Source organism: Pipistrellus hanaki (genome assembly GCF_964339955.1).
Source record: "Pipistrellus hanaki genome assembly, chromosome: 3".
NCBI classification, from domain to species: domain Eukaryota; kingdom Metazoa; phylum Chordata; class Mammalia; order Chiroptera; family Vespertilionidae; genus Pipistrellus; species Pipistrellus hanaki.
Genome location: NC_140505.1, coordinates 138,779,036 through 138,850,590, shown reverse-complemented (window position 1 = coordinate 138,850,590; position 71,555 = coordinate 138,779,036). Strand labels below are relative to the sequence as shown.

Below are 71,555 nucleotides of genomic sequence, written 5' to 3'. Positions count from 1 at the left end.
ACACACTCCAAGGTCCAGCAGAGGCATCCACAATTGTGGATCATTCATAGTTCCAAACAGGTTTCCCAGGGCCAATCACAGGCAACGTCTGACATTGTCCTACATCAGAGTCCTCACAAGAGGCCCATATGCAATACACCCAGTGACCACCTACAGACAACAACTTAGAAGGATCCAATAAGCTTCACACACAATATATCCAAAGCAAGATCTCAGCAGACAACAATACCTGCTGAGGCAAATACCACATTGTTGACGAGCACATGAACAGCAGCTCACATGCCATGTTGGGGTTTGAGCCTCACAGCAGCCAGCCTAAGTGTGGATCCCATGTATGAACAGCCCAATAGCAATCAAGATCCAATTACAACAGGGGAGCCTATGGAATCCCAAACACCAATTTGAAAGAACATGTTTATTGCACTATTATTTACAACTAGTGGCCCAGTGCATGAAATTCATGCATGGAGTGGGGGTACCTCAGCCCAGCCTGCACCCTCTTTAATCGGAGACCCTGTGAGAAATCAGGCCCAAACCGGCAGTTGGACATTCCTCTCCCAATCCAGGGCTGTTGGGTCCTACTTGCTCACCTGCTTTCCTGCCTAATCACCCCCAACTGTCCTCCCCTGCAGGCCTGGTTGCCCCCAACCACACTACCCTTCCAGTCAGACCTCGCCCCCAAAGGCCCTCCTCTGCCAGCATGATCTCACCCCCAACAGCCCTCCCCTGCCAACATGATCTTGCCCCAAACTGCATTCCCCTTCCAGCCTGATCACACCCCGAACAACCCTCCCCTGCCAGGCTGATCTTGTCCCCAACTGTCCCTCCCTGTAGGCCTGATCTCATCCCTAACTGTCCTCCTGTGCTAGCCAATTTGGTTCTGATTGGTCAGTTTCTATGCCAGTCACCATCAAAAGTTCCACCTCCTAGGCAGCCACTGGCTCCTCACTGTTAACCCAGATTTGATTCTGATTGGTCAGTTTCTATGCAAGTCAATGTCAAAAGTTCCACCTTCTAGGCAGCCATTGGCTCCTCACTGTTGACCCAGATTTGATTCTGATTGGTCAGTTTCTATGCAAGTCAATGTCAAAAGCTCTGCCTGCTAGACAGCCATTGGCTCCTCACAGTTGACCCAGACTTGGTTCTGATTGATCAGTTTTTATGCCAGTCACCAGAAAAAGCTCTACCTCTAAGCAGCCATTTGCTCATCACACTTCACCCAGATTTGGTTCTGATTGTTCAATTTCTATGCCAGTCAGTGTCTCTGGGATTATTAATGGGACCTGATCAGAAAGGCAGGGCTGATCAGCAGCCCCAGTGGAAGCCCAGAGAGAAATGGAAGTGTGGCTGCTGGCCAGACTGGGAGAGAAAGAGAGACAAGTGCTGATCAAAAGCTGACACACAGGCAATGGATCAGTTCGTGCATCTCTCTTCAAGCCCGACTCTGTCCCTGATTCACAGCCCCCTCAGCATTCAATGCTGGGGTACTGCACCTCAGCAGAAGCAGTCAGGCTGGATTGCCACAGCAACCCAGCACTGACTGCAGGACTGACTGCCCATTGGCCTAGCTCCCTTGTTATTAGACATTATGACTCAGGGTTTTTATATATTAGGAAAGCCAAGATCAGGAAACACCGCAAGGTTCCATCAGTAGGTGAGATGATAAAACAGCTAAAGTATATTTACACAATGCAATACTACTTGGCCATTGAAAAAAAGGCATTTTTACCCTTTGCAAAAGCATGGATAGACCTAGAGCACTTTATGCTAAGAAAAATAAGCCAGTCAATGAAGACAAGCACCAAATAATTTCATTCATATGTGGAATCTAATGGACAAACTAAACTAACAAGCAAAGTAGACACAGACTCATGGATAGAGAGCAGGCTGACAGCTGTACAGGGGTGCACCTGGAGGCTGGAAAGATTGAGAAAAAGAGAAAAAAAAGAAAGAACTCATTGACAGGGACAACAGTGTGGTGATTGTGGTGATAGGAGGGGAAATGAAGGGGAAAGAGGGTATAGGTGGGATAAATGGTGATGGGGAATTTAATTCAATTTAAAAAATAAAAGAATGAAAAATAATATTGAAAAATAATGATTTGGTTTTGGTTTATTAATTGCAACAAATACATCATACTAATGTAAGATATTAATACACAAAGCTTAGCATATGGAATACAGGAACAATCTATACCTTCTTTGCAATTGTTCTGTTAATCTAAACCGTTCTAAAGAAAATAAAGTCTATTAAAAATAAATACAATCTTCAAGTTAAATGACAACTATTTTCTTTATGCTGAGAAAATCTATGGCTACTTAAAGGATGGATTTGAAAGAAAATTTAAAGATCACTTTTGCAGGCCACTCAATGTGAGGATGCCCTTCAACCTCATTATTCCATCTCACATTCTTCTCCGTAACCTGCTGGTGACCTGTTTGATGCTCCCATTGTACCTTCCTCGCCAATCTCTGTTGTCTGACTTCTGCTAAGCAACTATTTAATTTTTATTCTTTAAGACAACAAAAGATCTTTATCAGTCCCTCAGAACCAGGACCCCTAGGGAATGCATTGTTCGTCAGCACAATTGATCCCAAAGTGAGCAGATCTGAGGAGAGAGACAAAGTTTGTTACTTGGATCTTTAAAAACATCCAAAATATTAATGTGGCTCTTGCTGAGGTAATCAGTTCTCCTAGGAAAAGAAAAAGCCCTAGAAATTGTCTGTCCTTCAATTCCATTTGTTCATAATTTAACAAGTATTTGAATATGTGTTTAGCATTTTGCTACGCAGTACAGAAAATTCAACAAAGTTGATCTGCCTAGGGCAACAATGAAATATATAAAATATACAACCATGAAAGTTAGCATTACAAGAAACTGCACAGGGCACCATATATTTAAGTGCCATGTGGATGACACAGATATGTGTCCTTTCAATACAGAAGGGAGATCCCTGTGGTCAAGTGAAATAATTAAAACATGTAGAGTATTTACTATGTTCCAGGCATTACTCTAAGTAACATGTGTGGTGAAAATAGAATCTATTAGAAACCCTATATATTGCATATATATATATATGTTTAATATTCTAAGTGTCCAACCAACTGGTTGATCATTTGGTTGCTCATAGTAACTATGACCTGTTTTGCTTTGACAACCAGGGTGCAGACACTCTAACCAGAAGGTTAGCTTGCTGTTGGGGTCTGGCTGATTGGGACTGCATGAGACAGACCAGATCTTCCCTGGAACCAACCTCCCAATGTGCCTGCCCAGTTTCTAAAATATTTCTTCTCATTATTTTCCTTCCAATGTGCACAAATACATGCACCAGGCCTCTAATATTAGTATACCGTATTTTCCGGCGTATAAGACGACCCAGTAATTTTACAGTTAAAACATAGGTTTAGGCCTATATTCGCTGTATAAGACTACCCCCACTTACGAGGCAACACCAGTTCTTTTTTTAATAAACCGCCTCTCTAACTCAGCCAATCCAAGCAGGCTTTTTATGCATGCAAATTATACATGTTCTGTACCCAAAGTTACACTGTGTTCTAGTAAAAAGCCTGCTCAGGCCGAAACCGGTTTGGCTCAGTGGTAGAGCGTCAGTCTGCGGACTGAAAGGTCCCGGGTTCGATTCTGGTCAAGGGCATGTACCTTGGTTGCGGGCACATCCCCAGTGGGGGGTGTGCAAGAGGCAGCTGGTCGATGTTTCTCTCATTGACATTTCTGGCTCTCTGTCTCTCTTCCTACCTCTCTGTAAAATATCAATAAAATATATTTAAAAAAAAAAAAAAAAAAAAAGCCTGCTCAAATTGGCCAGAGTCAGAGAGGCCGTCTATTAAAAAAATAACTGGTGTTGCCTCGGAAGTGGGGGGTAGTCTTATACAGTGAATATAGGCCTAAACCTATGTTTTAACTGTAAAATTAGGGGGTCATCTTATACGCCAGAAAATACGGTAATCCTATATAATAAAAGCCTAATATGCTAATTCTCCATTCGTCTGGTTGGCCTTTCAACTAATCAAAGCATAATCTACACTAATAAAAGAGGAAAATGCTAATTGACCGTACCATCATTACGCCCACAGCCAACCAGGAGTAATATGCAAATTAACACAGCAAAGATGGCAGGTAAATTTGCATATGCAGGCTGGGGGAGGCCCTATTCAGCCGATGGAGTTGGGGACATGGGCAGGCAGCAGGGGGCAGCCCCTGAAGCCACCAGTGGATCCAAGCTGAGATGGGGACCCAAGCAGGCATCATCAGGCGGTCTAGACCCAGACATTCAGCATTGCCGCCTGCCCAGATCCAAGCCACCGCACCACCTGCCCTGGTCCAAGCCACCCTGCAATTGTGGGGCAAAGAGTCTGGGTCCAATCGCCCTGAGATCACGGGGCAAACAGGCCAAGCTGAGCTGATCCATGATCATGGGGAGAACAGAACAGGCCAGGCAGAGCTGACCTGTGATCATTGGGTGAACAGGCCAAGCCAACCTCTCCCCCACTATCATGGGGAGAACAGGCCAGGCCAAACTGACCTGGGATCAGGGGGTGAACAGGCCAGGCAGAGCCTGGCCAAGCTGCCCTGCTATCCCAGGCAAAGAAGCTGCTCTGCTGACCAACCTGTGCTATGGACCTGTTCCCCTCTAGCCTGAAGCCATGGGAATTCTCCCTCTTCCCAGAGTTAGGAGCACCAGCCCAGGTCTACCCAGCAGCCTGGTCCTGACTGCAGGGGTGAATTCCTGCAAGCTGGGGTTTGATCCTTATGCATTAGCAGTAGGAGACCAGTGCCTTTGTTATTACTATGTGTCCGGGTTTTAACTGGACAAATGCCCTGCGGTCTCAGTGGCCAGCTTAGCAAAATCTTTTAGAAGGAGAATTCTGTCTGTGTTTCCTCAAATCCCTCAGCCACTACTCACCCCTTTGTAAAGGTGAGGGAATTTGAGGAAACAAGTGAGGCCCTTAAATAAAAATCAACTGCTTCAAGAGTATGACATCCCTTCCTATTTTAAAGGAAGCTGAGTTCCATGTGTACTATGCTATGATATCTGAGGCACAGGACAAGGGAGGCCCTAAGTGTACTATGCTTTGATATTTGAGTCATTCTTTATTATTCAACGTAATTTATTTCTGTATGCCTCAGTTTTGTAATAGTTAAATTACTAGAGTAATACATCTTGCTATAAAATATTCCTAGAAGATCAAATGATCAGGTGACATTTATTGTTATTTTCTATAAATGAACACAATGTCTGGTATGCTAAAGTGATAAGTATTATAGAAATATTGAGATAAAGAGACCTACAGTCTTGATTACAAGTCAGGCTTACTATCACAATCCAAATTTATTGCTTGAAAAAGAAGCAGGAGCCAACTAGAAACTGAGCCACATATAAGCTCTTGAAGGGAAAATGTAAATTGGGTAAGCTTTGCTATTACAAGAGCAAGAAGAAAAAATTCAGATGCAAGAATGAAAACCACATTGCATCCACTCTAAGTAGCTGTTAAAGAAAAAGAATGGTATACTATGAAAATACTTAATACAGATTGTAAAGACATTTGTTCAAAGAGGATTTCCTAGAGTAGGTGGTATTTCAGTTAATTTATTTAAATGTGAAGACGTTAGCGAGATAAGAAAAAGGTGTAAGTGTCCCGAATTGCAGAGGGTGCAGGCAGAGATGGGGGAATCCCCCTCCATGCACAAATTTCATGCACCAGCCTCTAGTATGCTAATAATATGTTAATGTCACTCAATCACTCACTATAATGTACATTGACCACCAGGGGGCAAACAGTCGACTGCTCTACCAGTTGCTGTCATGTGCGCTGATCACCAAGGTGCAGATGCTCCAACCAGTAGGTTAGTTGCTACAAATGTCCAGCTGATTGGGACTGAGTGGGATGGGACACACTTGACCCCTCCCACTATCCCTTCACACTTGGCCAGATCATACAGCGGTGGGATCCCTTTACCCATTCTGCACCCTCTTGCAATCTAGGACCCTTAGGAAAATGTTGGAGAGCTGCTTTTGTCCCAATACAGCAGGTTAAGGCTAAGGGACCCCACTGGTACATTCATTCCTGCACTGGGCCTCTAGTCCTACATAATAAAAAGCTAATATGCAAATTGTCCCCTTTCACTAGGAGTTTGGCCAGGGCATGGGTCCAGGAGGCCAATTACCTGTGGCCCTTCTCCCCAGCTGCCCCACCCATTATCAGCCCTCCCCCCATCAGGGTGGGCTGGCTGGACCCCACCCATGCACAAATTCATGCACCAGGCCCCTAGTTAATAATAACATGCTACCATTAACATTACACTTTTACAAATAAGCAAATTAAAGCTTAGAGCCTAAGATACACAACTATTACACAGAAAAGCTGAGATTTGAGCCAAGGTCACCTGGATCCAAAGTTCATGCATATGACCAGAACACAATATTCTGCTTCCTATTCTGGCAGGACCTGTGAAGAGATAGAAATTTCCTCAGACCCAAAACATATGGAGAAAGATGAAAAGGTAAGCAGAGAGCCTTTCTTACAAGAAAACTATTGTATATCAAACGAATGTGACTATGCTTCAAAATTCTTTGAGCAAATCTTACTGCCTAGGTAAAATGTTTGGGGCAGACATAGAAGTTAGAAATAATTATGAGATTCTCTTTGAGAACATCAGGCAAGGATATGAGGATTCACCACATCTTCTCTTCCCACAGAAACTCCAGAACAAGTGCCCACACCCTGGGTCCCAAGAACTTTCTGGACACCCAAGTCACTCCAAGGTAATCATGCCATGTTAGCGACAGTGGCAGCAAGAATAGCAGCAACAGCTGGGGACCCCAGCACCTAATAGAGGGAAGAGAACATTTCTCTATGATTGAAACACCTGTGGTACCAAAAGGCTGAGAACAAAAAGAATTACATAAACAGACATCAAGAGAAGAGAGATCATGGGGAGACAAAGAAACAGCCTGCATATGAAAGAAAAGCGGGCATCACCAAGAAAGGAAGTAAATGAAATTGAGGCAAGCAAACTGTCAGAGAAAGAATTCAGAGAAATGGTTATAAGATGGATGAAAGAATGGAAGACAAATTCGACAAGATGTGTGAGAACCAAGAGGAAATGAAGAACCAAAAAGAAATAAAAAATTACATCGCTGCTGTTAAGAACTCAATAGAAAGTATCAACAGTAGACTAGAAGAAGCAGAGGATCGAATCAGTGGGCTGGAAAACAAGGCAGGAAAAAATACCCAAGTAGAGAAGCTTCTAGGGGAAAAAATTTTTAAAAAGCAGGAGGGAGCCTAAGGAACTTTGGCACAACACAAAACAACATCCATGTAATAGGAGTGCCAAAATAAGAGGAAACTGAGCAAGAAATAGAAAACCTGTTTGAAGAAATAATGACAGAAATATTCCCTGATATAGGGAAGAACAAATCCAAGAAGCTCACAGAGTCCCAAGAAAAATGACCCCCAAAAGACCAATGCCAAGGAACATTATAATTAAAATGGCAAACACCAGTGACAAAATAAGAATCTTAAAAGCGGCCAGAAAAAGACAGAATGTTACCTACAAAGGATCCCCAATCAGACAAGCAACGATTTCTCAATAGAAACACATCAGGCCAGTAGGGAAGGGAATGAAATATACAAAGTCCTGCAAAGGAGGGGTCTTAATTCAAGAATACTCTACCCAGCAAGGCTATCAATCAAAATTGAAGGTGAAATCAGGAGCTTCACAGACAAAAAAGGAACTAAGGGAGTTTATTGCCAACAAACCACTAATGCAAGAAATGCTAAAAAGTCTTCCAGGAAAAAAAAAATATTAAGCAAAGAATGAACATAGGAGTAAAGAATAAAAATGGCGATAAACAAGTACCTATCAATAATAACTTTAAATGTAAATGGATTAAATGCACCAATCAAAAGGCATAAGGTAATGGTTTGGATAAGAAAACATGACCCAGAAGGAGGATCCAAGATGGCTGCTCGGGTATACACCTAGCCGCAGCAGCTCACAACAATTTCAAGGGAATACAACTAAAATGTAGAGTGGACATTGCCCAGAGCTACAGGTAGTCGACTGACTGAAAACTCTACAATAGGAAGGAGGGAGAAAACCAGAAGGAAAATCAGAGGAGCTGAAAAAAAGCCTAAGGTACGGAGACATGCTGCGCGCTCGCACGCACGCGCGCATGGAGAGGTCGCAGCCGGAGAGGAGGAGAGGGCTGGGTGCTGCCTGGCGTTCCCTAGCAGGAAGGAAATAGAACCCCCAGCCTGGGCTGAACCCCCGAACAGGCAGCGCTGAGCCCCAAGTTATGTGCCAGACCCTGGGGACCCAGGCTCCGGCAGGGGGAGACAATCCCGGGGGACGGCGAAATGCGGGGCCCCCGGAGTCGCGCGCACATGGCGCGCAGAGGACTGAATGTTGACTCTGATGCTGGATTACCCTAGCCGGAAGAAACAAAGCCTCCGGCGGCAGCTCTGAGCCTCAGTCCAGACCGCCCCGAACTCCAGGTCTGGGCCAGTCCCTGGGGACCCAGGCTCGGGCAGGGGGAGACGGAGCTGTGAGGTGGAGTCCTGGGAGCGCGGCGAAAGGCCGAGCCCCCGGAGTCGCGCACACTGTGCACAGAGGACAGTCTGTTGACTCTGATCCTGGACTCCCCTAGTGGGAGGGAGAAAGAAAGCCCCAGACTGGAGGAACGCCACGAGGAGCAGGAGCCCCTGCCGGACACCAGCCAGCCGGGCGCCAGCAAGGAGCCGGGCGACGGGGCCCCCAGTGGGGGAGGTGCCCCTGAGCCTTCGACTGCTGAGCGCTGGCAACGGAGCCAAGGACGGGGGCTGCTTCCTGGGCGGCGCCGACCCCGGCAACAGGCTGGAGCAGCGCGGGAGCCCGCGGAGAACAAAGGGGTGCCACAGGCCAACCTGCTGAGCTCCCAGGACAAGGAGGAAGAAACCAAAGAAGTTCTCAATGTGAAGAAATCAAGTGAGAGCAAATGATAGTAAAATTACTTAAGAAAGAATACAAAGAAGATCTTGAAAAATCAAAGACTAGTCAGAACTCAACGCACCAGCCAACATTGCAACATAAATGCGTTTTGTTTTGTTTTTTTAAAAGAAAAAAAAAAGAGAGAAAAAAGGGACAGAATGTTGGAACAGCGGCGACCAGGCCTAGAGTGGCCAGGCACAAGGCAGTGGCAGCTGGGCCCGGAGCAGCAGTGGCCAGGCCCCAGAGCAGCAGCAGCCAGAACAAGAGCATCAACGGCCAGCACTGGAGCAGCCAGACCTGGGGCAGTGGCAGCCAGGCCTGAGGCAGAGGCGGCCAAGCCCAGGGTGGCCAGTCCTGGAACACCCAGACACGGAGTGGCGGGGCCCGGAGAAGCCCGGCCCAGAGCAGCTGGGTTGGGAGCAGCCAGGCCCAGAACAGCAGTAGCCAAGCACGGAGCATCCAGGCTGGGAGCGGCCAGGCTCGGAGCAGCCGGGTCTGGTGCGGCCAGGCCAGGAGCAGCGGCTGCCAGGCTGGGAGCGGCCAGGCCCGGAGCAGCGGCTGCCAGGCTGGGAGCGGCCAGGCCCGGAGCAGCCGGGTCTGGTGCGGCCAGGCCCGGAGCAGCGGCTGCCAGGCTGGGAGCGGCCAGACCCGGAGCAGCGGCTGCCGGGCTGGGAGCGGCCAGGCCCGGAGCAGCCGGGTCTGGTGCGGCCAGGCCCGGAGCAGCGGCTGCCAGGCTGGGAGCGGCCAGGCCCGGAGCAGCCGGGTCTGGTGCGGCCAGGCCAGGAGCAGTGGCTGCCAGGCTGGGAGCGGCCAGGCCCGGAGCAGCAGCTGCCAGGCTGGGAGCGGCCAGGCCCGGAGCAGCCGGGTCTGGTGCGGCCAGGCCCGGAGCAGCAGCTGCCAGGCTGGGAGCGGCCAGGCCCGGAGCAGCAGGGTCTGGTGCGGCCAGGCCCGGAGCAGCGGCTGCCAGGCTGGGAGCGGCCAGGCCCGGAGCAGCAGGGTCTGGTGCGGCCAGGCCAGGAGCAATGGCTGCCAGGCTGGGAGCAGCCAGGCCCGGAGCAGCGGCTGTCAGGCTGGGAGCGGCCAGGCCCGGAGCGGCCGGGACCGGAGCAACCGGTCCCAGAGCAGCCGGGTCGGGTGCGGCCAGGCCTGTAGCAGCAACAGCCAAGTCCAGAGCAACTAGGTCGGGAGCGGCAGTGACCAGACCCGGAGCAGCTGGTTGTGGAACGAACCAGAGCAACAGAGGCCAGGCCCGGAGCAGCCAGGCCCGAAACAGCTCGCTCCTCGCCTGTACCTGCCCACGGCTGCCTCTCAGACATGGCTGGAAACTTTTGCGGGAACTTGAGGGTCTGCTGAATCAAGTGATGAAGGCTTAGATCTGGATGTGTTGAGTTAGTATAGCGCTGGGGTGTTGATCTGTCAGTGCCTTGGGTGGGGCTTGGATGAGGCTGGTTGACCTATTTGGAAATGTCTTTTGTGTGAAGTATCATTGGGCATGTGGAGGTATTATTGATATGAGAAAATGCTAAGTAACAGATTTACTATCTGAAAAGGGATTTACTATCGGGGAGAGGGAGGGAGGAAGAGACTGAACATAAACTGTGCACCTATGGATGAGGACAATGGGGGATGGGGAGGGGGCAGAGGGTGGGGTGGGAACCTGGTGGAGGGGGGAAGAAATGAGGAACCTTTGTAATAATATGAACAATAAAGATTGATTTAAAAAAATAAAAAAATAAAAAAATAAAAATAAAAAAAAAAGAAAACATGACCCATATATCTGCTGTCTACAAGAAATGCACCTCAGAACAAAAAAAGATCCACACACACAGAGGGTGAAGGGAGGAAAAAGGTTTTTCAGACGAATGGAATTGAAAAGAAAAAAGCTGGGGTAGCAATACTTATATCTGACAAATTAGATATCAAAGTTAAGGACATAAAAATAGACAAAGAAAGCCACTTCAAAATTCTAAAGGGAGCAATCCAACCAGAGATACAACTCTGGTAAACATATACTCACCCAATACAGAAGCACCCAAATACATAAAAATAAAAATAAAAAACTCCTGGAGGATATCAAGGGAGAGATTGACAGCAATACAATAATAATAGCAGACTTTAATACCCCACTATTACCATTGGACAAATCCTCTAAACAAAAAATCACCAAAGAATCATCAATCCTAAATGACTCACTAGTACAGATCGAATTAATTGACATCTTCAGAACATTTCACCCCAAAGCTGCACAATATACATTCTTCTCAAGTCCACATGGGTCATTTTCAAAGTTAGACCATATGCTGGGACATAGGCAAAGTCTCTCCAAATTCAAGAAAATAGAAATCATATCAAGCACCTCCTCAGATTATAGAGGCTAACACTGGAAATCAACTACAATAAACACAATTTAAAAAATCATTGAGACTAAATAGCATGCTATTAAACAATGACTGGGTTACCAGAGAGATCAAAGAAGAAATAAAAAACATCATGGCAACAAATGACTAGGAAAACACAACAATCCAAAATCTGCGGGACACAGCGAAAGTCTTGAGAGGAAAGTTAGCTCTATAAGCCTACTGCAAAAAAACAAGAAACAATGGTAATAAATTACCTAATCCTACAACTCAAAGAGTTAGAAAGAGAGCAACAAGAAAAGCCAAGTGTAAGCAGAAGAAAGGAAATAATAAGGATCACAATGCAGATAAACGACATAGAGACCAAAAAAAATACAAAAGATCAACAAAACCAAGAGCTGGTTCTTTGAAAGGTTAAACAAGATTGATGAACTTCTAGCCAGGCTCACCAAGAAGCAAAGAGAGAGGACCCAAATAAACAAAATCAAAAATGAAAGAGGAGAAATAACAACAGACACTACAAAAATAAAAAATATTGTTTAAAAAAATACTATGAACAATTCAATTCCAACAAATTGGACAACTGGGAGGAAGTAGACATATTCCTAGAAAAATACAACCTTCCAAAACTCAATGAGGAAGAATCTAAACATAACAGCCTTCGGGGTGACTCCTCATCCCCACCTCCCAATCGCGGAGAGTCACCGCCCTCGGGCGGACCTGGGAGCTGTGCCGCCGGCCGGCCGGCCGGGGAGCAGCCCAGGCTGGTGTGGGCCCCCCCAGCCTTCCACAGGCTCCGTCCGGAGGCAGAGCCGAGCGGGGGGAGCGGAAAGGCAGGCTCAGGGCGGGGGCGGTGTCTGTCTGTCTCCATTGTGCCCCGCCGGCCAGCCCGGGGCCAGGCTCAGTCAGTACCACTTGGAACTGAGTGAGTGACGTCAGTGTCAGCGCAGGGAGGCTCAGCCCGGACCGCTAACGTGCATTGTTCCTCCTCAGGGCTCAGGGGATAATTGCGAATGTTTGCCTGACTTTCCCGGCCGGCCGGGAAGGATCTCCTCTCTGTGGGTGTGACAGGGCGCCAGGCTCTGTGCCTGCACCGTCTCAGCAGGAAGACAGGAGGTCAGGGTGACCTCGCAGGGCCGGGCCGGCTCGGGATGCAGGAGGCGACTAAATGCACCCACGCTGCCGGCCGTGGCCCAGGGCTCAGCACGACGGCGTATTAGCAACTCCTAATGACATCATGTTTTCCTCCGAGCACAGCGCTGGGCGTGTGCTTCATCTACCCCTCTCCCCCAGATGGCCAAGGGAGGAAAATAAAATGGAATTTAAACCTTATCCGGGACGAGGTTTAACCCTGAAGTGGGTTACTCTGAGAAGTCTGGGGTTTGTCTCCCAGGGCGTGGCGCTGAGAGATCTTACCGCTCCTCCAAGACCCCTCCAAGCTCCCTCCAAGCTAGCCCGCCCCCTCTCCCGCCTGGCTCTGGAAGGGAGGGCAGTCCTCTCCTCCAGCAAGAACTTCCGGAAAGGGCCCGCCACACATTCCTACAGCAATGACCTCAGGGGAGGGGTGGGGACCTCAGGGAGGGGAGGGACCTCAGGGGAGGGGAGGGGACCTCAGGGGAGGGGAGGGGAGGGACCTCAGGGGAGGGGAGGGATCTCAGGGGAGGGGAGGGACCTCAGGGGAGGGGAGGGACCTCAGGGGAGGGGAGGGACCTCAGGGGAGGGGAGGGACCTCAGGGGAGGGGAGGGGAGGGACCTCAGGGGAGGGGAGGGATCTCAGGGGAGGGGAGGGACCTCAGGGGAGGGGAGGGGACCTCAGGGGAGGGGAGGGGAGGGGACCTCAGGGGAGGGGAGGGGAGGGACCTCAGGGGAGGGGAGGGACCTCAGGGGAGGGGAGGGGAGGGACCTCAGGGGAGGGGAGGGATCTCAGGGAGGGGAGGGGAGGGACCTCAGGGGAGGGGAGGGGGACCTCAGGGAGAGGAGGGGACCTCAGGGGAGGGGAGGGATCTCAGGGGAGGGGAGGGGAGGGACCTCAGGGGAGGGGAGGGGACCTCAGGGGAGGGGAGGGATCTCAGGGGAGAGGAGGGGACCTCAGGGGAGGGGAGGGGAGGGACCTCAGGGGAGAGGAGGGACCTCAGGGGAGGGAGGGGACCTCAGGGGAGGGGAGGGACCTCAGGGGAGGGGAGGGGAGGGACCCTCAGGGGAGGGGAGGGATCTCAGGGGAGAGGAGGGGACCTCAGGGGAGGGGAGGGGAGGGACCTCAGGGGAGGGGAGGGGAGGGACCTCAGGGGAGGGGAGGGGACCTCAGGGGAGGGGAGGGGGAGGGACCTCAGGGGAGGGGAGGGATCTCAGGGGAGGGAGGGGAGGGGACCTCAGGGAGGGGAGGGGAGGGACCTCAGGGGAGGGGAGGGACCTCAGGGGAGGGGAGGGGAGGGACCTCAGGGGAGGGGAGGGGACCTCAGGGGAGGGGAGGGACCTCAGGGGAGGGGAGGGGAGGGACCTCGGGGGAGGGGAGGGATCTCAGGGGAGAGGAGGGACCTCAGGGGAGGGGAGGGGAGGGACCTCAGGGGAGGGGAGGGGACCTCAGGGGAGGGGAGGGGATCTCAGGGGAGAGGAGGGGACCTCAGGGGAGGGAGGGACCTCAGGGGAGGGGAGGGGAGGGATCTCAGGGGAGGGGAGGGGAGGGACCTCAGGGGAGGGGAGGGGACCTCAGGGGAGGGGAGGGGAGGGACCTCAGGGGAGGGGAGGGACCTCAGGGGAGGGGAGGGGACCTCAGGGGAGGGGAGGGACCTCAGGGGAGGGGAGGGGAGGGACCTCAGGGGAGGGGAGGGATCTCAGGGGAGAGGAGGGGACCTCAGGGGAGGGGAGGGGAGGGACCTCAGGGGAGGGGAGGGGAGGGACCTCAGGGGAGGGGAGGGACCTCAGGGGAGGGGAGGGATCTCAGGGGAGGGGAGGGACCTCAGGGGAGGGGAGGGGAGGGACCCTCAGGGGAGGGGAGGGGACCTCAGGGGAGGGGAGGGGAGGGACCTCAGGGGAGGGGAGGGATCTCAGGGGAGGGGAGGGGAGGGGACCTCAGGAGAGGGGAGGGGACCTCAGGGGAGGGGAGGGGACCTCAGGGGAGGGGAGGGATCTCAGGGGAGGGGAGGGAGGGGACCTCAGGTGAGGGGAGGGACCTCAGGGGAGGGGAGGTGAGGGATCTCAGGGGAGGGGAGGGACCTCAAGGGAGGGGAGGGGAGGGGATCTCAGGGGAGGGGAGGGACCTCAGGGAGGGGAGGGGACCTCAGGGGAGGGGAGGGGATCTCAGGGGAGAGGAGGGGACCTCAGGGGAGGGGAGGGGACCTCAGGGAGGGGAGGGACCTCAGGGGAGGGGAGGGGACCTCAGGGGAGGGGAGGGGACCTCAGGGGAGGGGAGGGGAGGGATCTCAGGGGAGGGGAGGGGACCTCAGGGAGGGGAGGGGACCTCAGGGGAGGGGAGGGGAGGGACCTCAGGGGAGGGGAGGGGACCTCAGGGGAGGGGAGGGGACCTCAGGGGAGAGGAGGGGATCTCAGGGGAGGGGAGGGGACCTCAGGGGAGGGGAGGGTCCTCAGGGGAGGGGAGGGGACCTCAGGGGAGGGGAGGGGACCTCAGGGGAGGGGAGGGGAGGGACCTCAGGGGAGGGGAGGGGAGGGATCTCAGGGGAGGGGAGGGACCTCAGGGGAGGGGAGGGGACCTCAGGGGAGGGAGGGGACCTCAGGGGAGGGGAGGGACCTCAGGGGAGGGGAGGGGAGGGGACCTCAGGGGAGGGGAGGGACCTCAGGGGAGGAGATCTCAGGGGCGGGGGAGGGGACTTTGTCTCCCCTATTTCAGTTTCTGCCTCTCTGGAGGCTCTCAGCGCTCCCCTTCCTTCGGAAGCTGTCGGAGTTAACTGGACGGCTCCTGGGTGCTCACCCTCCCTGTGACGGGAAGATCCGGCTGGTTCCTCCGGCCTCTGAATCATGCACTTATTTTCCTTGGCTCTGTCTGTAGAGGCCACATCGGGCTTTTTCCCCCCTGAAAGCTGGGTTCTCTCTGAGCACAGCCCCTCTCAGCGCTGGGAAGGGCTGATTTTCACTATACTTTCCACTACCAAATTATCCAAAAGGTGCCCCCAGCCGAAACCGGTTTGGCTCAGTGGATAGAGCGTCGACCTGCGGACTGAAAGGTCCCAGGTTCTATTCTGGTCAAGGGCATGTACCTTGGTTGCAGGCACATCCCCAGTGGGGGGTGTGCAGGAGGCAGCTGATCGATGTTTCTCTCTATCCTTCTCCCTCTCTGTAAAAAATAAATTATATTAATATATATTTTATTTTATTATTATTTTTTAATATATATTTTTTAAAAAGGTGCCCCCGCTCCCTCCCCGCCGCTGGGTGTTGGGGGACACAGAAGCCAGTCTGTGGGGGCCCCTAGCTGGCCCCCAGGAGGCCGGGGGTCCCCGCGGCCCGGGCCCTCGGGAGGGCGGCGCCGGGGCGGGCGGGGCGGAGGTTCCCGCAGGTCACGTGGCTTCCCGCTTCTATAAATCTCAGCCGGCCGGCGGCTTAAAGGCGCAGAGTCCGCTTTCCCCGGGCTGCGGGGCGGCCCCTCCTCCCCACCGGGTGTTTGCTGTGCGCTGGAGGCGGGAAGGAGGGAAATACTGTGCCCAAGGCGGAGACCCCCACAGCAGGCTGCCCGGGCGGCGCCGCCCGCACCCCTGGCTGCGGGTTTGAGGCCAGTCCCCGTGGGGAGAACGGGATCCAGCACTCGTAGGAAGCGCCTACTGTGCGCGTATGAAGCGCCTACTAAGCGCCTGCTGTGCGCGTAGGCCCTGCGTGGAAAAGCCATGACCTTGACTCCACTTAGAATGGTTTGCTGGCTGTTGATGAGCACTAGCCTTGGAGGTCAGACAGCACCGGCCCTCTCCATGCCGGTGCGGCCCCCCCTGCCCGGGCCCCCTGCCCGGTGCGGCCCCTCCTGCCCGGTGCGGCCCCCCTGCCCGGTGCGGCCCCCCCTGCCCGGTGCGGCCCCCCTGCCCGGTGCGCCCCCCCGCGCCCGGTGCGGCCCCTCCTGCCTGGTGCGGCCCCTCCTGCCCCCGCCGTCAGAGGCAGTGGGCGCTGTCCGTGAGCACAGCGGGCGATGGCGATGGCCGGGCCCTGCCTGGAGGAGGCGGGAGGCTTTGGCCAGAGGCGGCCGGAGGGAGGGCCTGGGGCCGCGGCCGGTGGTGCCCAGTGAGGACCCTCTGCTAACCTGAGGGCTGGAGAGGGGAGGAGGGGGCATGAGGCGGGAAAGCCGGGGGCGGAGGGGCAGCCTAGGGCGCGGGGCTGGGTGGCCTGGGCTGCCGGGGGCTGTGGGTGTCCACGGGGCCCAGGCTGGTGGGGTAAGATGACTCTGGCTGCAGAACAGGCTGGGAGCCCTGACCCGGCCAGCGGAGGCTTCCGCAGGAACCGAGCAGACATAGGCTCTGGGATGTTGGGAGAAAAAGTAGAAACGAAAAATGAGAGGTAAGAGATGTTTTGGAGAAAGAATTGAGATAATGGAGTGATTGTGTGTATGGGGAAGGGGAGAAATGGCCCAAAGTGCTGCTGATTTTGAGCTGGGGGGGGGGGGGGCGCAGGGGAGAAGAGAGGTACCCCAGGAGGGTGGGGTGTGAGCGGCGAGGCCCCGAGCTTTTAGAGATGTTGTGTTTACAAGGCGGTGGGGTCTCACCTGGGAGCTGTCGGGGGGGGGAGGGGGGGGGGGCTGGAACCGGACAGAGGATCTGCAGAGGTGGTGATACAGGGATGAAGAGACGCCGCAGGTTTCAAAGGAAGGTAACAGAATAACAGAAAGGGAGAGAGAATAGCAGGGCCCGGGCTCACCCACGTGAGGAGGAGCCGCCAGCGGGAAGGCTGTGGAGGGAACATGGACCCTGGAAGCAGCCAGCCTGGTGAGGAGTGTTTCTGTCCTACCTTGGCTAAATAGTTTATTCCTTCCGAACCTCAGTTTTCTCATCTGTGAAGTGGGGATAACAACACCTGCGTCAGAGTCTGTGCAGATTAAAGGGAACAGTGATGCTTCCCGCGCTGGACGGCCTTGGCCCAGAACAGGCGCCCCCTCTCCGTCATCCCTCCCCACTCGGTCCCCTTCCCCGTTCCTGTAAGTGGCAGCACTTGACGACAGTTTCTCCATTTTTAAATGGTAACTGAGCTGTTGCTGCTGTCATTGTTTTGCTTCTTCTTATCCGGACTCCTTGTCATCTCCTCCTCCTCCTCCTCCTCTTAAAAGAAACACACGGCCTTGTTTGCATGACTAATATTTGAACTGGATCTCTCCTCCATTATAAAGGAAGGAAATAATAAATTTGTTTCCCAAGGGCCTCTTAGCTGAAGACGGCTGTTACCTCATTTGATCCTTTCAGCAGCTCTGTGGGGTTCTGGAGAGCAGGTATTATCAGCCCCCCACTGTTTTATTTTTTGTTAATTCTCACCCGAGGATATTTTTTTCTTTGATAGTTAGAGAGAGCAGAAGGGAGTGAGAGTGGAAGAGAGAGAGAGATAAAGAAACATAGATGTGAGAGAGACACTTGATGGGTTGCCTCCTACATATGCCCCAGCTGGGGTTGGGGATTGAACCTGAGACCCAGGCATGTGCTCTTGACCGGAATCAACCCAAGACCCTTTGGGCCACAGGCCGATACTCTAACCACTGGTCCACACCGGCTAGGGTGAGGATTCTCTGTCCCCCCACCCCCCATTTATCTTTTATTCCTACAGCTGAATAGAAATGGAAGAAGGAAGAAGAATCGCTGGTTTGGCTCAGTGGTAGAGCGTCAGTCTGCGGACTGAAAGGTCCCAGGTTCAATTCCAGTCAAGGGCATGTATTATACATTGGTTGCAGGCACATCAAGAGGCAGCTGGCCGATGTTTCTTTCTCATCGACGTTTCTAGCTCTCTATCTCCCTTCTTCTCTGTTAAAAAAATCAATAAAATATATATAAAAAAAAAAAAAAAAAAAAAAAAAAGCCGGGACCGGTTTGGCTCAGTGGATAGAGCGTCGGCCTGCGGACTGAAAGGTCCCGGGTTTGATTCCGAACAAGGGCATGTACCTTGGTTGCGGGCACATCCCCAGTAGGGGGTGTGCAAGAGGCAGCTGATCGATGTTTCTCTCTCATCGACGTTTCTAACTTTCTGTCCCTCTCAATTCCTCTCTGTGTAAAATCAATAAAATATATTTTAAAAAAATAAAATAAAAAAGAAATGGAAGAAGGAAGAATTATTGTGAAACTTCTACCGTGTTTCCCCGAAAATAAGACATCCTCCGAAAATAAGACCTAGCGCATGGAGAGATAAGACATCCCCTGAAAATAAGACCTAGCGCAACTTTGGGAGAAAAAATTAATATAAGACACTGTCTTATTTTCGGGGAAACAGGGTATTATGTTCAAGAACCACTGTCTATCAATATCCTCTAATGCAAACTCCAATTTTTACCCCTTAATTTTTGGAAATGTTTTACCCGGCAGTAAAACAAGGTTTAATACAGATAGCAGAGCTCGGGGCTCAGGGAGCTGGGAGTTTCCGGGGCTCAGCCGTCCAGCTCTGTCTGGTGGGGACATGGGGCTCTGCTTCCGCGGTAACCTGGCCCCCGGCCGCTGTCTCTGTACCCAGCTCCTTTCTCTTCCCCTTCACACACAAACTTCCTGACTTCGGAGGGCAGGCTGGAGCTCAGGGGGGCTTTGCAGACCCCGAGTGTGCCCATGTGCGAGCCAAGAGCTGTCTCTGGAGATGAGGCCCACAGCCCCGCTCTGCCCGTGTGTCAGCGGCCCGGCGCGGGGCCAGCTGGGCGGGCGGGCGCGGCCCCGGTCTGGCCGCTGAGCAGCCACGCCTGACCGGCACCGCCCTGGCCGGGCTGTGCGTGCTGCCCGCTCTGCGAGGGTGCTTACGGCCCTTATTTCTTCTCTGAATGTGTTTCTGAAAAACATGTTCTTTCAGGTGAAAAAAACAGTTTATGTTTTTTAGGATGATGATTTGAAATAAAGCAAATATTGGTGACATAGTTGCAGAGAGCTGTGAAAGAGCCACAGACACTCGAATCCAGCTGCAGTTCTGTTTATCCTTCTGTAGAAGCAGCCACCTTTGGGATTCGTTTCTGTGAGTGGTATCAATTCCCCAGGGAGATCAGCATAAAAAAAGCGATTAAAAGAATTTTGTGGGTTTTTTGCTTTTAAAATAAAACCTTGGTAAACCAACACCTAAGTCTTATGCTGTTATTTACTTTTCCCACTGATTTATCTATCTATTTGTTGGCATTATACTAGTAAAGGCAATATGCACTAATGGTAAAAACAGAAATGTAAGTCACTCTGAAGGGGGTAAATGAAAAGCAGAAGTCCCCTCGTTAGCAGGCTCAATTCCCCGAGATGACAGAAGTTAATGGTTTTGTGTGACCCAGAAATTTGGTGTTGTGTGTAGGTACATATTATCTAACATTTTTCCATAAATGGGCTATCCTGTTGTGATCTCCCCCCTCACCACTTGAGTATGTCTTGATATACAAGTCTAGCTTATCCTATATAATAAAAGCCTAATATGCAAATCAACCAAACTGCAGAACTGCTGGTGGAACGACTGCCCATTATGATGCGCACTGACCACCAGGGGGCAGATGCTTAATGCAGGAGCTGCCCCAGCCCACAGGCCCCAGGCCAGCCAAGGCGGATGCCAGTAGTCTCCCCCCCAATCGCCTGTCGGTTGCCCCCAAAAGAGGGAGGCAACTGGAGGTGGCAGTGGAGGGTGGGGCTGGCCAGCAAGTGGGCAGGGGTGGGGACGGGGCTGGAGAACGGGTGGCATCAGGCCATCCAAGGCAGGTGCCTGTGGGGCCCCCTGGTCACTCCACAGATCAGCCCTAATCACTGGCCAGGCCTAAGGACCCTAGCTGTGCATGAATTTCGTGCACTGGGCCTCTAATTCTTCTAAATCAGTGTTTCCCAAACTTCTCTCATGAGAATCACCTGGTGGAGTTGTTAAAATACAGATTCCTGAATCCCAACTAAGAAGTGCTAAACTAGAGTTTTTGGGAACATATAGGTAAAAACTAGAATTTTTGGGAACATATAGGTAAACAATTTTACCTATATGTTCCCAAAAATTCTAGTTTAGCACGTCTTAGCTGGGATTCAGGAATATTTTAACAACTCCACCAGGTGATTCTCATCATGAGAGAAGTTTTGGGAAATACTGTTCTATCTAAGTGATTGTCTAGCTCTGATGTTGCTTTGAATTTATCTATATAAAAGGCTAATGTGCTAAATGTCTGACCATCTGGGTAATGACATCATCTAGCAACACCTGGCTTCCTCGCCCTGGAGATGACTAGCTCCTTTCAGTCTCTTCAGCCCAGGTACACGGCTTGCTTTAAAGCCAGGTGGGAACACTTTACACTGTAACCAATGTCTGTGAAGCATTTTCTTCTGCCTCATCTCACTCGATCCTCACAGAAGTCCTGGAGTAGGTAGATAGGAGACTTGGTGGAATCCTATTTTCTTTTCCTTAGCCAGAAAATGGAGATTTAGAAAGCTTAGAAACTTGACCTGACTGAAAAGAAGTAAGAAGTGTTGGACCTTGAAAATGACTTCAGGTTTTCTCACTGCATAGAATATAGTCAAACACTGCTGCAGTTAAATATTTTACCCTTTGTTCTCCCTGCGTGATCTATAATAATAATCTGTTTTGCGTTAGTATTTATTGCTGTGCTGCTGACAGTTACCTGAAAGAGAAGTTGGGGTGTTTCACTGGGCTGGAAAAAGTTCAGCTAAATCAGAAAGCAGGTCTAATTAAGCAAGTTTATGCTATATCTATAAAAGGCCAAGTTGACTTGCACAAGTGAGATACATATAAAGCTCTCGCTGGCACCAATAATACCTGAGTATTTCCATCTGTCATTGTTGATTGTGAATTTGGTTGACACTTCTACAGAGAAAGGGTGAATAGCGGTATAAAATATTTCTTCTAATTAATTTCCTTTCAATGTGCACAAATTTGTGCATCAGGCCACTAGTGTTTTTATAACATCCCCACAGGTTGTTCCCAGTTTCCCCCATATAAACCACTACAATAAGCATCTTTGTATATATTGTTGCCTACTTGTGCATATGCTAATACATATGTAAGATACATTCCTAGCAGTGAAATTAGGTAAAAGTATATGTATATTAAATTAAAATTTTTTGTTCTTCATTACTTATGAGATACGAAAAGACACAAAGAATAAGAACAGCTTGGAAAGCAATACTGTCAACACACATAAATGTTCCTCTGGTTTTGGCCCTCCTGCTCCACCCTGAGGGTGCCAGGAGCCTGAATTTGGTAATTATTTCTTCCTCATGAAATGCTTTGAATGATTTTACATAAATGGTACTTTGCTGTACATAGTACTTGGCTGTATATATTTTTCATGCTTAGACCTGAGGATATGCCAAGAGAGAGAGAGAGAGAGAGAGAGAGAGAGAGAGAGAGAGAAGATAGAATATCAATTGCCTTCTGTATGTGTCCTGACTGGGATCAAACCTGCAACCCAGGTATGAGCCCTGAACAGGAATCCCACCGGCAACCTCTCAGTGCACAGAATGACACTCAACCAACCGAGCCACTAATATCCTTTTGTATATCTCTTGGCTATACATATGTGGAGGGATTTCTTTAGAGTATTTGCATAGAGGGGAATGGCTGGTTCATAGAATATGAAAATCTTCAGCGATTTTAGAAATATTCTCCAAAGTGGTTTTACACTTACTTGCAGTCAGTTACTCCATATTCTCACCAACTTGGTATTGTACAACCTTTTATTTATTTATTTAAAAATATGTTTTTATTGCTTTTTAGAGAGAGTGGAAGGGAGAAGGGATAGAGAGAATCATGGATCTGCTGCCTCTTGCAGGTCCCACAGTGGGAAAGGATGGACATGTGCCCTGACCAGGAATGGGAATCGAACCAGTGACCACTGAGCCACACCAGCCGGGCTGCATTCTTATTTCTTTAGTTGAATGTTACTAATGCTTGAATAAGTATTATTCAAGGTAGATTGGCTACTCTTGGCTGGTGATGGGAGAAGGGAGGTGAATAGTTCCGAGTGTCCGGTGTGTCAGGCATAGAGCCTGAGGGGAGGTTATTAAGTGAGGAAATGGAAGCTCAAGAAAGCTAACGTGTGCCAAGCCTTGGTAGCTCAATGGTTGAGCATTATCCTATGAACCAGGAGGTCACGGTTCCATTCCTGGTCAGGGCATAATGCCTGGGTTGCAGGCTCATTCTCCAATCGTGCAGGAGGCAGCCAATCAATGATTCTCTCATCATTGATGTTTCTATCTCTCTCTTCCTCTCCCTTACTCTGAAATCAATAAAAATACTGTATATTAAGAAAGAAAGAAAGAAAGGGAGGGAGAGAGAAAGAAAGGAAGAAAGAAAGAAAATTACTGTTAAGAAAGAGAAAGGAAGCAAGCAAGAAAGAAAATTAGCTCACTCCCCAGCCCAGCTCTTCACGGAATACTAATTGTTCTACTATGATTAGGCTCAATTAGGGAGGACTTGGCTTTAATAAGGAGATTTATCAGGAGAACCATCTAACCAGAGAGTAAAATTGAGACATATTTTTAAATCAATTTGCCAGCTCAATAATGAAACTTCACATTTCTATGTTTTCATGTTAACTGGCTGACGTAGTCCTTCCAGGAGAACACAGGGAAATGGACAGTAATTGTAACCGGACACTACTGAAAAACATAAGGCAACTTAATAGTTCTGTTAACTCTTGAAAGAACGTTTGACTCAGACACCGGTCAGGATTCCCTTGCCCCTTCTTGATTTGGTAGAATGTGGATGACACTGAACTTACTCTCTACTCGTTTTTTCATTCAGCAGCTGTTTACTGAACTCACACGTGGTGACATTATGCTGAGAGCTGAGAGTGGTGAGCAGAGCAGGCCCAGGTCCTACCCTCATGGGGCCTGCAGTCTAGTGGAGAGGATAATCAAGAAACAAGTCCAGCCAAAACAGGTTTGGCTCAGTGGATGGAGCATCGGCCTGTGGACTGAAGGGTCCTGGGTTCGATTCTGGTCAAGGGCATGTACCTTGGTTGCGGGCACATCCCCAGTGGGGGGTGTGCAGGAGGCAGCTGGTCGATGACTCAATCTCATTGATGTTTCTAACGCTCTGTCCCTCTCTCTTCCTCTCTGTAAAAAATTAATAAAATATATTAAAAAAAAAAAAAAAGACCTGAAGGCATTTAAGGAGAATATAAACCAGAGTTCCATCCAGAACTAACAGGAAAAATCCTCCCCTGTCTGCTGCCTTTCACGGTAAAGCAGCTTCTGCCCAGCAGGTTGCAGAACTGCTTTCTGCCTCCCACCCCCCCTCCACTTCCCGCAGCCAGCCCTCCGAGGCCCTGGGAGCAGAGCATGGCTTCACCGTTGTCTGCCCAGCAGACATCTCTCGAAGGAGGTTCTTCAGTTCACACACCCCTTGTACTTTGGAGTTGGAGGCATGATGAGAGTGCCAGGCTTTCAGGACTGTGATTTAATGATCCTGGTCAGGAATTACCACCCATCTCCCAGGACTTTGGGGGGGACTTTTAGTTCCTTTGTTTTGCTTTAAATTATCTGTATTTGTTATTTTCTTAATCAAAACACCATTAACAGACTTAAAATTTTGATGATAATCCTTAGAACTCACCTAAAGCCCTCAATCCACATTCAAATTTCCAGTTCTTTTCTTTGGACTTGAAGAAGGCATCTCTCTAAAACCAATTTTTTAGAAGTTTTTAGTGTTGCTCCTCTTTTTTCCTACATTTCCTCGTTTTCAAAAAAGTAACGTATAGCTCTCGACAATTCCCAGCTATTTGTCTGGTCACCTGTAGGAGAGAGTTCACTTTTCAGGGAGAAGGAATCAAGAAAAACCAGCCGGAAGTGAATCTGATGTAAATAGCAATCTTGACTCCGTTAAGTTGGTGTTTGGGGGCCATCTGGTGGCTAGAAGGGTTTTAACACAAACTGGGTCTTCTTGTTGCCCTCTCGTGGCGAGAGGTGGTGTGACACCCTAGGAATTCTTTCCCTGCCTTGTTAAGGATTACAGAAATAAAGATTCAGATCAGGAAGGAAGGGAGTTAACAGCTAACGTTTTCTTAACATCCATAAAGCAGAGGGGGCTCAGAGATGAGGCAGAGAAGACAAACAATAGCATGGCAATTGCAGTCGTGACTGTTACCTGCAGGATATTTAAGAAAACACCAAATATGAAATTCAAATGGACAGTTTTGTGTAGAGTGGGGTGTGAATGTGTGTTGTCAGTCTCAATTATTATTTTATTTAAAAATATGTTTTTGACTTTATTTTTAAAATTTTATTTATTAATTTTTTGAGAGAGAGAGAGAGAGAGAGAGAGAAAGAGAGAGAGAGAGAATTTGTTGTTCCACTCATTTATACATTCATTGGTTGATTCTTGTATGTTCCCTGACCAGGGTTGGAATCCACAACCTTGGAGTATTGGGATGGTGTTCTAACCAATTGAGCTACCCGGTCAGGGCACAATTATTATTTTAATATCTTTATTCTGTGCCCGAATCACAGAATTTTAGAGCTGGAAAGGATCTGAGACATCAGTCAACAAAATTGTATTGAATGTTTACTTTTAGCCTCTGTACTAAGTGTTGCTAGGGATGAATTAGATACGTTAAACCTTGTCTTCAAAGAATTAAAATGTAGAGGTAAAGATGGATAAATGAACAAGCAAATGCCACGTGGTGTGCAATAATAGTGGAAGAGCAGGCACGCTGTGAGGACGGAGATGCAGAATGGCCACCTCCACCTGGAGGGCAGCGGAGGCCTGAAAGGGAGGAGGCAGCACCTGCTCTGTGTCTGGCAGAATAGAGCGTTTCCAGGTGGGCTGGGGAGGGGGCAGAGGGAAGAGTAGGCTCAGCAGCTGTAAAGCACACACAGGGAGGCAGGATGTGGCACTGAGTGTCCAGCTACTGCAAATATGGCTGCAGCATATGGTGTGAGGTGCATAGTAGATGGTCTGTAAATCCCTGCTGAATGAAAATAACTGATGATGGGGGGAGTGGTGAGAGAGGAGGGTGAAGAAGTTATGTGGGTGGCAGATCATAACACTAAGGAATGTCAATGTAGAAGAGGTGAGGGAGAGTACGGTGGAGGTTATAAGCAGCAGTTACAGAATCAGGTTTCTGTTTTAAATTTGATTTAAACATTCCTTCCTCAATGTTCCCGTTTCCACTGTTCATCATAGACCTTCATCATTGTTCACTGAATTATTATAGTACCCTAATTCTTCTCTGTCTTCTGTTATCAATGATTTTTTCTACCACTATTTACCCCCCCCAAAAAAAAAATGATTTAAAATATATTTTTATAGATTTTAGAGAGAGAGGAAGGGAGATAAAAACATTGATGAGAAACATCAACTGGCTGCCTCCTGCATGCCCTGCACTGGGTATCAAGCCTGCAACCCTGGCCTGTGCCCTGACTGGGATGAGAACCAGTGACCTCTTGGCTCATGGGTCAATGCAACCACCAAGCCATACCAACTGTGCCAGATTTTAAAAAAAATATGTTTTATTGATTTTTTTTTACAGAGAGGAAGGGAGAGGGATATAGTCAGAAACATCGATGAGAGAGAAACATCAATCAGCTGCCTTCTACACACCCTCTACTGGGGATGTGCCCACAACCAAGGTACATGCCCCTGACCGGAATCGAACCTGGGACCCTTCAGTCTGTAGGCTGACGCTCTAACCACTGAGAAAACCGGTTTCGGCAGGATTTTTTTTTCCCTTGAGATAATTTCTAAGATCTACTCTCTTAGCAACTTCCTGTTAGCTCTCAGCGAAGGAGAGTGCTTAGCTGAATTGCATTGAATGAATTCAGTTTTAATGAAACAGATTTCCTATATATTGAAGCTGAAAGGCAACCATCTCAGCTTGAGCTGTCATAGATGGACTGACTCCTTGAAATGAGGCCACACTACTGAATATGACAGTGTTCACCAGGTAGCTACTGACATCTAGTGACCTGAGGATCACTCCCCAAAATTAAAATATAAAACGCACTAAGAATGGGTATTGATTTTATTCCCCAGAGAGTATGCACAGAAAAAGACCTTATGGGTATCGTACCTCAGTAAATTAAATTTACTAAAGTTAGTGACAATAATATTTGGAGATTACTAGCGTTATATAGACTTCCTATTTGTTTAGAGCAACAGGAACATAATGTGAGCCACTTAGGTCATTCTAATAGCCACATTAAGAAAGGTGAAAAGAAAAGATGAAATCTACCTTAATGATACATTTTACTTAGTCTAATATATCTCAAATATTATAATTTCAATATGTAATCAATGAAATTATCAATGAGATACATTCCATCCTTTTTTCCTCAAAATAAGTCTTTGAGATCCAGTGTGTAGTTTACATTACTGCATATCTCAGTTCAGACCAGCCACACGCGGCTACTGACAATGATATTAGAGGCCCTCTCCGGCGAGCGGGCTCTGAGGAGGTGGAAGCGGAGACACTGGTGAGTTGCCAGGCTCCTTTAAAAAGGAGCAGTGCCCGTGGCAGTCTTTGCTCAGTGACAGATACGCTTTCCCCACCTGGGATTCTGAGGATGATAAGAACAAAGTGAAGGTTAAAGATACCTGCCCTCTGCTCACTCAACATCTTTGAGCTTCTTGGGATTTGCACATGCATTTAGTTCCACCCAATAAACATCTGCTATCTGCTGTCTTCTTGCATATCTTTTGATGACATTTAATTTCATACCCACAGGTTTAGTTTTTTTCTTGGTTCTTTGTGCCAGTTTCCAAAAGTGGAAAATTATTTTCTTCCAGGATAAAAATATGTGAATGAAACTAGGATATACTTTGCAGGGAAGATAAATATAACACCCAGTCTTTGAGACAAGGATAATAACAGGGCTGTGTGGATATAAATTTGATAGTTACCCTCAGGGCATAAGATTGCTGCTGGGTGACAGCCAGACTGACTGTAAGTTTTGGGCATACATCATTCCTTGTTCCAGATTCTAAACTACATTGTTCCAAAGCACAGAGGCAAAAGAAAAGAAAAAAAAAAAAAAAAAAAAAAAGGCAGCACAATCCACATGGCTCCAAACTCACAAATGAAAACCATGGACACAAGGGGTGCTTATCATTCTGTGCACTTCCAGGATATCTTGGATTTGCTTAAAAAAACTGGTGTTCAGGAAGGAGTGGGTGGGAATACGGAGGAAACAAGATTGGGTACAAGTTGAAGTTGAATGAGGGCACACGGGAGTTCATACATTCTCTCACTTTTGCATAAGCTGAAAACTCACTTGAAATGCCACCAGATTTCCATTATAATGTTCCGTTAAATATTACTTCTATGTGTACTTACCCATAATTTACATAAGGTCACAGTGAACTTGTTTTGTAACAAGTGCTTTTCACTCAAAAGTACATTTAGTCTCTTATTTATACGCCTATTAGTTGTTTCCAATTTAACTAATATTATCAAACTTCTTGCACATGAGCCTCTTGATTTGTATTACTCTGACTCAAAGGTATGCATATTTAATATTTTGATACATTACCAAACTGCACTTAAGAAAGGTTGAGCCTATCTAATCTCATATCTAAGCCAACACCAACCTTTGTTAATTAGCTTTGCTAACACAATGAAAACATGTTATTTCATTGTTCAGATTATTTGTATTTCTTAACTGTCGAGAATAAAAATATTCTCATATGCTTATTAGCCATTTGTAGTGCTTGTTCAGGTTCTTTACCAGATTGTCTGTTAAGGTGATGAACCTTTTTATTGATATACTAGAGGCCCAACGCATAAAATTCGTGCAAGGGCTTGGCCCTTCAGCAGCTGCCTGCCTCGGCCCTCCCAGCCCCGGGCTTCATTCAGATGGTCATTCTGCTGTTCAGCCATCTGGCCTAATGGGCATATTACACTTTTATTTTTATAGATAATAGCTCTTGGCATAGTAATGACACGTACCTATTGTCATATATGTTGCAAATATTCTCTTGGGCTATTGCTGCCACTTCAATTATGGTGTATGTGTGGGTGTTTTCCCCTAGCATGTAGTAATTTTTAATATTATGTAACCTAAACTTCAATATTTTGGGGCTTTGGAATCATGTTTAAAAAGTCCTTTCTCGCCGAAACTGGTTTGGCTCAGTGGTAGAGCGTCAGCCTGTGGACTGAAAGGTCCCAGGTTTGATGCCGGTCAAGGGCATGTACCTTGGTTGCGTGCACATCCCCAGTGGGGGATGTGCAGGAGGCACCTGATCAATGACTCTCTCTCATCGATGTTTCTAGCTTTCTATCTCTCTCCCTTCCTCTCTGTACAAAATCAATAAAATATATTTAAAAAAAAAAATTCTATTGATTCCTTACAGAGAGGGAGAGGGAGAGCCAGAAACATCGATGAGAGAGAAACATCGATTAGCTGCCTCTTATACACTCCCTATGGTTATGTGCCTGCAACCAAGGTACATACCCTTGACCGGAATTGAACCTGGGACCCTTGAGTCTGCAGGCCGACGCTCCATCCATTGAGCCAAACTGGTTATAAATCCATTTGGAATGTTTTCTGGAATGGTGAATAAGGTAAAGATCTATTTTTCTCCCAGAAATCTAGCTGGTGCCCTTAAATACTTTATTGAATTAATATTTTTTGATCGACCATATATAAAATATGGTAAATACTCTTGTATATACTCAGGATTGAATTCTATACCATGACTGTTTATTCCTACTCTATTACCATCCTATATTTATTATTCTTGCTTTACAATATGCTTTGGTATCTGATCATATAATTCCCTTTTATGAATTTTCCCTCTATTTTCTTGGCATTTTAATATTTTTTTTTTTCTCTGAGTGAATTTTGGAGGAATTTTGCTTAGTTTCAAAGCAAGAAAACAATTAAAAAAAATCTCTTAAACTCTATTGGAACTAAGATTGGAATTGTGCTAAATTTGTGGACTAATTTAGTGAGAACTGATGAATAGATTATAGAATAACAAATTTCAAAATAAGTCATAGAAGAAACAGAAATAACGTTGATTTAGTGAAATATAATAAGGATTTTTTTTGGGTAGTAAATGACAAAAATCCAGATAAAACCCAAGTTTAAGCATAAAAGAGCTTATTAAATCATTTAACTGAGAAGTCCAATGGTAAAGCTTTAGGCAAGCCCAGATGCCTGGACTCAAATAACATCCAGGTTGGCTTTTTTAGCTTCAATTATTGACAAACTTCCATGTGACAGCAAAGGTGGCCTGGCTGTTCCATGCTTCTTTAGCAACATCAGAAGCAGAGCCTTTTTCTTTATCTGCCGATGAACGTACCAATGATGGTTGTCACTGACCGGATCTGGATCCAGTGCAGAAGTGGGGGTAGGTGGGAAGGTGGGAGTCAGGTGGACTGGAACCACAAAAGCTACAGTTGGGGAGGGGCACTTGGTTGAAAGGAAGTGACTGTTGAATAATCAAACAAAATACATAAGTTATATACTATAATATCCATTTACTTATAAAAAGAGGATTTTAAAGAAGCATTAAAGAATATTACTAAGTTTAAATTCTAATACTATTTTTCAGCATAGTAAAAGTTACTTTGGGGCTGCCCTGGTGTGTCTAAGTGGTTGAGCATGACCTATGAACCAGGAGGTTAAGGTTCATTCTGGTAGGGGCACAAAGCTTGGTCTCTGATGGGGGTGTGAGTGGTGGTGGTGGTGGTGGTGGGGCGGCGGGCGCAGCCAATCAATGATTCTCTCTCATCAGTGATTTTTTTTTGTCTCTCTCTCCCTCTCCCTTCCTCTCTGAAATAAATTTTAAAAAATCCTCTATATAATAAAAGCCTAAATGACCATTGCGGCAGAACAACCGGTCGCTATGATGTGCTCTGACCACCAGGGGGCAGATGCTCAATGCAGGAGCTGCCCCTGGTAGTCAGTGTGCAGAAGCTGGGCTCACGGCTGGCGAGCACAGTGGCAGTGGTGGGAGCCTCTGCACCACCGCAGCAGCGCTAAGGAGCAGTGAGATGAGTGGTAAGGAACAGTGAGCAGGCAGGCAATAAGGAACAAAGGCCCCTGGACTGTGAGAGGATCCTTAACTGTGAGAGGGCATAGGCTGGGCTGAGGGTGTCCCCCGCCCAATGCATGAATTTCGTGCTCCAGGCTCTAGTGTGTGTGTGTGTGTGTGTGTATCATTTTTTAAAGAACTCTTTAAATAATAGTAAAATTAGTGAACCACTGACTGTATCTAGCTGGCAGAGGTGTTTTGTTTATTCTGTATAAGACTCTTAAAAATATGGTGTTTTGTCCTGTCTGAGTAGTTCAGAGTATCATCCTGATATGCCAAGGTTGCTGGTTCAATTCCTGAGCACATATAAGAATCCATAAATGAATGAAAAATAAGTGGAACAACGAATCTCTCAATCTCTCTCTCCCACACTTTACAAAAAAAAAAAAAAAAAAAAAAAAAAACCAAAAAAAAATCAATAAGTTAAAAAAATATGGTGGTCTTGTTTTTCATGGGAAAAAAATAAAAAAATCTGGCAACACTGAGTCCTCATTCCTGCAAGAACTGGCTGGACTTTAGATGAGACATCTAAACTATCACTCTATTCTGTCACTCCTTATGTTCCTACATTTAGTCTATTCACTTGTGAAACCTTCTTAGTCTTTAATTTAGGTATTTGAGCCTGCAATCTCTGGCCTATATTACAGAATGCTAGTACGGGAAGAGATAATAAGAGGTCATCTTGTCTAGCAGGCTCCTTCCTCCTCTCTTTATCCTCTAAGCGGATGGAGAAATTGAGATCCAAAGAATTTACACACCTGACAAATTTTATACAGCTTATGCAAACTGGATTCTTTCATATGCCATTAGCCCCCTTCCTCATATCCTAATATAGGTCTGAGGTTAAAATTTTTCAGGTTCAAGGTCTCTGTGCTTAAAACTCTTGCTTTATCAGGCACTGAGGCTGAGACCTTAACCAGGTAAACTAGGCTCTAAGTGAGGCCACTTGCCTGTGAAGTTCTAGATTATGAATCTTAAGTATCTGTCCCTAATCTTCCCAACCTCATTTTCTATTGCTTACCTGCATATATCTCATATTCCTGGGATGTGCATGTGTGTATGTATATATGTATGTTATTCAAACATACCCTATGCTTCCTAACCTATTTGATTTGTGTTATTCTCTCCACATAGATTACCCTTCTCCAATCTCTGCCTGACATAATTTTTTCCATCCTGTAAAGTCTACCTGAATACCATCTCGTCATAAAGTTTAGTAGTTAAGAAGGTAGTCTGCATGAAACAGACTTGGTTTGAAATCTGGGCTCTGCCCTTTACTTGCCATGCGATGTTGGACAATTTATCTAATCTCTGTAAGTCTCAGTTTCCTCATCTGTAAAAGAAGAGTAACATTCCCTTTTACAAATGGGTTGACCATAATCTCACTTGTTAAAAGTATTTCTATGTACTATAGGAATCCTGTCTTTAGTTATTCATAGTAGTTATTCTAATATTCATCATACTAATTATTCATCTTACTAGTTATTCATCACATATTACAAATATGCTATTATATTTTATAGTTATACTAGAGGCCCGGTGCATAAAATTCATGCATGGGTAGGGTTCCTAGGCCTGGCCAGCAATCAGGGCTGATCAGGACCTTCCAGCTGGCCGGGGGCCTTCCTTCATTCTGCGTCACCCCCTGGTGGTCAGTGCAGGTCATAGGGAGTAATCAAACTCCTGGTCTTCTGGTCAAACTCCTGAGGGGACACTTTGCATATTAGCCTTTTATATATATAGATTTTCACAATAGATAAGGGCAGGGACTTAGTCTTACAGGTTTTTACATTTTTCACAGTACTTAATAAGAGCTTGAAATTTTGTAATTTCTGAGTTAATGAATATGAGTATAACCTTTCTGAGATGTTCATAAATTCTATAAAAACCAGAATACAATAGTAACAGCTGAATCTTATATTATTACCTTATGAAGACCTTGGGAGATTCCCTCATCTCACCCCCGCCCCGCTCCAGGCTTCCATACCAAAACTGTACTTCTCTTAAACAACTTATGCTAAGAACCTCAGAGCCTAATTTGTGGTGGCACCCCTCTAGCACAAAAGATTTTTTGGCATGATTTACTTATTTTGTATTAACATATCCCTGCCTTTATTTTGTTTTCCAATTACTTTTTTTAAAAAAATATATATTTTATTGATTTTTTACAGAGAGGAAGAGAGAGGGATAGAAGAGTTAGAAACAATGATGCGAGAGAAACATCGATCAGCTGCCTCTTGCACGCCCCCTACTGGGGATGTGCCCGCAACCAAGGTACATGACCTTGACCGGCATTGAACCCGGGACCTTTCAGTCTGCAGGCCGACGCTCTATCCACTGAGCCAAACCGGTTTTGGCTCCAATTACTTTTTGTGTCTATTTTCTCTTCTAATCATTTTCTTCTATTACAGTATCTCTATTTCTGAGCACATTTAATCTTTTGTGAGAGGTGGAGTATCAATAAATATACATTATAAAATACATAAAAGATAGTTGTTAAACCTTGTTAAAGCACCTTGTTTTTTAAAATCAAATTCAGAGAGCTGTCATCTACTTCAAGGCCACCAGGAGAGCACTTCTCCAATTTTCTATCCTACTTAAAAACTCATTCTCATCTTTAAGAGAGCAACATCTCACTTGTCCTTATAAAATACCAGAGGCCCAGTGCACGGATTTGTGCACCGGTGAGGTTCCTCAACCTGGCCTGTGGGGATCAGGCCAAAACTGGCTCTCTGACACCTCCGAGGGGTCCTGGATTGCGAGAGGGTGCAGGCCAGGCCAAGGGACCCCCCTGGGGCACAATTAGGGCCAGGGAGGGACCACAGGAGGGCTCCAGGGTGTGTCCAACCTGTCTTGTCCAGTCCTGTTTGGCTGGACCCCATCAGCAAGCTAACCTACCAGTTGAAGCGTCTGCCCCCTGGTGGTCAGTGTGAGTCATAGTGACTGATCAAATGGTCAAATGATTGGACACTTAGCATATTAGGCTTTTATTATATAGGATATTTACCATGTAAAATACAGATAAATAAAAAGCAAAGTAGCTAAAAAAAAACAAACAAAAAATACCATCTAGTAAGAATGGTATACACTGCTGCTTTCATAACCCACTTTTCTCTCTTAACAATGTATTTTACATTATCTTTCATTATCATTAAAGAGTTTATATCACAATTTGTGTGTGTGTGTGCTAATCCTCACCAGAGGATATTTTTCCATTGATTTTTAGAGAGAGTGGAAAGGAGGGAGAGAGACAGAGAGAAACATTGATGTGAGAGAGATCCATCGATTGGTCTCCTCCTGTCTGTGTCCTGACCAGGGCCAAAGATCAAGCCGAAACCAGTGTGTGCCTTGGCTGGAATCAAACCCGGGACCCTTCAGTCCACAGACTGACACTCAATCCACTGAGCCAAACTAACTAGGGCTACATCACCATTTTTTTTTTTTAATGTATTTTATTGATTTTGTACAGAGAGGAAGTGAGAGAGATAGAGAGTTAGAAACGTCAATGAGAGAGAGTCATCGATCAGCTGCCTCTTGCACACCCCCTACTGGGGATATACCCGCAACTAAGGTACATGCCCTTGACCGGAATCGAACCCGGGTCCCTTCAGTCCCCAAGCCGACGCTCTATCCATTGAGCCAAACCGGTCTCGGCCTACATCACCATTTTTAATGGCTCAAAGCATCCCACTGATTCTGAATCAAGGTAGTCAATCAGACAGACTGCAACTCCACACTCTCTACTAGAAAATCAGCGAATGCTCTTATTTAAACCAATATGAGTGACCTTCTCTTATCTGCAACCATGTTATCTCTGTCTAAGAAGTATGGGTGTAATATATTTAACTTATCTTTTGTTGGGAGACGAGCTGAATTGAACTTCACCCAGCTTAATGAGTACATGCAGTTTTGATTATTTCCTTTTGAGAATTTCCTAGAAGTATACTTACTTAGTCAAAGTATACTTCACATTTTAAGGATTTTGATACATAGTTCTAAAATGCCTGGAGGAGAGGAAAGATGTGCCAATTTCTATTCCCACCTGTAATACCTGTTTCACTGAACTCTTATCCAACACATATCATTTTCTTTCTAATCTTTGCCAATGTAATAGGCATCGGATATGCTATTTATTGGCCATTTTATATGTACCTTTTGATATATACTTTCAATTTTTGTCACTTTTGTAAGTTTTTAAATGATTAACATCCATACTTACCTTGACATCTTCCTTCCCAGTTCTGCCTTCTATCAAAACTAACGAATATACTTGGCTTATGCACTCATCTCCTATTTGTTATCCTCTTTCTTGCCAGCATCTGTAACTCTGACTACCAGTTTTTCCCCCTCTCTCGCACTAAGAAACATCACCAAGTCTCTTCTTAAAGAAAAGCCCCAAGTCTTTTTCTTTCACTTGCCGTTTTCCTCTGGCCACTGACCTTCCTCTTTTCCTTTTCAGCCCAACTTCTAGAACGAACTGTCTTCACATGGGGCACCCCCTTCATTTATCTCTTCAACTCACCTCACCACAGATTTACCTTAAGTGCTTCAGTGCCTTCATATATATATATATTTTTTTTTCTTTTTTTTTTTTTGATTTTTTACAGACAGGAAGGGAGAGAGAGATAGAGCGCTAGAAACGTCTATGAGAGAGAAACATCGACCTGCTGCCTCTTGTACACCCCCCCACTGGGGATGTGCCCACAACCAATGTACATGCCCTTGACGGGAATCGAACCTGGGACCAACGCTCTACCACTGAGCCAAACCGGATTCGGCAACTTCAGTGCCTTTTTTACTGCAAATATTTCAGTATCAGAATTATATCCTATATACATATATGTGTGAAAAAAAGCAGGATACAAAATGGGTTTTCCCCAATAAACTCAACTATGTAAAGAATATTCATGCAGAGAAAAAAAACTGATAAGTATCCCATGAAAATTTTATGTTACTTCTGGGTAGTTAAATGGTGAGTTTTCGTTTTTCTTTAAAAATTTTTCCCATAACATTAAAAGCAAGAATAGCCAAAACCGGTTTGGCTCAGTGGATAGAGCGTCGGCCTGCGGAATGAAGGGTCCCAGGTTCGATACTTTCTATCCCTTTCCCTTCCTCTCTGCAAAAAAAAAAAAACAAACAAAAAAAAAACAAACAAAAAAAACCCTCCCTTACTTTCCCTCTGAGGTTTGAGAGTCTGATTGCTGGTTCTCTTTCTCTGGGTCTGTTTATGTTGTTCATTATTTCCTCTAGATGTGTGAGATCATGTGATCCAAGAAATACCCTAAACTGCAACAAGCCATAATGGTTATGCTGAGAAGCAAATGAATCAGTCTGTAGTGAGTTCTTTTCTGGGCCAACAGTTCTTTTGAGTCCCAATTTCAATGCCAATATATATAACAAGAATAATTTGCTTTGACATTAGACGACAATACGAGTTAGAAATTCTCAACTTACATTTTCTGTAAGGAGGCAGAAAACGAGAAGTGACCTGAAGGAGCTACGGGCCACACCTCCTTTCCCCGCGAGGCTCAGACTGGAGGGCGGGACCCACCGGGCGAGACCCACCCAGATCCCGGCGGCGCTCCAGGACTGGGCCGGACCCCCCCCCCCCCCCCCAACGCTCTGAGCACCCCAGCCCGGCCTGCTCACTACGCCACAGCGGGAGTAACCATCAATCGCCTCCGGTTGCCCGGGTAACAGTCAGCGGACGCCAACAAGTTTCTCCAGGCTCTACCCAGAATGCTGCGCGCCCTCTCCCATTCACTTCCGGCTCGAAGGGCTAACTCCTCCGGAAGTAGATGCCGGTTATTCATAGCCTGGTATTCATCTGCGTGCTGGGCTCTTTTGTGCTTTCTCAGCTTTCGAGATGATGGGAATGCCGAGGGAAGGCTATAATCTCACCGAATTTTTGTTGGACTAATAAGTGGGTTATCTGTTAATAATGACATTGCAAATCATTTTTATTTTTTAAATTTATTGATTTTTCACAGAGGAAGGGAGAGGGATAGAGAGTTAGAAAAATCTATGAGAGACAAACATTGATCAGCTGCCTCCTGCACTCCCCCCCCCTCCCCCAGATGTGCCCACAACCAAGGTACTTGCCCTTGACCGGAATTAAACCTGGGACCCTTCAGTCTGCAGGCCGCCAAACAGGTTTCGGCGCAAATCATTTTTTATTTTATTTTATTTTATTTATTTATTTATTTATTTATTTATTTATTGTTAGTGATGCCATTTATTTATTTTTTTATTTATTTTACATTTAAAAAAATTGATTATGGTCTCACATAATTGTCCTTATTCCCCCATTCCCATCCCAAGCCCCTCCCTAGATATGCCCCCCCTCAGCCCCTATTGTCCATGGCCACTGGCTAGGCCCGTATGTATGCACACAAGTCCTTTGGTTGATCTCTTCCCCTTACCCCCACCCTCCCTTACTTTCCCTCTGAGGTTTGAGAGTCTGATTGCTGGTTCTCTTTCTCTGGGTCTGTTTATGTTGTTCATTATTTCCTCTAGATGTGTGAGATCATGTGATCCAAGAAATACCCTAAACTGCAACAAGCCATAATGGTTATGCTGAGAAGCAAATGAATCAGTCTGTAGTGAGTTCCTTTCTGGGCCAACAGTTCTTTTGAGTCCCAATTTCAATGCCAGATAGTTCCTTATGTGTATATGCCGGCCATGATATTTCAGATCTGGTTGGTGGACAAATGGCGGTAATGCAGGTCCGCCCGTCTCTGGTTAGGTCCTGGGCATCCTTCAGCAACCAACCCGCAGCTGCTGTCTGCTGGTATGCTGAGGCGTTGTCAGCATCTTCCATCTCTGAATTGTGTCTCTTCTGTCTTCATGGCTGGAGCGCTTCTGTCTGTTCCTCTCTGTTACAGGATTCCAGATGGTCTCGGAGTTGTTTTCTGAGCGACACTTGTGGGGACTCAACCTTGAGGGGCAGCAGCAAGCCTACAGCTTCCCGGGTGCAGCCCGCAAAGCTGATGACCCGCCCCGCGCCCCGCCCAGGTCCCGCCCCACGCCCATCACAGGCCCCGCCCCGTGCCCCTCAAGGCCCCTCCCAGTCCCGCCCCGGCCCCGCCCCGGCCCCATCCTAGGCCCCGCCCTGCGTCCCGCCCAGGCCCCGCCCCGCGTCCCGCCCGCCGGGGGGGGGTGGGCCTGGCGTTGCGTCTGGCGCGCGGGGCGTGGCTCCCTTTGCCGGCCTCAGCCCGGGCGCCGGCGGCGGGAGGGAGCGGCGCCGGTCCGCGGATGGCATGGCCGGGGCTCCGGGCGCGGCGGGCCCAGCCTCCCCGGAGCAGCCGGCTCCGGAGCAGCCCCCGCCGGGCGGCCTCGGGAACGAGCAGAAGTGCCAGCTCATGCTGCTGCGGACGCTGCAGACCAGTAGGAGCTGACCCGGGGCTGGGGCCGTGGGCGGTGCAGACCAGGCGGGCGGGAGGGCCGGGCGCCCTGGCTCCGGGGCTCCGGGCTGGTCCGAGGCAGGTCTGCGGAGAGACCAGCTGAGTCGGCATTACGGGGAGGCAGTGGGGGGCCCGGGCCTGTTCCCTTATCCAGGGAGGCCCTATTCCTTGCCTGTGGAATGAATGGGGAAGCGGGTTAGGAGTTTGCTCTTTCTGTCACCCTCCCTGGTCTGACAGATAACCTGATTTTGTGTAAGATATGCAGCAATATGTGAACTTAAGATCTGGTGAAGCAGAGTGTTTTGTTTTTTTTAAATAAAAAAATATTTTTTATTGTTGATAAGTTGAAGCGGAGTTTTGAAAAGCCACGTTAGTTCAGGCATACATACTGCTGGCAGTGCAAAAACGACAGTTTTACAAACCTACCCTTCGTTGGAAGGGGCCTGTAGCCTTCCTACATGAATGGGCTGCAGAGTGTAGAAACCCCAGAAATGGACTGGGAAATTGTGTGTGCACGCACCTCAGTGCATTTTCTGGAGGGAGAGCTTATAGCTTCATTATATGCTCAAGACGCCCACGACCCGAAACGGTTAAGAGCCACTGCTGTGGGTTCAGTAAGGACACAACTGCCTGCTGACCAGTGCCTCTCTTCCCAGGGGCCTTGCACTAGACTTCTTAACTTATTTACATTGACAAGTTGACTTCAGACACATTTAGAAATGAGTCTCAAATGTACTTGTCCTAAAGCAAGGTTACTGATTCATAGTTGGCCAGTCACAGTTCAAAAGTCAGCCTCCTGGTTCTGGCTGGGGAGCTCAGTTGGTTTGAGCATCATCCCGCTACACCAAAGCCGTGGTTCGATCCCAGGTCGGGGCACATACAAGAAATACCGGATGAATGCATACATAAGTGGAACAGCAAATCAATGTTTCTCTCTCTTTCTCTCTCAAATCAACAATAATAAAAAACCCAACCACCCCAAAGTTTTCCAACGAGTTTACCAGCAAATAGGGAATCAAGGGAGGTGGGTGGAGGCAGGGGAGAAGAGGGAATAATGACATTGTATTTACAGTGTGTATTGAATACCTCCTAGTTCCTGGTGTGGGAAAATAAAATGCCAAGATGACTAAAGACCTACCTTGCTTTTAAGATGTTTCAGTGGAACACAGTGGGAAGAACATGGGATGCAGATTGGACCTTGGTTCAGGTTCTGGTCCCTCTCCATTAGATGTAGAAGAGTGATTTAACTCTCCGATCCCCTCTATTCCTGTCTGCAAGGAAGAAAGGGGAGGGGCGAGAGGGCTGAAAATACCTCTCTTAGGGTTGTGAGGAGTAGGTTTTATGAATGTAAAGTGCCAGCGTATCAGGAGCTGAGTAAAGGGTGGGTGTTCTTGCAGCGGAAGAGCCAGACGGCGGAGGAAGAAGTTGAGATGGGATGTGAGGTGCTGGACGTGAACGCCGTGGGAATGAGCAGGCCTCAGCCTTCCCCAGGGAGGGCTCCCGGGAGAACCTGTTGGTGGTATGAAAGCTTCACCCTGCAGCTTTGAAATTCTGTAGCTGAGGCTGGGGCGACACCAGGAGAAACCAAGCCTTGTTTTCTTGTTTTCTTTTTCTTCAAAGCAAGTTGTGTGGCCCTTCAGTCCTCAGGCTGATGCTCTGACCACTGAGCAACTGGCTAGGGCAGCTCTGTTTCTTGAGGCTACTTTTCTATGGTATCAAAAGCTTTAATTGTTGGAAAAATCCCTTCTCATACCACGTTGAAATTTGCACCATGTAACTTCTTTTTTTTAAATTATTTTTTTAATTTAATTTAATTTAATTTTTTATATATATATATATTTATTGATTTTTTTACAGAGGGGAAGGGAGAGAGATAGAGAGCTAGAAACATTGATGAGAGAGAAACATTGACCAGCTGCCTCCTGCACACCCCCTACTGGGGATGTGCCCGCAACCAATGTACAATACATGCCCTTGACCGGAATCCAACCTGGGACCTTTCAGTCCGCAGACCGATGCTCTACCACTGAGCCAAACGGGTTTCGGCTGCACCATGTAACTTCTACCCCTTGGTCCTCATGTGTCCTCTTGAGAAATAGCAACGGAATCTATTCCCCTTTAAACACTCGAAGCTACTGTGGTCCTAGTTATGTCTTGTTCCTCCTTTCCAAATCCACCAATCCTTGTGTCTTACTGAACATGGTCCTGGCTGTTCTAATCGCCTTCCCTAAGGAAGAGCTTCAGCCAGCAGGTCCCGCGGAGAGGGTGGCCCTCAGACTGGGACACAGTTTCAGTGGGTCTGACCCCACAGAGAGCAGTGGGGCTACTTCCTGCTTGTCTCTGAATCTGGATACGGTGCTGCTGTTTGCTTCTACGGATATGGCCCCAAATCCCCCCAGTCTTTGATCATTTAACTAAGAATGGCCTTTAAAAACATATTTGGTATTACCTAAGATGTTTGGTAGTACCCATCTTGGTATTTGTATCGGTGCTTCATTTCATTAAAGACTTGCTTTTATGTTAATTTAAGTTTGTCTCCTAAAAACCCCCCCACAATTTTAATATAGTATAACTTCATTGAGATTTGTGAGTTGCTTTTTGATAATATCTTATACTGCTGTTTGGATAACTTAATTGGCTGTTTATTTCAATTAGCATACATAATCGAATCAATATCTTTTTAGATCCGTATGTCAAACTTCTACTTGATGCCATGAAACAGTCTGGTTGGTAAGTACATCTGTTTGAAGTGCTGCTCTATATTCTGCCTGCTGAAAACCAAAATCCAAAACACTGGAACCACTTATATTTCACGTTAGGCCACAGAGCCTTTTCTTTCCTTTTCCTTTCTTTTCCTTTCTTTTCCTTCCCTTTCCTTCCTTCCTTCCTTCCTTCCTTCCTTCCTTCCTTCCTTCCTTCCTTCCTTCCTTCCTTCCTTCCTTCCTTCCAATACATTTTTATTGATTTCAGAGAGGAAGGGAGAGGGAGAGATTGATAGAAACATCAATGATGAGAGAGAATCATAGATCGGCTGCCTCCTGCACACCCTTACTGGGATTGAGCCTACAACCCAGGCATGTGCCCTTGACTGGGATCGAACCCAGGACCCTTCAGTCCTCAGTTGGACGCTCTATTCACTGAGCCAAACTGGAAAGGGCCACAAAGCCTTTTCCGTATGGTAGATGATAGTGATTAGCTGCGTTCTCTCCTGACAAGTCTTATGCTTCTCAGACATCTGCTTTAACTTTACCTAATTTCACCTTGGTTACTTATTAAACACAATACTTAAAACCTTTCTTGTAGGTAATTACTAAACCTGGCTTTTCCACTCTGCCAGCCTCAGCATTCTCCTAAATGGAGAACAGATCTCAGCTGGTTATGTCGGAACCGTCCAGGTGTTGTTTAACTTTGAGGGCGTTAAAGGAAGCGACTTTTGAGGTCCACTTCTTACCATGGTGGCCCAAGGACAGGAACACCCTCATATCTCCAACATGGTCTTAATTAGTTGACCGAATGCTCTGTGGAACCATAACGTTCATAGAATTTGAACTAGGATAGATGTCAGAGATGATATCCTTATTTTACAGATGAAAAAACTGAGTCCTGAGGTGTTAACCTGCTTCCCCAGTGTTTCCTCTGTGTCAGGGTGGGGGGGTTTGATGGCGGTGTCCTGGCCCGGGGCAGTTCCCTGAGCCGTGTGCACCCCGCTTCTGGACTCTCCCCTTCCTTCTTGCCTTTCAGCGCTGTTAGCAGAGAAAGACACTTCTCGTGCGAAGACTGCCTTGGGAACGTCAGTGGAGGCTTTGATGCGTCCGTGTCTCAGGTAGGCGTGTTTGCCAAGTTTTCTTTCCTCCCAGTTCTCCTGACGTTTGCTGAGGACCTTCCACCTGCTGGGGATCGTTTGGTAGACTTCGTGTGGGATTCAGAAAGTGCATTCGTCACGGTCCTTACTTGTAAGGGGCTTACCTCTTCCCAGGGGAGCTGAGACACGCACACAGACAAGGACACAAGGGGGAGGCATGGTTGCCACCATGGGGCGGGGACATGATGGGCTGAAAGATACCAACAGAGGCAGCGAGCGGTGGTGAAGCCTCTCTCTTCAGGGCAAAGAAGACAGAGACTGTTGGTGGCCCACCCAGGGGAAGCAGGAGCCACCGGGTGTATTTGTGGAATGGCGTGTGGTCTGGTTTGCTGGAGGGCAGGAGTACAGGGAGATAGGGGAGACAGGATCGGAATGAAGGTAAGCCCTATGGTGGGAGAATTTGAATGCTAAGCTAAAGCGTTTCACCTTTACCTGGTGAGAAGTGAAATATACCTTTGACAGTTTTTTTTTTTTAAATTTTTAAAATATTTTATTGACTTTTTTTATTTTTATTTTAAAAATATATTTTATTGATTTTTTTTACAGAGAGGAAGGGAGAAGGATAGAGAGTTAAAAATATCGATGAGAGAGAAACATCCTTCAGCTGCCTCCTGCACACCTCCTACTGGGTATGGGCCCGAAACCAAGGTACATGCCTTGACCAGAAACGAACCTGGGATCCTTGAGTCTCCAGGCTGACGCTCTATCCACTGAGCCAAACCAATTAGGGCTCATCACAGTGTGGGATTCCTTAATATGACCCGTGTGATTCAGGGCCCACTCAGGGTCCAGTTTCTGGCGGAGGCCACACACTAAAATGAAGAGAGAGACTGGAAAAGAGTTAATTTTGAAAAATGGGGGGGCCAGGTGGAAGTCAACCTCTAGTGGGAAGACTACTATTTTATTGACTTTTTACAGAGAGGAAAGGAGAGGGATAGAAAGTTAGAAACATCGATCAGCTGCCTCCTACACACCTCCACTGGGGAGGCGCCTGCAACCACGGCACATGCCCCCGACTGGAATCGAACCCGGGACCCCTCAGTCCACAGGCCGACGCTCTGTCCACTGAGCCAAACCGGTTTCGGCTACCTTTGACAATTTTTGATTAGGGCAGTGAGATAACTCCTTTGTAAAACATGGGTAATGATTATATCTAATAGCCTCATTAGCTGTGGGGTGTGGGCAAGCTATTGCCTTATTCTCAGTCTCCTCACTTGTAAATTAGTAACCACAGTACCTCTAGCGCTCAGATTGGGTCTTGGTCAGTTCATCCACTTCTCCTGTGCACCCACCCTCCCCGCCTAACACATTAGGCAACTACTAATGTGTTACTTAGTTGCCTGCTCTTCAGGTTTATTCATGGGATACTTTGAGGTAAAGGTAATACCTTGTAGTTTTATGAAATCATATAGCATATCATCTTTTGCAGCATTTATTTTGTTCAGCATTGTGAGATTCTTCCGTGTTGTTGTGTGTACCTTTGGTTTATTAGTTTCACTGATGGATAGTATTCCATGGGGTGTCTGTACTATTGTTTACCCTACCTAATATTGATTCTTTCCAACTTTGTTACTACTTTGAGCAATGCTGTGTGAATATTTTTTAACTTTCCTCCTGGTGCACATGTGCAAAAAGTTATGCAAGGTATACATTGAGGAGTGGAATTGCTGGGCCCTGTGGTATGCATACATGTGACATCAGCAGGTGACGCCAAACACTTCTCCCCGTGGTGCCCGGCGCACGGCACTCCGCTGGTAGTTCTTTCGCTAGCTTACCTTCCTCTGTCAGCCCTTCAGTGTTGAAGTCCCTTCATTATTGGAGTTAGACCCCCTTCTTTTTTACTCTGTACTCTGCTAAGGGGATCTCATTTATTTTCCTAGGTCAGAGCTCTCTCTTGAACTCCACATTCGTATATCCAAGTGCCTACTTAATACCCACTCTTGGTTGTCTTAAAGGCACCTCAGATCTGACCTGTCCAAGTCCAGATTAATGATTTCTTTTTTCAGATTGATGATTTTTACCATCTCCTACCCCACCCAACCTGGTCTTTTAGTTTTGCATATTTCAGTGAATGGTACCACCATCCATCCTATTATACAAACCAGAAATTCAGGATCATTCCTTTTTTTTTTTTTAATTGGGCAATCTGATATCTTTTTAAAAAAATATATTTTATTGATTTTTTTTTATAGAGAGGAAGGGAGAGGGATAGAAAGTCAGAAACATTGATGGGAGAGAAACATCGATCAGCTGCCTCCTGCACACTCGCCACTGGGAATGTGCCTGCAACCAATGTACATGCCCTTGACCGGAATTGAACCTGGGACCCTTCAGTCAGCAGGCCAACGCTCTATCCACTGAGCCAAACCGTTTTTGACAGGATCATTCTTGATACCTCTGATCTCTTCCCATATTCTATCCACCAAATTTTTAATACATTTTAAAATTGATTTCAAAGAGGAAGTGGGGGGGGGGGTGGGGAAGAGAGAGAGAGAGAAAGAACCATCAATGATGAGAGAGAATTACCCCTTGTCCACCTCCCTCACGCCCCAATCAGGGATTGAGCCCGCAATCTGGGCATGTGCCCTGATGGGGAATCAAACTGTGGCCCTCATAGACTGACGTTCAACCACTGAGCCCACCACCAAATTTTATCTATTAATAATTTACCTCCTAGATAATATTCTTGGGTTCCTCTATCCTAGCTCACGTCCCATTACCTCATGCCTAGAATTCCTCATTAACCTTCAGCTAGTCTCTCTGAATCAGTTTTGGTCATCTTCTGCCTATTTTTCTAACTATAGTCAAAGGAATAAAAACAAAATAAAATCAAAGCCATTCCTCCCCTTCCCATTTCACTACTTCCTTTCATTGACTTCCCACTGCTATCAGGACAAAGGCAAGGTGTTCAATGATTTGGCCACTGCTGACCTCACCAGCCTTATCTGATTCCGACCACCTCAAACTTGTGCTTCAGAAACATAAGCCTGCTTCTCCAACATTCTGTTCTTTCAACCCTCCCCATGCCCTTTGTGGGAACCCCTTTCACGTCCTTTGTGGTTCAGGGTTTGGGTTTAGGGTTCGGGTTTTGGGGAAGGTCGCACACAAATGAAAGAGACTAGAAAATTATTTATCTGGGAAATGGAGGCCAGGTGGAGGCCCAACTCCAGTGGGAGGACTACACTTTGCTTGGGCCTTGCCATCTCCCTTTTATTCAGTTTGGGATACACCCATTGCCCTCAGGCAGGCAATTCCAGCAACTGGCAGATTATTTTATCAGTAAGGATTTACATGATTATTTGGTGGGGAAGTTGCTTCAGCTACCACTGTCTCAACTAGGTAGGGATTGGTTGGCTCTGACCTTACAGAGGTTCAAGGTTGACCAGCCTTCTGGGTTTCTTGTTCACACCTTTTTTTTTTTTTTTTTTTTTTTTTTAAAATATATTTTATTGATTTTTTACAGAGAGGAAGGGAGAGAGATAGAGAGCTAGAAACATTGATGAGAGAGAAACATCGACCAGCTGCCTCTTGCACATCCCCTACTGGGGATGTGCTTGCAACCAATGTACATGCCCTTGACCGGAATCGAACCTGGGACCTTTCAGTGGTTGAACGTCAGTCTATGAGGGCCACCTCAGTGGTTGAACGTCAGTCTATGAGGGCCACTCTACCCACTGAGCCAAACCGGTTTCGGCTTGTTCACACCTTTCTAATTAGTGAGACAATGATGGTTCAGGCACTCCCTTCCCCTTTCCTCATATTTAACTACCAGTCACCCATTGGATCCCAGATTAAACATCCTTCTGCAGAGAAGCCTTCCCCAGCCTCCAGACCAGGCCAGGTACTCTCATTGTAGGTACTCATGCCAGCCTGGGTTTTTCTTCATGACAGCCGTCATTGCATGTATTTAAACATTTTGGTAAATAATTTCTATCTCTGTTAGTAGATTATACATCTAAAAGGTCTCCATAAATATCAGTTGAATAAATGGATGTTGAATGGTAACTTATTATTATTAGGATCTCTCATGTCTTTATTATTCTTATAGGGTCCTCTTCAGAGGGCTGTGGGCTTTTTGCACTTCTTTCTGAAGGTCTTTCTGAGTATTTTTTTTCCTGGCAAGTTTAGTAGAGTGGGACAGTGGTGGTCATTCATTGTATTGCTCATTCAGAACCTCATTCAGAAGCATTTTAGACATATTCTCATTTAATTCTCACAATTCTATGAGGTAGGTACTCTAATGTTTTCCTTTCATAGTTGAGGAAACTGAGGCACAGGGAAGGTAGGAAACTTGCCCTAGGTCATTGCATTAGTAAGGAATAGGGCTAGAATTTGAATCTGTCAGCTTCTTCCAAAGTCCACTCTCTAAGTACAATGCTGTGGAGTCTAAGACACACTGAGACAGTCAGACAATGAGGACAGTGTGTGAATACTTGTCCTCAATCGAAGTGCTCTTATAGTCCAGAGAGGAGAGAGGGGAGAAGTTAGTCATCGGGAAGGCTTAATGGGGCATGCACTTAGACTGGCCCTTGACAGACAGACAGTTGTGGGGTCAGTGGAGAAAAGTGGGTGGAGGCAATGCAAGCAGGTAAGTCCCCCTCATGTGTGAGAGAGGATAGACTCCATGAAATGAGAATGGATTTTAGACATAACTGAACTTCTCTTATTTTGCCTCCTAGATTGTTTTGTGCCAGAATAATATCCGTAATCAGGCCCATATGAACAGAGTGGTCACCCACGAGCTCATTCATACATTTGATCATTGTCGTGCTCATGTTGACTGGTTCACCAATGTCAGACATTTGGCCTGCTCAGAGGTGAGTTTTATTGTAAACGACACCTTTCCCCCCCCTGCAGAACACTGTGTTTGAACAATTTATTAAAATATTTTATTTAAACACTAGAGGCCCGATGTATGAATTTGTGCACCAGAGGGGTCCCTTGACCTGGACTGAGGGATTGGGCTGAAACTGGCTCTCTGACATCCCCTGAGGGGTTCTGGATTGTAAGAGGGTGCAGGCCAGGCTGAGGGACCCCACTGGTGCATGATCAGGGTTGGGGAGAGATGATGAAGTTGGCCAGCTGGGGAGGAATGCAGGAGGTTGCCAGCTGAGGAGGGATCGTGAGAGGGTTCCAGGGCATGTCCAGCCCATCTTGCTCAGCCCTGACTGGCCAGATCCCAGCAGCAAGCTAACCTACTGGTGGGAGTGTCTGCCCCCTGGTGGTCAGTGCAAATCATAGTGAGCAGTTGAATGGCCTTAGCATGTCATTAGCATATTATGCTTTGATTGGTTGAACGGCTGACTGGACAACCAGACACTTAGCACATTAGGATTTTATTATATAGAATTATATAGTATACTCATTTTCTTATTGTGATAGCTCCATGTTCGTCTTGAATTTCTGTTTCTAACTATTGAATACAATTTTTTGAGACACAACAGAGAAATTTTAAGTATTTTTTAGAATTGTATTAAATATAACCTTTTTAATCCTAATAATAGTGATTAACTTTAATTATAATAAACTATTTCTTATGGAATGAACTATGTAACATAAAAATTAAGGGCAGTTAACATTTACTGAAGGTTGTGTGCCAAACACTGTTATGTTTGTGGATTTTTTTTTTAAGTGGACATATCCTCAAGATTTTATTGTTACATAATAAAACAAAACACGAAGCTTAGAACTAGATCAGTAGGCCCTTTCTCCTCCTCCTCCTCTTCTTCTTCTTCTTCTTTTTTTTTTTACAAAAAGCTCCACGTTTACTAACTATATATTCTAACATTGTCAAAATTTCAAGCACGTTATTCTGAAGCTCAAGAAACTGCAATACTTAGTATTAATTAAAAATTGAAAAAGGGTAGAGTTCAAAATAAAAATGCAGAAAATGTTTACTTTGGTGGATCTGTATTGATGCCATATTTTTCCTTGAGAAGTTTTAACTGTTCTTCATTCTTCCTTGTGTCCATCTTCTGAAATGCCCTGTTGGCAATATAGTACAAAACCATGAGGTATCTGTTTCAGACGTTGAATTCGGACAGGTGGTCACATGCGTTCTTGGCATCAAAGATGTCCTCACAGAGCACATAAGCTGTTCCTCTAGTTTCAGATGTGTTCCCCACTCTGATTTGACGAATAGGTCTGTAGTTCCCAAATATATCATACCTTTCTTCAGCTGTGATGTTGTAAGGCAAATTTCTTATATACAAAACCCGATTTACTTCAGGTGGAAGTCTGACGTTCGCTCTCTTGGCTGCTGGCATCGCCATTTTGCCGGGCTGATGAGGTTACCGCGGCAGATACTAGAACTCCCCCTTATTCCTCCTGAGCTCGCTCAGCTTTCAGCTCAGCACGGCCTTAGATGCGGACGTCCACACGCAGGCTCCATAACACAGGGACACCTGGCCCTTTCTTTCCTTATCCCCTCCTAGCTCACAGTGCTTGCATCTCCTAATGCCAGCTATCTCTTAGATTTTCAGTAGGGCTCAGCACATTCAAGCCTCAGCACAATCTTCTTTAAACAAATTAAAAATTTTTTTTTTATTGATTTTATTATTTTAAAAATTTATTGAGCCGAAACTGGTTTGGCTCAGTGATTAGAGCATTGGCTTGCGGACTGAAATGTCCTGGGTTCGATTCCGGTCAAGGGCATGTACATTGGTTGTGGGCACATCCCCAGTGGGGAGTGTGCAGGAGGCAGCTGGTCGATGTTTCTAACTCTCTATCCCTCTCCCTTCCTCTCTGTAAAATATCAATAAAATATATTTAAAAAAATAAAAAATTTATTGTTGAAAGTATTACATATATCCCCTTTCCCCCTATTGACCCTCTCTACCCTGCCCCCCCCCCCCCGAGAGAGAGAGAGAGAGAGAGAGAGAGAGAGAGAGAGAGAGACAGAGAAAGAGAGAGAAAGAGAGAGAGAGAGAGAGAGAGAGAGAGAGAGAGAATTGATTTGTTGTTCCCCTTATTTAGGCATTCATTGGTTGATTCTTGTGCCCTGACTGGGGATCGAACCCATAACCTTGGTGCATTAGGACAAACTCTCTAACCAACTGAGCTAACTGGCTAGAGCTTTAGCACAAACTTCTTTGTAGTTTTAGCTTTTTTGTGTGGAAAATCAGCTTAGTCTGCCTACCACAGCCACTCTGCTTCCTGGCGTAATGCCGCTTTCCCTGTGCACAGAGAATCCTTGCCCATCTTGTATTGTTACTTTGTGGGGTTTATGCTTGCCTCACTTCTTACAGGAAGTCCAGCGGGTTTTAGGAACATTCTCCATGTTTGTGAGAGCCCTTTCAGCACGGAAAGCGATGGTGGGTCCTTACATAGTTGTCACAACAGCCCATGGAAGTGGAAACTATCATCCTCATTTAATATCTGTGGAAAGGAAGGCATTTGTTTAGATTCCATACTTCAGATTTATAACCAGGGTTCCTAACTGGCTTCCTGTGCTGCTTTCTTTAGGTAAAGATCCTTTCTTGCTCTAGCACATGTGTCAAACACAAGGCCCGCGGGCCAAATCCAGCCCGCCAGGCCTTGCAATGTGGCCCACACCGCGCTGTCATCACTGCACTCCGCTGTCAGTTTATGACATTGTCAGTTTATGACTGTTCAGTAAACCATTTGGCCCGCAATTTAGGCTGGATTTTAGATTTTGGCCCCTTCTCTGATTGAGTTCGACACCCCTACGAGTAAAATATAAAAATGTATTTGTGAATAAGCACTTCGGATTGCTCTAAAAAATATACATATATAAATATACATATACATATAAATATACTTTTGGAGAGACATAAGTATTTCATAATTGAATTTCATTAATCCAAGAGTACAATGTATTGAGAAATTAAAAAACTAATATAAATTTCAATTTTATATTTTATAATTTAGATTATATTCTCTTTCCCTTAAAATTAATAAGCAACCTCACTGCATCTAATTAGAACTCATTATTTGGAGAGTAGACTGAATCCTGAGGGTTTTTTTTTAAACTTTATTTTTATTGTTGACACTATTACAGATGTCACCCCCCACCCATTGCCCACCTGCACCCATCCTCTGCTCCCCCTTCCCTCTAGCCATCACCCCACGGTTGTCTTGTGTCTGTGGGCTAGGCATATATATTCTTTGGCTAATCCCTTCACCGTCTTTCATCCAGCGTCCCCTTCCTGCCGCCCCGTTCCTCCTGACAGCTGTCAGTCTGTTCCGTGTATCCCTGCCTGTGTTTCTATTTTGTTCATCAGTTTATTTTGCTCATTAGTGAATCCTGAATTTTTAAGTAGGTCTCTCTCGGGTGTTATGAAGATTAATGTCAGTTGGCTAAAATGTGTGAGTGCCTTGAGCTCGTCAGAGGAATAAGACCGTGTCATTGTAAAGTAACATGAAGTGGGTCATTCTGTTTGCAGTGAATTAGCAAGAATGCGGCCAGGTTAGCTGTAGAATCCGTGTGGGTAGTCCCAAGATGTTTCATCCATTAAAGCTGCTTTCACTTTAACAATGTAGTAAGTTAGAAAATATGTCCTAACGTCAGGCTGTCATGCACACCCAGCCCAGAGCCTTTGGCATTGTCTGACAAGCTCACAGACAGCTGCCCTCTTTCTTACTGAAGAACTTCTGGAACCAACAGAGTTAAAAAAATTCTTTCAAAAAGTCTTACAGTTATTCTGATCTCAGAAAAAAATGCTACTTTTATATATTTTTACAATTAAAAAAAATTGGTTGTTATAAAGGTAGAGAGCCTGGACACTTATTTTCTTTTCATTTACTTCTGTCTTGGTGATAGATTCGAGCTGCTAACCTCAGTGGAGACTGCTCACTTGTGAATGAAATATTCAGATTACGTTTTGGATTAAAACAACACCATCAGGTAAAAATTAACATGAAATCACTTACCTCTAAGAGTGCTCAGAGTGGAAATAATAAATAAAGAAATGAGACGTACAGTTAGTATTTGAAACTTGAAAGAGCTACTTACATGAAATGAATACAGACTGTATACCGTTTAAGCCAAATAGATGGAATTTAGTTCTGGCTTATAATTATGGGTGAACTGTGTGACCGACAGAGATTTTAATAGTGAAAAGAACTATGATGATCCCGCTCTTGGGATACTTGTGGATGGGGTAGATAAGGAGTGGAAGTGAAGTCACAGCCTGTCTTACTTTTATCCTGGCCGTCCTGGGCTTACATTTTATTTTTTATTTATTATTATTATCATTTAAAATAATATTTTATTGATTTTTTTACAGAGAGAAAGGCAGAGGGAAAGAGAGATAAAAACATCAATGATGAGGGAGAATCATTGATCGGTTGCCTCCTAAATGCCCCCCACTGGGGATTGAGCCAGCAACCCAGGCATATGCCCTTGACCATAATTGAGCCCAGGACCCTTCAGTCCACAGGCTGACACTCTATCCACTGAGCCAAACCAGCCAGGGCAAAAATGAGTTTTGATTATGGTTCAGATATATAAAATGATGTTATTTCATGATTAAATTTTCATATAAAACTAAAGCCATATACTTTTTTTTTCCTCTTTAGACTTGTGTCAGAGACAGAGCCATTCTTTCTATCCTGGCTGTTAGGAATGTCAGCAAAGAAGTAGCTGAAAAGGCTGTTGATGAAGTTTTTGAATCGTGTTTCAATGACCATGAACCTTTTGGAAGGATCCCACATAACAAGACATACGCAAAATATGCTCATAGAGACTTTCAAAACCGTCATCGGTATTACTCAAATATATGAAGGCAATGACATTTTATATTACCTCAGTGATCATGAAGAAAATATGGTTCTCAGGTACACAGATGTATAAAACATAAATGATCAGTTAAATACAGACAAGACAGAAGATGCTGATTCTAGCATATTATCAGAAAATGTAACTCTGGTGAAACATGAAACTGCCTTAAACTTCAAGGCAGAAATTATGTCTGTATAGCCAATCATTCAGTGAATAAGGCAAATCAATTACGTTTTGTATTTTCTACATTGTACTTGTGTTTTTTATTCTTGTGATGTTATTTTTATTACATGCTAGGGGCCCAGCACAAAGTTTCATGCACCGATGGGGTCCCTCGGCCTGGCCTGCACCCTCTCGCAACTCAGGATCCCTTTGGGGATGTTGGAGAGCTGGTTTTGGCCCCAGCTCTGCAGGCCAGCCCGAGGGACCCCACTGGTGCACGTGCACTGGGCCTCTAGTATGCATATAAGATCTTTGGTTAATCTCTTCCCACCTTCCTCCCACCCCCTTCCCTCTTAGATTCATTAGTCTGTTACATGTTCCATGCCTGTGGTTTCTGCTCCTTCATTGAGCTTCTGCCCCTTAGTGGTCAATGTGTGTCATAGCTACCAACTGGTTGGCTGGTCGTCTGGTTGCTTAGGCTTTTATATATATAGATGATTATTTAATTTATTTTTTTAAAGAATTCCATTTTTCTTTTTCTTTAAAAAAAATTTATTTTATTTAATTTTACATAGAGGAAGCGAGAGGGATAGAGAGTTAGAAACATCGATGAGAGAGAATCATAGATCAGCTGCCTCTTGCACACCCCCTATTGGGGATGTGCCCGCAACCAAGGTACATGCCCTTGACCGGAATCGAACCTGGGACCTTTCAGTCTGCAAGCTGACGCTCTATCCATTGAGCCAAACCGGTTTTGGCTATATAGATGATTATTTTAATATTTGATTAAGAAAACTGTGAAGTGGTACACTTGTATAATGTTGATAAGAGAACACTGTTGGTATTTACATTAAGTATAAAGAAAAATGTATTGATCTTATTTATGACATTTGTTGAGATGTTATGATCAAAACATATAATGAATGAAAGTTGAAAAGAATTTATTCAATGATCAATGTCTACCCCACTCTCTGCTCTTCTTTCTTTTAAAAAAATATATTTTATTGATATTTTACAGAGAGGAAGAGAGAGTGATGGAGAGCTAGAAACATCAATGAGGGAGATACATCGACCAACTGCCTCCTGCACCCTCCCCACCGGGGATGTGCCCACAACCAATGCACATGCACTTGATTAGAATCAAACTTGGGACTCCTCAGTCTGCAGACTGACTGACGCTCTATCCGCTGAGCCAAACTGGCTTTGGCTCTCTGCTCTTCTTTCAACATGTATGTGGAGACTATATGGTTTAGTTTTCAGGGGACAGTTTTTTTTTTTTTTTTTTTTTTTTTTTTTTTTTTTTTTTTTTTTTTTTTTGTGAGAGAAGAAGGGAGAGGAATAGAGAGATAAAAACATTTGTGAGAGAGAAACATCAATCAGCTGTCTCCTGCATGCATCCCACTGGGAATTGAGCCTACAACCAGGAATCGAACTGGTGACCTCTTGGTTCATGGGTTGTCACTCAGCTGCTGAACCACACTGGCTGGGTGTTTTCTAGGAACAATTTTTATTAGATTTTTAAGTTTTTGTTATTTAAAAAAATTTAAAGAATAATTTATTGCCCTAGCCGGTTTGGCTAGGGGATAGAGCATTGGCTTGTGGACTAAGGGTCCTTGGTTCAATTATGGTCAAGGGCACATGTCATGCGTGGGTTGTCGGATTGATCCCCAGTAGGGGATGTGCAGGAGGCAGCCAATCAATGATTCTTTCTCATCATTGATGTTTCTATCTCTCTTTCCCTTTCCCTTCCTCTCTGAAATCAATAAAAATATATTTTAAAAAAGAATAGTTTATTGATTTTGAGAGAGAGAGGAAGGGAGAGGAAGGGATCAAGCCTGCAATCTGGGCACATGACCTAACCAGGAATCAAACCGGCAACCCTTCTGTGAATGGGATGGTACCCCACCAATTGAGTCACACCGGCCAGGGCTTTCTTTATTTTTAGTAAAGGCCAGTACATTAAATTTACAATGTACATTAAATTTACAATGCACACACACACACACACACACACACACACACACACACACACACAATCTTCACCTGAAGATATATTTTCTATTGATTTTTAGAGAGAGAGGAAGGTGGGGGGAGAGAGAGAAACATTGACTAGTTGCCTCCTGAATGCACCAGACCGGGGATCAACCTACAACCTACAACCTAGGTATGTGCTCTGACTAGATATCGAACCCACAACCTTTTTGGTGTATGGAATGGTGCTCCAAGCAACTCGGCCACTTGGCCAGGGCTAATTTTTATATATTTACAAGATTTTCACATAATCATTCTTAAATCTTGGACAAGCCCTGATCTGAGTTTTGAATTCAGAAAACATGGTCCTTTTATCTGTCCCTCTTTTTTTTTTTTCTTTTTTAATCTGTTCCTCTTAACTGGTAACTGCATTTTCTAGCTGTCCAGCAACCAACTCTTGGCCTGTGTCCAGACTGAAAGACACTGTGTGTATAGGCGGTTAGTTAAAGGTTTAAACATAATGAAGTTAGTAGGATTCTTTCTTTTAGTTAAAATTTGATTAAATATAAATCATAAAGTGATAACAAAAGCTGAATAACTTATTAAACATTAAGATATGGTTTGAAGATTCTTGGGAAGATGGTGGAATAGGAAGCAACAGAAATCTATCTTCCCACCTACATAGAATTACACGGACAGAATCTGTCTAATGTAAATATTTTGGACACTAGAGTCTGTTAAAGGCTTGTAATTTCCCGGGGGAGGGTTGGGAGGTAAATTGAAGCTAATTTTGGCCATTTCCAGCTGTTAGCACAGTAGTAGTTACTCATCTCTCACTAGTGTGCCTTGTGGCAGGCAGCTGTGCATGTTTTCCCAGCACAGTCTGTGTACAGATTGTGGGAACCAGGCGGGAGGTTGGGGGCAAAAAGCACCCTGCCCTCCATTTATTTGGGATCTGCTCTGATTGCTCATTGCTGCTGCTTTTCACAGAGGTTCAAAGAGATGGTGGCATTGTTACATTCTATTCATTGAAAAGTATTAAGAAAATGAATAGGCAAACTATGGACTGGGAAAATATGTATATTTGAGAAAGACCTCTTATGTGAAAATATAAAAACTTTGTATACCTTAAAAAGACAACCCAGTTGCCGAAACCGGTTTGGCTCAATGGATAGAGCATTGGCTTGGGGACTGAAAGGTCCCGGGTTCGATTCTGGTCAAGGACATGTACCTTGGTTGCCGGCATATCCCCAGTAGGGGGTGTGCAAGAGGCAGCTGATCGATGACTCTCTCATAGATGTTTCTAGCTCTCTATCTCTCTCCCTTCCTCTCTGTAAGAAATCAATAAAATATATATATATATATTAAAAAAAAAAAAAAAATTAAATTGTTTCTAGCTCTCTATCTCTCTCCCTTCCTCTCTGTACAAAATTTAAAAAAAAAAAAAAAAAAAAAAAAAAAAAAAGACAACCCAGTTAAGAAAATAGCAAAAACACTTGAACACACTTTACAAAGAATGAGACATAATTGAACAAGGATACAGAGAACACATGAAAAATGTTTACTATTAGTCATCAAAGAAATGAAAATTAAAACCACAACGAGAAACCACTACACACCCACTAGAAAAGCAAAACATTTAATAGACTGCTGAAAAATTTATTAGGTGTGAAGCAAACAGAACTTTCTTACATTTCTGGTAAGAATGTAAAATAGAATCACTTTGGAAACAGGTTTGGTAGTTGTTTGTAAAGTTAAACCTACCCTTTGATTCTGCTATTCGAAGCTAGGTTTTTACTTAAGAGAAATGAAAACATTCACAAAAAGACTTGTGCAAGAATGTTCATAACAGCTTTATTTACAAAAACCCAAAACTGAAAATAACCAGTGTCTACCAATAGAAGAATGAATAAACAAACTGTAATATATTCAAACCACGGAACACTTCTCAGCAATAAAAAGGAACGAAGATGAATGAAGCTCACAGACATTATGCTAATTAAAAGGAGCTTGAGATACAAAAGAGTACTTGATGGTCCCAAGTCTGTGAAATTATAGAACAGGAAAAACTTCTCTGCTGGGAAAAAAACAATCAGAATAGTGGTTGCCTGAGGGTGGGGGAGTGGACAAAATATTGACTGGAATGAAAGAGAAGGAACTTTTTGGGGTGTTGGAAGTATTTTATATCTTATTTGTGATGTAGGTTATACAGATGTATCCATTAATTGTCAAAGTTGTACAGTTAATATTTGGGCACCTCAATATATATAAAATTTATCTTAAATAACAGTCTGGCTGATGTGGCTCAGTGGTTGAGCATTGAACTGTGAAACAGGTGGTCGCTGGTTCAATTCCTGGTCAGGGCATATGCCCAGGTTGCAGGCTTAATTCCCAGCAGAGGGCATGAAGGAGGCAGCTGATTGATGTTGATGTTTTTCTCTCATCCATGTTTCTATCTCTCCCTTCCCCTGCCTCTAAAATCGATGAAAAAATATTAACTGAATGGCAGGTGGAGAGGTAGGTGGAGGTATAGATTAAACAAGTTGGCACAATATTGATAATTGTCAAACCTGAGTGATATAAGGGTATAAAGATATTCATTACACTAACTATTTTGTGTACTTTATACATATTTGAAATTTTTCACAATTAAGTTTTTTTGTTTTTTGTTTTTAAGACAGGGGAAAGGGGATGAGTTAAAGATGAATATGCACTGAATTTTATTTATTTATTTAAAAATATATCTTATTGATTTTTCACAGAGAGGAAGGGAGAGGGAAAAAGAGTTAGAAACATCGATGAGAGAGAAACATCGATCAGCTGCCTCCTGCATACCCCCTACTGGGGATGTGCCTACAACCAAGGTACATGACCTTGACCAGAATTGAACCTGGGACCTTTCAGTCCACAGGCCGACGCTCTATCCACTGAGCCAAACCAGTTAGGGCTGCACTGAATTTTAAATGCAATAATTAAGATCTTAATTAATTAATTTTTTTGTTAATCCTCACCCAATGATATTTTGCCATTGATTTTTTTTTTTTTTTTTTTGAGAGAGTGGAAGGAAGGAAGAGGGAGAGGGAGCGGTGGGGAGGGGGGAAGAGAGAGAGAGAGAGAGAGAGAGAGAGAGAGAGAGAGAGACAGACAGACAGACAGTGATGTGAGAGAGAGGGACACATCGATTGATTGCTTCCCTCATGTGCCCCAACCAGGGCCAGGGAGGAAGCCTGCAACTGAGGTACATGCCTTTGACCAGAATTGAACCCAGGACCCTTCAGTCCATGAACCAATGCTCTATCCACTGAGCCATATCAGCTAGGGCTGCAATAATATATTAAAAAAAAAAAAAATCACATGAGCAACAGCATAACCACAGTCTTTGCCAGGCAGAAAATTGAGGGCTAAACAATTAGAAAATCATTATTTTGTTCATTTCTGCCCTTGGGAGAGAAAAGGAAGGGCAGACAGGAGAATGAAACAGGATAATCTTGGTCTGCAGTGGTCAGACAATATTACTTCTATTCAACTTCCCCTTCTCAAGGGGATAGAGATATCCAGCCAAGATATTATCAAACCTAGTTATTTGTTAATTAAACTTACTTCAGAGCAATACCCTGAGTGTATAATTAATTAAATGTTAATTTATGTTGATAATATTGCGCTTGAATTTTAAAACTTTTTTTCTGAATTTAAAATATTTGAGAAGCAAAAGCCAGGCATTCTGCTGCTAATTTGCATATTTTCACATTATTGTATTTCTTCTTTCTCTTCCCTGCTGATTTCTACTTCTAACTTTTACAATGCAAGTGTTAAATTCCTAAGAGCAGAATTTGGTTTTATAGAAATTACCTAGTAGAATATCTGGGATTTTATAAGGACAATATTGTTCATTTGATAGGTTCCAATGCTAAGTAAAAAGGAAAAAGTGAATCATTTGACATCCTAAGTGCAAGTGACAGCTTCTCTTGAGTGTTAACTATTGTACATTCCCATCACCTCACATCCAAGGTGGTAAAACAAGAGGGGGAAAATCAAATGGGGTTAAGGGGACTCTCCTAACATAATGCTTCTTTTTCTGAACACTAAGAAGTCCCAGAGTTCCAGAGCAAAGGCTAAAGCTGTATGCACCCTCTGGATCTGGGTCTGTAGGGTCAAAGCCAGACATGTCTGGAGGGGCCAGTCAGGCCACGGGAGGGGCCCCTTATTAGAAGGAGGCCTTGATGAGCCTCTGAGAGTCAGGTGGCTGCCCCAGGGCTCACTGAGGAACCACAGCTCCCCTCATTCTCCCAATCACAGCAGCAGGAGGAGAATCAATCTGAGGGGAAATAGACATTGCATTCATTCAACAAATTATACTAATATTTAAAAACTCAGGATCCATAATGACTGACTGAAGGCTTGACCAAACACTGGAAGTCAGTCCTGCAGTCAGTGTTGGGTTGCCATGGTGACCCAGCACTGACTGCTGCCAGTGCGGATGCAGCAATCCAGCACTGACTGCTGAGGGGGCTGCGTATCAGGCCTGGAGAGAGGCAGGGTCTGATCAGCAGCCTCCATGGCAGCTGTTGATCAGCCATTGCCTCTCTCCGGGCTTCACCAGCAGTTGCGCCTCTGTTTCTCTCTGGGCCTCCATGTGGGCTACTGGTCATCCTCGCCTCTCTGATCAGGCTTGGAGATTGGCCTGGGGATGCTGACTGGCATAGAAACTGACCAATCAGAACCAAATATGGGTGAACTCTGAGGAGCCAATGGCTGCCTAAAAGGCAGACTTTTGATGCTGACTAGCATAGAAATTGACCAATCAGAACCAACTTGGTTGGCAGGGAGGGCCATTGGGGGTGAGATCAGGCCAGCAGGGGAGGGCAGTTGGGGGCAACTAGGCTGGCAGAGAAGGGCAGTTGGGGGTGAAATCAGGCTGGCAGGAGAGGGCAGGTGGAGGCAACCATGCCAGCGGGGGAGGGCAGTTGGGGGCGATATCAGGCCAGCATGGGAAGGCAGTTGGAGGTAAGATCAGACTATCAGGGGAGGGCTGTTGGGGGCAAGATCAGGCTTGCAGGGGAGAACAGTTGTGGGCAAGATCAGGCCTGCAGGGGAGGGCAGTTAGCGGCTATCAGGCAGGCAGGCAGAGGCAGTTAGGGGTGATCAGGCAGGCAGGCAGGCAGAAGGGTTAGGGACAACCAGGCAGGCAGGCAGAGGCAGTTAGGGGCAATCAGGCAGGCAGGCAGAGGGGTTAGGGGTGATCAGGCAGGCAGACAGGCAGGCAGAGGCAGTTAGGGGCAATCAGGCAGGCAGGCAGAGGAGTTAGGGGGATCAGGCATGCAGACAGGCAGGCAGGGGTGATCAGATCGGGCCTAAACTGGCAGTCAGACATCCCTGAAGGAGTCCCCAATTGGAGAGGGTACAGGCTGGGCTGAGGGAACCCCCACTTCATGCACAAATTTTGTGCACTGGGCCACAAGTATATATATGTTTTTATTGATTTTAGAGAGGAAGGGATAGGAAGAGATAGAAATATCAATGATGAGAGAGAATCATTGGTTAGCTGCCTCCTGCATGCCTTCCCTCCCCCTCCTCCCCCCACTGGAGATTGAGCCCTCAACCTTGACCCAGAATTGAACCCTGACCTCCTGGCATAAACCCTTACCCACAATCGAACCCTGACCTGGCTCATGGGTTATAGCTCAATGGCTGAGACACCTGGGCCAGGCTCAACAAATGATGTAGGCACTGGGATACTGAAGTGACCAACATGGATTGCATCTTTGTCATCGTGGGAACAACTACACCAAAGAGGAAGAGGTATGGGGTGATTTGGGGATATATAACATGGCACCCAATCTATAGAAAGTGAAATTTAAACTGAGACCTGAAGTATGAAGGGGAGGTAGCAAGTCAAGGGGATGGGGAAGGAGACTTCCAGACTAAGAGGCAATCCTTTGTGTGAAGGCCCAAGGACGGCACAGGGGCAGTGGAAGTGCTATGGAAAGGGATAATGTTAAACAAACTACCTACTTATCAAGGAAACTTATAGCCAGTTCCCAGGGAGAGGACAAGCTATGTGACCTGCATTTCAATTCAAAAAGGTAAATGTAGTGGGAAAGAATGAAATATTCTGTAATTGGTTCGGGGAAAACTGGGGACATTTGGAAAAAATTAAGTTAAATTCCTAACTCATTCCTATCCTACCTAATAAAAGAGTATAATATTCAAAGTAACCACCACTCTGCTATACCCAACAGCCACGCCCACAAGCCAATCAGAGAGAGTATGCAAATTAACCCCAGCCAAGACGGCTGCTGCCACAGAGAGCAGGAGGGAGGCTTGGGTTTCCCTGGCAATGGAAGAAGCCAAATTTTCCACACACCCTGGTGGGCCTAGGCCTCCATTCAAGGGTACAAAGTTTCAATTATAGAAGATAAATCCCCAGAAAAATGGTGGCAGCCACGGAGCTGGAGAGAGCAGGCTAGGATTGCCCCTGGCGATGGAGGAAGCCAAGCTTTCCACCTGCCTTGGCCAGCCTAGGCCTCCACTCCAGGCTACAAAGTTTCAATTACAGAAGGTGAATAAACCACAACAGAAATGGGTGCTGCCACGGAGCAAGCAGAAGGCTTTGCTTTGCTACAGAATACAAAGTTTCAATTGTAGAAGATAAATATATCCCAGACACCAGGGCCTCCACTTGGGTCACTGGGGGGCATGGCCCGCCTACAACCCACCACAGGCCGCTTGCCCAGGCCACCCCATTCCCCAAGGAATCCCCCATCCTTATCTGGGACACCCTTCAGGGGAAACCAACTGGCCCCCACCCATGCACCAGGCCTCTATCCTATCTAATAAAAGAGTAATATGCAGATTGACATCACTCCAACACACAAGATCAAGATAGCTGCCCTCATGTGGTCAAAAATCCTGCTTCCATGTGGACACAAGATGGTCACCATGAGATAGCCAGCAGGGGAGGGCAGTTGGGAGGGACCAGGCCTGCAAGGGAGGGCAGTTGGGGGCAATCAATCCTGCAGGGGAGGGCATTTAGGGGTGACCAGGCTGGCAGAGGAAGGAAGTTGGGGGCAAACAGGCTGGTAGGGAGCAGTTAGACATCAATCAGGCTGGCAGGCAGAGTGGTTAGAGGCAATCAGGAAGTCAGGCAGGTGAGCAGTTGGGAGCCAGCAGTCCTGAATTGTGAGAGGGATCCCAGATTGGAGAGTGTGTAGGCTGGGCTGAGTGACACTGCCCCCCCCCCCCCCCCCCCCCCCCCGTGCACGAATCCTGTGCACTGGGCCTCTAGTCTATATATAAAAGCCTAAGTAACCAAATGAATGAAAGACCGAACAACCAGTCAATCAGTTGCTATGATGCACACTGACCACCAGGGGCAGACACTCAATGCAGGAGCTGCCCTCTGGTGGTCAGTGAGCTCCCACAGCGGGAGTGCTGTTCAGCAGACCAACCAATCCTGGCGGCCTTCCAGCCTGTGGCAGACACTCACCCCCTCAGTAGTCCTGCAGGTTCAGTTTCTGGAGGACGGGCCAGGTATTGACAGACCAGCACCGCTGGCACAATCTCAACAGTGTCACTGGCTTCCTGGAAGTCAGCCTTGGGTACCGTGGTCGCTTCCCCTCTGTAGATAAATTCTTTATTGTTTAAAGTATTAATAAAAATTATGAACAAAGAATAAATAACATTTAAGACTCCATTCCTCATGAGAGACACAGACAGAAGAGAAGGAGGAACAGTGAGCACAGAGGCAGGGATGGAAGTGATGTGGACACAGGTAGAGGAATGCTCACAGCCACTAGGAGCTGGAAGAGTCAACAGGCTAACTAAGTGCTACGGATACAGCAATAACCAAGACAGTTACATCGGAGATTTAGACACAGGAATCACTGGCATTCACCATCCAACAGTCTGTTCAAGTGGCTACAACCAAGAACCCAGTAGAGAACAGGGCAAAGAAGCAGGCAACGTACTGAAGAAGATTCCTCTTAGAGAGCAGCCTGTCTGAAAGGGATGCATGGGAAGCTGCCAGTTTATTCTGTTCATCATATTTTTTTTATTCATTTGATTTTTAGACTCATTATTGATAGATATGTATTTGTTGTTCATAATTCTTATTTTCTCCCCCTCCTCCTCCTCCTCCTCCTCCTCCTCCTCCTCCTCCTCCTCCTCCTCCTCCTCCTTCTCCTTCTTCTTCTTCTCCTCCTCCTCCTCCTCCTCCTCCTCCTCCTCCTCCTCCTCCTTTTCCTCCTCCTCCTCCTTTTCCTCCTCCTCCTCCTTCTTCTTCTAGAATACCTTTCAGCATTTCATATAATACTGGTTTGGTGATGATGAACTCCTTTAGCTTTTTCTTATATGTGAAGCTCTTTATCTGACCTTCAATTCTGAATGATAGCTTTGCTGGGTAGAGTAATTTTGGTTGTAGGTTCTTGCTATTCATCACTTTGAATATTTCTTGCCACTCCCATCTGGCCTGTATAGTTTCTGTTGAGAAATTAGCTGACAGTCGTATGCGTGCTCCCTTGTAGGCAACTTTTTCTCTTGCTGCTTGTAAGATTCTCTCTTTGTTTTTTGCTCTTGGCATTTTAATTATGATGTGTCTTGGTGTTTTCCTCTTTGGATTTCTTTTGTTTGGGGTTATGTGCACTTCCTGGACTTGTAAGTATTTCTTTCACCAGGTGCAGGAAGTTTTCTGTCACTATTTCTTCAAATAGGTTTTCAGTATCTTGTTCTCTCTCTTCTTCTGGCACCCCTATAATTCTGATGTTGGTACACTTGAAGTTGTCCCAGAGGCTCCTTACACTATCTTCAACTTTTTGGATTCTTTTTTCTTTTCTGGTTGAGTGTTTTTTTTGCTTCTTTGTATTTGAAATCTTTGACTTGATTCTTGTGACCCTCTAGTCTGCTGTTGGGTCTCTGTATAATATTTTTAATTTCAGTCAGAGTATGCTTAATTTCTAGTTGGTCCTTTTTCACATCCTCGAGGGTCTCACTAAATTTATCAGCCTTTTCTAGGAAATTCTTGAAAAATCTTATAACCATGGTTTTGAACTCTATATCGTCATTTGCTTTCCTCCATTTCTTTAATTTGTGACCTGTTTCTTTGTCTCTGCATGTTGGCTGCTTCCCTGAGTTGATAGAGTGGCTTTGTGTCCTATGTGTCCTATAGGGCCCAGTGGCTCAGCCTTCCCAGTTACCTGAGGTAGACACTCTTGGTGCACCCCTTTGAGTGGGCTGTGTGCACAGTCTTGCTGTAGTTAAGCCTTGATTGTTGTTGGTATCACTGGGTGGAATTGACCTCCAGGCCAATTGGTTGTAAGGATCAGCTGTGTCTATGCTGAGAGAACTTCTGTTCTGGAGACACCCTTATGAGACAAGACTTGCAAAATCCTCTGTGCTCAGCTTGGATAGGCGAAGTCTCAGGGTGGAGCAGGCAGTCTTGGCTTCCCGTCAGCCCTGCCCTAAGTGGCCTCTGTGTCTCAGTGTCCCCTGGTAGTCGCTGAAAGCACCTCTGAGAGAAAGTCATCCTTGAGTTCCACCTGCTGCCAGACAGTCCAGTTTCTCCCCAAATGAGTCTGAGTCCCCAGAGTCTCACCCGGAACTGTAGTTCAGTGAAGTCGGGAGCTTTTGTCTCCCTTCCGCTTGAGAAAGCCAGCCATGTACTCAGTTGCCCGCCCTCTCCAATCCACACACGTGCCTCAGTACCTCTGCCTCCTGTAGCTCCTCTGAGTCTCAGTGTGATTTTCTCTTCTGCTAGTTGTAGAATTTCCACTCAGCCAGCCAGCCTTCCTGTGGTTCTGGATGATGTCCATATTGTCTCTCTCTCTCTCTCTCTTTTTTTTTTTTTTTAAATATATTTTATTGATATTTCACAGAGAGGAGGAAGGGAGAGAGATAGAGAGCTAGAAACGTTGACGAGAGAGAAACATCGACCAGCTGCCTCCTGCACACCCCCCACCAGGGATGTGTCCACAACCAACGTACATGCCCTTGACCGGAATCGAATCCGGAACTCTTCAGTCCGCAGACCGACGCTCTACCACTGTGCCAAACCGGTTTTGGCCATATTATCTCTTAGTTGTAGTTCTGAAATTGTTGTGCAAAGCAGCAGTTTGGGTATATACCTATGGTGCCATCTTGGTTTTTCAAGGAAGGCACATTTTATTTATTTATTTATTTATTTATTTATTTATTTATTTATTTATTTAACAGCTTAAAACAATCATTTTATTTTGCTTATAAGTTTGAGGATCAAAAATTTGGGAAAGGCTCAACTAAAAAGTTCTTGCTTGGGATCTCTCATGCTGTTGCAGTCAGATGATGACTGAAGCTGCTGTTGTAGAAGACTTGCTTAGGCTGTAAATTCAAGATGGCACATGCATATGGCTGGTGGCTGATGCCAATGGCCACTGGGGTCACAGTGGGGGCTATTGACCTAAATGCCTGCACATGGCTCTCTGGCATGAGGGTCTCAGTGTAGTCAGCCTTCTTATGTGACAGATGGCTTTCTTCAGAGAACCAGACAGAAACCTCTTGGCCTTTTGTGAGCTAGCCTCAGAGGTTTTTTTTTATTTTATTATTTATTATTTATTTTTTATTTTTTTATCAATCTTTATTGTTCATATTATTACAAAGGTTCCTCATTTCTTCCCCCCTCCACCAGGTTCCCACCCCACCCTCTGCCTCCTCCCCTCCCCGCATTGTCCTCATCCATAGGTGCACAGTTTATGTTCAGTCTCTTCCCGCATCCACCACTCCCCCTTTCCCCGAGAACTGTCAGTCCACTCCCCTCCTGTATCTCTGACTCTACTACAATCAACAGCTAATATTGTTCATCAGGTTTTTCAATCTCCTTTTTTTGTTGTTGTTGTTGTTTTTTTTAATTAATAAACTTTTACACTTCTAAGAATAAATTTTAAAATCTAATAATTTTAAACCTTGTTTTTTCTGCCCTGGGAATTGAGAAGCAAACTTGTTTACATGTAAACTTGCCCTTAGGCTATCAAAAGGTGTAGCCATTCAAATGTAAATAAAGATAGCTGCTGGTTGGAATTGGATTACCTGTTCTAGGTGGGAAGGGCTTGTCCTCCCCTTTCTCCATTAAAATTAAGGTGTTAGCTTTAAAACCTCTTTTTGGCAAGAGACCTTAAACTTTCAGAACTTTAGATTTTTCAGATAGTAAATCAGTTACTTAGCATTTTCTCAAATCAATAATACCTCCACATGCCCAAGGATACACTTTAAACAAAAGACATTTCCAAATAGATCAACCAGCCTCATCCAGACCCCACACAAGGCACTCACAGATCAATACCCTCAACACATCCAGATCTAAGCCTTCATCACTTGATTCAGCAGACCCTCAAGTTCCCCCAAAAGTTTCCAGCCATGTCTGAGAGGCAGCCGTGGGGCGTGGGCAGGGAGGAGCAAGCTGTTCTGGGCCTGGCTGCTCGGGGCCTGGCCTCTGTTGCTCTGGTCCGCTCCACAACCAGCTGCTCCGGGTCTGGCCACTGTCGCTCCCGGACTGGCTGCTGCTGCTCCGGGCCCGGCTGCTCTGGGCCTGGCTGCTCCCGACCTGGCTGCTCTGGGATCGGCTGCTCTGGGCCTGGCTGCTCTAGGTCTGGCTGCTCTGGGCCCGGCCGCTCCCGACCCGGCAGCTCTGGGCCCAGCTGCTCTAGGTCTGGATGCTGCTGCTCTGGGCCTGGCCGCTCCCAGCCTGGATGCTCCGGGCTTGGCTGCTGCTTCTGCTCTGGGCCTAGCTGTTCCCAACTCGGCTGCTCTGGGCCCAGCTGCTCCTGGCCCGGCTGCTCCAGGCCTAGCCACTCCCAACCTGGCTGCTCTGAGCTTGGTTGCTGCTGCTCTGGGCCTGGCTGCTCCGGGCCTGGATGCTCTGGGCTTGGCTGCTCCGGGCCCGGCCACTCCAGGCCTGGGTGCTCATGGCCTTGCCACCCTGGGCTTGGCCGCCTCCGCCCCAGGCCTGGCTGCCACTGCCCCAGGTCTGGCTGCTCCGGGGCCTGGCTGCTGCTGCTCTGGTTCTGACTGCTGCTGCTCTGGGGCCTGGCTGCCACTGTCTTGGGCCTTGCCACTCTGGGCCTGGCCGCTGCCGCTCCAACATTCTGTCCTTTTTTTTTTTTTTTTTTTTTTTTTTTTTTTTTTTTTTTTTTTTTTAAACGCATTTATGTTGCAATGTTGGCTGCTGAGTTGAGTTCTGTCTTAGTCTTTGATTTTTCAAGATCTTCTTTGTATTCTTTCTTAAGTAATTTTACTATCTTTTGCTCTCACTTGATTTCTTCACATTGAAAACTTCTTCAGTTTCTTCCTCCTCGTCCTGGAAGCTCAGCAGGCTGGCCTGTGGCGCCCCTTTGTTCTCCATGGGCTCCTGTGCTGCTTCAGCCTGTTGCCGGGGTTGGCACAAATGACTTGGTTTGCAGCCCCCGGCCTCGGCTCTGTGGCCCGTGATCAGCGGTTGAGGGCCCAGTGGCAACCCCCCCCTGGGGGCCCCGTTGCCAGGCTCCTTGCCGGCGCCCGGCTGGCCAGTGTCCGGCAACAGCTCCTGCTCCTCATCACGTTCCTCCTAGTCTGGAGCTTTTTTCTCCTTCCCACTAGGGGAGTCTAGCATCAGAGTCAACAGACTGTCCTTTGAGCGCAATGTGCGCGACTCTGGGGGCTCTGTGCCTTGCCGCTCCCCTGGGACTCTGCCTCACAGCCCCGTCTCCCCCTGCCTGAGCCTGGGTCCCCAGGGTCTGGCCCAGAACTGGGGCCCAGTGCTGCCGGTTCTGGGGTTCAGCCCAGTCCGGGGCTTTTATTTCATTCCTGCTAGGGAACACCACAGAGGCACCCAGCCTTCTCCTCCTCTCCGGCTCTGTCCTCTCTGCGTGCGAGCGTGCGGGCTCGCAGCATGTCTCCGTACCTTAGGCTTTTCAGCTCCTCCGATTTTCCGTCTGGTTTTCTCTTTCCTTCTCGTTGTATTGTAGAATTCTCAGTCAGTCGACTACCTGCTCTGGGCAATGTCCATTTTATATTTCAGTTGTATTCCATTGAAATTGTTGTGTGCAGCTGCGGTTAGGTGTTTACCTGTGCAGCCATCTTGGATCCTCCTAGCCTCAGAGGTTTACAGCATCATTGCCACTACATTCTCTTGGTTGAAGTAGTGGAAGACACATTTTAATACCAGTCCTCCTGACTAATTCTGGAGTATTTTAAAGACAACATTATGGTGGTAGATGCATTGCTTTCTACCACATATTGCCACAGGACATTGTTAGAAGGCATTGAAAGATATTGGTGGCTGTTTCCATATTAAAATGTTAATGTATGAGTCAAATTGATGGTTTTTGAACCTGAAGGATCAAATAGTTTCATTTAATTATATTAACCAAATTGATTTGAAACCAGCAGAATTATTTGCAGTGCCTAAGAAGTCATTATGCTCCATCCAAGCGAGACGAATGGGTCACCTTGGGATTTGCAGTTGGGATTTTCCTTTATGGTAAATACATTGGGAACCAAGTCATTTGTCCTAAAGAGACTCTCTCAGCAAAGGTTCACCAAACCTGTCTTGATTAATTTTTCAAAAGCACATGAGGAGATTTACCAATTACACTTTCAAGGGTTGATTTGATCAGCTTCACATGGTTGCACAATCTGCATATTGCTGCTCTAAGCTCCAACAGACTAAAATAGTTAAAAAAGGTCTGATGGAAATGAACTATGAACTAAATTCTAATGTGATCTAAACTTGTATGCTTTAAATTACTGCATATTTGAGGTGCTGCATATAAAGTGATGTAATGCAAATTCTCATACCACTGCTGAAAAAGTAGTCAGGCAGCAAATATTAACTCCTCTTGGCCAGTGGGGGATACTGTGTTTTTTCTCTTACCTCTATCCTTTGTTCTGATGGTAGTTACCGTTACAGTAATGTGGTTGTAAGTACTCTGCATTTTGAACTCACACAGACATTATATTAGTTCATATTGAAATCAACTGCCTTTTATTTTTTGCCTTTTCTAAAATCTGCTGTAAGTGTGGTTGTTGGTCCAGCAGTGACTGCATGGAAGCTGGTTAGAAATGCCCATTGATTTGCATGCACATCAAAGGCAAGAAGCACTCTCTGAAGGGTTTGCCACCCTGGCTGCATATTAAAATTGCCTGGGCAGCTTTTAAGTCCTCAGATTCCTTGGGATCCCAACCTTGGAGATTCTGCTTTAATTGATCTGCAGGTGGGGTCTGTGCATCCTTGAGATTTAAAATTTACACAGGTGCAGGCTTGAGACTCACCGACTTACTTTGCATCAAAGTGCTCTTATTTTCAAATTTACCATTCCGAAAACACACCAAAATGCAGCAAAACATTTGATATATTTTGTATAGCATCTTTGCTGTTGCACAAAAGATGTCTAGAAATTTAGGATTTTTCCCCCCATACAATCCATCCATTAATTAAATAACTTTTTCTTTTAAGAACAAATGTTTTTAAATCTCATGTCTAGCTGGCCCTGCTAATTCAATCGTTTGCTTTAGGCTTTTTATGTTAAAACCTATGTGGTGTCTCACAAAACGTGAGGGCAGAAATAGGAAACTGAGAAAGACATCAGAGTATAAACTAGGTGAGTTCTCCAGATAAAATATAGGCAACCCAGTTAAATTTGAATTTCAGATAAGCAATGGATATTTTTTTACTCAATAACTTAGTATAAGTATTTAGTATAAGTACATTCCATGCAAGCACAGGAGAATATTTTTATTTGCTAAATCTGGTAGCCCTAAGAATAGGTCATTTAAATAAACAGTAAATTATACCTGAAATTAATAAAAATTGGAACCTATATGATCTGATAGCAGGATACTACACAAATGGCCTTTATGGAATATTTTATAATTTATTTATTTATAATAAATCTTTATTGTTCAGATTATTACAAATGTTCCTCTTCCTCCCCCCCCCCAATTGCTTTCCTCCACTAGGTTCTCACCCCACCCTCTGCCCTTTCCCCACCCCCCACTGTCCTCATCCATAGGTGCACAGTTTTTCTTCAGGCTCTTCCCGCACCCCCCACTCCCTTTTCCTGAGAATTGCCAGTCCACTCTCCTTCCATATCTCTCATTCTATTATATTCACCAGTTAATATTGTTCATCAGGTTTTTTAATTCCCTTGGCTTTTAGTTTCACTTGTTGATGGTTACCTATTTGTTGCTCATAATTTTTATCTTTATCTTCTTCCTCTTCCTAAATAACCCCCTTCAGCAATTCATATAATTCTGGTTTGGTGGTGATGAACTCTTTTAGCTTTTTTTTATTTGTGAAGCTCTTTATCTGACCTTCGATTCTGAGTGATAGCTTTGCTGGGTAGATTATTTTTGGCTGTAGGTTCTTGCTATTCATCACCTTGAATATTTCTTGCCATTCCCATCTGGCCTGCATGGTTTCTGTTGAGAAATAAGCTGACAATCGTATGGGTGCTCCTTTATAGGTAACTACCTGCTTTTCTCTTGCTGCTTTTAATATTCTCTCTTTGTCTTTTGCTCTTGGGTTTTTATTTTTTTATTTTTATTTATTTATTTATTTATTTTTATTATTATTTTTTTTTAAATAAGTTTTTATTTTTCATATTATTACAAATGTTCCTCCCCCCCCCCACCATTGCTCTCCTCCACCAGGTTCCCACCCCACCCTCTGCCCTTTCCCCTCTCCCCATTGTCCTCATCCATAGGTGCACAGTTTATGTTCAGTCTCTTCCCACGCCCCCCTCTCCCCTTTTCCCCAAGAATCGTCAGTTCACTCCCCTTCCATACCTCTGATTCTATTATATTCAACAGTTAATATTGTTCATCAGATTTTTTTAATTTCCTTGGTTTTTAGATTCACTTGTTGATAATTACGTATTTGTTGTTCATAATTTTTATCTTTGTTTACTTTCTCTTCTGAAAGAACCCCCTTCAGCAATTCATATAATTCTGGTTTGGTGGTGATGAACTCCTTTAGCTTTTTTTTATTAGTGAAGCTCTTTATCTGGCCTTCGATTCTGAGTGATAGCTTTGCTGGGTAGCTTATTTTTGGCTGTAGGTTCTTGCTATTCATCACCTTGAATATTTCTTGCCATTCCCTTCTGGCCTGCATGGTTTCTGTTGAGAAGTCAGCTGACAATCGTATAGGTGCTCCTTTATAAGTTACTACCTTCTTTGCTCTTGCTTCTTTTAATATTCTCTCTTTATCTTTTGCTCTTGGAATTTTAATAATGATGTGTCTCGGTGTGGTCCTCTTTGGATTCCTTTTGTTTGGAGTTCTGTGCGCTTCCTGGACTTGTAAGTCAAATTCTTTCACCAGGTGGGGGAAGTTTTCTGTCACTATTTCTTTCAGTATGTTTTCGATATCTTGCTCTCTCTCATCTTCTGGAACCCCCATAATTCTGATGTTGGTTCGCTTGAAGTTGTCCCAGAGGTTTCTTACATTATCTTCAATTTTTTGGATTCTCTTGCCTTCTAGCTTCTGTGGAGGAGTGTCTTCTGGCTCTTTATGTTCCAAATCTTTGACTTGATTCTTGCGATCTTCCCTTTTGTTTTTAGGACTCTGTAGAATATTTTTTATTTCAGACAATGTATTCTTTATTTCTTGTTGATCCCTTATCATTTCTTGTTGACTCCTTATTAATTCTAGTTGATCTCTTTTCATATCCTCATAGGCCTTATCCATCTTTTCTAGGAAATTCTTGAAAAACCTTGTAAGCGTAGATTTGAACTCTATATCCAGACGCTTTTTGTCCTCCATTTCTTTCGTTTGTGATCTATTTTGTTGTCGCATTTCGCAGTTACAGATGGGACGGGGTTTCAGGGTGGAGCCTGCAGCTTTGGCTTCCATCAGCCCCGCCCTATGCGGGTCCTTCAGTGCTCGCTGCCGGAGCCTCTGAGAGAAAGGTGCCCTCGATTTTCGCCTGCTGACAAACAGTCTATGCTCTCCCACAATGAGCCCGGTATTGGGGTTCAGTTCAGTTGGAAGTGGAGTTGGAGGTGGCGTTCACAGCAGTCTGGAGCCCCAGTCTCCTTCCCGTCAGGGCAATCCCACGGCACAGCCGACCGTCCCTTCTCTGGGGGCAGTGTGCGCGCCTCCGGGACCTCCTTTCTCCGCTTCTCCGGGTTCCGACTTACAGCCCAGCTCCCTATGGCTGAGCCTGAGTCCCCGGGGTCTGGCCCAGAACGGGGGTTCAGAGCAGTCAGGGGCCCAGCACAGTCGGAGTTTTATCTCCTTTCCGCTAGGGAACGCCTGCCAGGCACTCGGCCTCCCTCCTCTCCGGCTCCGTCCTCTCTGCACGCGCCGCGTGTCTCCGTACCTTAGGCTTTTACAGCTCCTCCGTGCTTCCTTCTGGTTTTCTCCTTGCTTCTTGTTGTAGGATTTCCAGTCAGTCGACTTTCCTGTAGTTCTGGGTAATGTCCATTTTATATTTTAGTTGTATTTTATTAAAATTGTTGTGTGCGGCTGCGGCTAGTTGCCTACCCGAGCAGCCATCTTGGATTCTTCCTGCTCTTGGGTTTTTAATTATGATGTGTCTTGGTGTGGTCCTCTTTGGATTCCTTTTGTTTGGGGTTCTGTGCGCTTCCTGGACTTGAAAGTCTATTTCTTTCCCCAGGTGGGGGAAGTTTTCTGTCACTATTTCTTCCAGTATTCTTTCGGTATCTTGCTCTCTCTCTTCTTCTGGGACCCACATAATTCTGATGTTGGTTCATTTGAAATTGTCCCAGAGGTTTCTTATACTATCTTCAACTTTCTGGATTCTCTTATCTTCTTGCTTCTGTGGAGGAGTGTCCTCTGGCTCTTTGTGTTCCAAATCTTTGACTTGATTCTTGCGGTCTTCCATTCTGTTTTTAGGTCTCTGTATAATATTTTTTATTTCAGACAATGTTTTCTTTATTTCTAGTTGATCCCTTTTCATATCCTCATAGGTCTCGTTTATTTTATCGGCCT

The 71,555-nt window shown here is 45.7% G+C and overlaps 1 protein-coding gene and 1 pseudogene across 3 annotated transcripts; one reads left to right on the top strand and one right to left on the bottom strand.

Moving 5' to 3' along the window:
* Positions 1 to 37,641: 37,641 nt before the first annotated feature.
* On the top strand, positions 37,642 to 56,255 carry ATP23 (ATP23 metallopeptidase and ATP synthase assembly factor homolog). Of its 2 annotated transcripts, XR_014794360.1 has the most exons (7): positions 37,642 to 37,848; positions 40,550 to 40,595; positions 41,607 to 41,688; positions 46,407 to 46,544; positions 50,510 to 50,593; positions 51,268 to 54,759; positions 55,090 to 56,255. XR_014794360.1 is itself a non-coding variant. In XM_084876353.1 (6 exons), the coding sequence occupies exons 1-6, from the start codon at positions 37,722 to 37,724 to the stop codon at positions 51,469 to 51,471; spliced, it is 681 nt and encodes a 226-aa protein (XP_084732479.1). In that variant the 5' UTR covers positions 37,642 to 37,721; the 3' UTR covers positions 51,472 to 54,921. The 2 variants fall into 2 exon arrangements, 1 of the variants encoding a protein (XP_084732479.1); XM_084876353.1 differs by lacking the exon at positions 55,090 to 56,255 and having other exon boundaries at positions 51,268 to 54,921.
* On the bottom strand, positions 47,565 to 48,444 carry LOC311618809 (splicing factor 3B subunit 6-like; annotated as a pseudogene). Its single transcript has one exon. The product of its transcript is annotated as a splicing factor 3B subunit 6-like (transcript).
* Positions 56,256 to 71,555: the final 15,300 nt, after the last annotated feature.

Excerpts from the sequence above, each read along its gene's own strand:
- ATP23 (XM_084876353.1), top strand. The coding sequence starts at position 37,722 with ATGGCCGGGGCTCCGGGCGCGGCGGGCCCAGCCTCCCCGGAGCAGCCG. Across the intron at positions 37,849-40,549 it reads GCTGCGGACGCTGCAGACCA|ATCCGTATGTCAAACTTCTA; the intron begins GTAGGAGCTGAC and ends ATATCTTTTTAG. Across the intron at positions 41,689-46,406 it reads TTGATGCGTCCGTGTCTCAG|ATTGTTTTGTGCCAGAATAA; the intron begins GTAGGCGTGTTT and ends TTTGCCTCCTAG.